The sequence below is a fragment of the Mytilus trossulus genome, chromosome 5, assembly GCF_036588685.1.
Source record: "Mytilus trossulus isolate FHL-02 chromosome 5, PNRI_Mtr1.1.1.hap1, whole genome shotgun sequence".
In the NCBI taxonomy this organism is placed as follows: domain Eukaryota; kingdom Metazoa; phylum Mollusca; class Bivalvia; order Mytilida; family Mytilidae; genus Mytilus; species Mytilus trossulus.
In genome coordinates, this window is record NC_086377.1 from 20,866,728 (window position 1) to 20,924,911 (window position 58,184).

The 58,184-nt window shown below is 31.9% G+C and overlaps 3 protein-coding genes across 8 annotated transcripts; all 3 read left to right on the forward strand.

The window, feature by feature from the left end:
* Positions 1-8,586: 8,586 nt before the first annotated feature.
* Positions 8,587-14,892, forward strand: LOC134717734 (uncharacterized). Its single transcript, XM_063580227.1, has 3 exons — positions 8,587-9,179; positions 11,320-11,429; positions 14,451-14,892. Exons 1-3 carry the CDS (start codon positions 8,712-8,714, stop codon positions 14,890-14,892), a joined length of 1,020 nt encoding a protein of 339 aa, XP_063436297.1. The 5' UTR covers positions 8,587-8,711.
* Positions 14,893-27,696: 12,804 nt separating this feature from the next.
* LOC134719504 (uncharacterized) lies at positions 27,697-35,467 on the forward strand. Of its 4 annotated transcripts, none has more exons than XM_063582492.1 (7): positions 27,700-27,774; positions 28,087-28,192; positions 28,538-28,643; positions 31,208-31,465; positions 32,644-32,760; positions 33,909-34,166; positions 35,210-35,467. In XM_063582492.1, the coding sequence occupies exons 3-7, from the start codon at positions 28,640-28,642 to the stop codon at positions 35,323-35,325; spliced, it is 753 nt and encodes a 250-aa protein (XP_063438562.1). In that variant the 5' UTR covers positions 27,700-27,774; positions 28,087-28,192; positions 28,538-28,639; the 3' UTR covers positions 35,326-35,467. The 4 variants fall into 4 exon arrangements, with proteins under 4 accessions (XP_063438563.1, XP_063438562.1, XP_063438565.1 ...); XM_063582495.1 differs by having other exon boundaries at positions 31,208-31,264; XM_063582494.1 differs by having other exon boundaries at positions 27,740-27,774; positions 28,087-28,132.
* A 9,133-nt stretch (positions 35,468-44,600) lies between these two features.
* Positions 44,601-52,730, forward strand: LOC134719505 (uncharacterized). Of its 3 annotated transcripts, none has more exons than XM_063582496.1 (7): positions 44,602-44,660; positions 44,976-45,062; positions 45,198-45,303; positions 46,533-46,817; positions 48,335-48,451; positions 50,329-50,586; positions 52,572-52,730. In XM_063582496.1, the coding sequence occupies exons 3-7, from the start codon at positions 45,300-45,302 to the stop codon at positions 52,685-52,687; spliced, it is 780 nt and encodes a 259-aa protein (XP_063438566.1). In that variant the 5' UTR covers positions 44,602-44,660; positions 44,976-45,062; positions 45,198-45,299; the 3' UTR covers positions 52,688-52,730. The 3 variants fall into 3 exon arrangements, with proteins under 3 accessions (XP_063438567.1, XP_063438566.1, XP_063438568.1); XM_063582498.1 differs by lacking the exon at positions 52,572-52,730 and adding an exon at positions 50,834-51,139; XM_063582497.1 differs by lacking the exon at positions 44,976-45,062 and having other exon boundaries at positions 44,601-44,660.
* The last annotated feature ends 5,454 nt before the right edge of the window (positions 52,731-58,184 follow it).

Here is a 58,184-nt window from a genome sequence, read left to right on the forward strand (position 1 = left end):
TTAATGTAAATCAAGATCGACCCTAATATCTATTAACATGTGCGCCATGGCTACAATTTTATGTTGACATGATAGATGTATAAACCCATAGGTGAAACTTGTCAAAAACTCTTTACTGTTCTATAATAAGGAACAACGGCCACATTGACTCTCTTTGATTTTCCATGGTGTCCTCAATAGAGTAAATCTGCTACATCTATTATCTGTACAACGTTTTAGAAAATATTTTATTATTGTTCTTCGTAATTTTATCCCTTGGTTTCAGAATATGTGTATTATGATAGATTTTAAATGTACGTTATGTTATGTGTTTACTTTCCTACATTGGCTAGAGGTATAGGGGATGGTTGAGATCTCATAAACATGTTTAGCCCGGCGCATTTTTGCACCTGTCCCAAGTCAGGAGCCTCTGGCCTTTGTTAGTCTTGTATTATTTCAATTTTAGTTTCTTGTGTACAATCTGGAAATACATATGGCTTTTATTATCACTGAAGTAGTATATATTTGTTAAGGGACCAGTTGAAGGACGCCTCCGGGTGCGGGAATTTCTCGTTGCATTTAAGACCTATTGGTGACCTTCTGCTGTTGTTTTGTTCTATGGTCGGGTTGTTGTCACTTTGATACATTCCCCATTTCCATTCTCAATTTTATTTTACAAGTGCGGTGGTAGACAAATAAAATTGGGAAAATCTGCCAGAAGTCGCGCATTTTACAAAGGATATATTGAACTAATTTCAAAAATATTTATCTAAGGTTAGTGTCTTTGTTTATATTTTTTAAATTAACTTAGTGTGCAGATAAATATGTCCATCTAGGAAATTTTAAGTAACAACCTGTTTTTAGCAAAAGTTTTAGGATTTTTGTCCTCAATGCTCTTCAACTTGGCCTTTTAACCATTTTTTTTTATTAAAACGTCACTGATGAGTCTTTTGTAGACGAAACGCGCGTTTGACGTATATATAATTTTTGTATCCTGATGTCTACGATGATTTTATTTGCCCTTGATATATAAATATCAAATGATTTTATGTTACAGAAAAATAAGATCTAGAAATTGGATTTAACAATCCACTTTTCTTTATTTCTTAAAAAGGTGCAAAAACAATTAAAGCTAGAAATTTATCCTTGTGTTATAAAAAAGAAAAGGCATGGACAATATGGGAACAATATTTATCAGACAACAATAGGATATTTGAGTAGTGTTACTAAGTGGGCTGTAGTAAGTGCAACTCGGGTGTTTATTTCGTCACCTGTTTTCGGAAAACTTATAAACAAGCCACAACAGTTACGTTTTATTAAAATTCTTTAACATAAAATACATTTGAATTTCATATTTAGGACATGCTATGTGTGAAGGAAATTTTAGGTGGATAGGTTTGTCTGCACTCAGAATCTATTTTGTGGTGTAAAGCAGCCATGATAGACTAGGAATCCACACGAACTTGGTGTAAACAAGATTATTCATTGTTATTTTTTTTTTGTTAGGTTTCTGTCTTACCCATATTACATGTACCTGTTATTTAAACAAATCTGTCGGTTGAAAGATGTTTTACATTAAAGGAATACATCTTCTTGGATGGATAACGTTATTTTTCTTTAAACATACTACTCAATAATATAAATACGTGTTTTTATACTGAATAGTCACATTTAAGGCATGGGTAGTTATTACATCGCTGATTAATATTTACATTGATAGTAGAGAATGGATGATCAAATTATATCATCATAATTTAGGTATCAGTTCGTCTATGATTATGTATATGTTGTGTACAAGTTATCATTTGTGTTATTAAAATTTTCTGTTACAAAATTTAGAAATATTACAAATTGAGGAATGTATCTCCCTCGTGCAAAGCTCTGATTCCTTTCAAGGATTTGGCTGTACTTTTTGGACCTTTTGGATTATAGCTCTTCATCTTTTATATAAGCTTTGAATTTCAAACATTTTGGCCACGAGCATCACTGAAGAGACATTTATTGTCGAAATGGACATCTGGTGCAAGAACATTGGTACCGTTAATTTTATTGTACCACAAATAATTTGTACAAATTATAATTTATATTTTGACTTTGTACACATTATAATTTGTACAAATATTGTACAAATTATAACCTATATTTGACTTTGTATACATTATAATTCAAAATATGGATTCTGGTGAAAAGCATTGATACATACCAGTCTTATCAAATAACCATATAGGACATCTTATTGAAAAATGCATAGTTGTTCTTTATCATTCGTTTGGGCAGGTGATTGAATTCTGGCATCTGGAATTACATCTTTCGGTTTTCACATTTATCTCTTCTTAACCACCTTGCAACGGCTTATAGTTAAAATGGGTAAACATTGATATTGAAACACCGATGAGTATTACAAGGACGTGTGCACTAGAAGGACAATAGATCAAAGACTAATATCTTACAGACGAAAACAACCAGTAGCTATCATAACTGGCTGTTTGTGGTTAATATCATTATACATATTCCTCAGTATGATCGTATCCGAACCTTTCCTCGATATGTATAAGGCGTCATTTTTGAATTTGGAGATGTGGGTTACCAAATAGGTTAAGCTGTGTAACTTTCAACAGGACATTTATATCTTAGACTTGAATTGTAGCTCTGAAAGACACCTGTTTCTTCACAGCAACGGTTCTTGAGCTTTTTCTTTGTGAAGCAATGAAACAGCCTTTAAAACAACAGGTTGTCAGCGGTTTCTTTCATGTTAATGCAAAGGCGGGTACAGTACTTTTAAAGGTGAAAAAGTGAAAGTCCGAAGACTTTGTACGATTCCATATGCAATCTCAAACAAATGATAAAAATCATGATAGTATTTGATAAATAAGGAGAATTGTGTTGTCATTTATAAGCAATTCTGTAGTGTCTATCAATGATGTTTTCACCAAAATACTTATTATGAAATATAAGTCATAAGTGAAGAGTGAGGTGCTGGCCCCGTGCTATTAATTTCAGTTAATTCATACCTTTTCATAGACCACCCTTATATTGGTTGGTCTATTTAATGTAATCTTTTATGACATTTTGATCGAGAGGCTTGACCCAAGCATTATTTTCATAGCATTTACCTTTTCATTGACTATCCAAGTTAGTACATATTTACATTTATAATTAAAGTTTGTCTATTGATAATTTGTTTAAAATAAATGACTACTTGTAACATAAGTGTTTGTAAGATGGAGTCATGAACTGAGCTTTATGTTTTGAATATTATCTCACTAGCATCATAATAAATTATGTGATATCAATAGGTTCTTGTCCCCAGAAAAGAAATATCAATCGGTTATTTGTATTCGGCTCGAAACAGGTAAAAATGCTCGGCACAGCCTCGCTTTTTTTTACCTGTTTCTAAGCCTCGTACAAATAACATTGATATTTCGAGACAATGTATGGTTATTCTATAATCTAATGCAATTATTTTGTAACAATTGTTCTGATTGGATGACATCAAGCGTAAAATTCTCTATCTCCTTGTCTGTAACTAGGGAAGCCGACATTTTGAATTTCGGAATGTATTGAAATGCTATTTCTACAATAATAAACAAAAAAACTCACTTGTTGCGCCTAAAAATCTTCTTTTTATCAAATTTTATTACATTTTGAAGCAGCACAGAAGCCATAAAACGCCCGGTGTTTATGTTTGACGCCGGACGCATAACTATGACGTTACCTAGTGTAGGGACCAAAGAAGATAACATTTTTTCGCGGAATTTTCTTTAATGAAGATTTTACACTGAAATAATGATTGAAATTTAATAATGAACTTGTTTTGCATTAGAATAGAGATAACTGTATTGTATTTGAAGCTTTGCGGACGTCCATCGGTAGTTTTACTGTCGCAAATACCCGTTTACCTGTCTCCGCTCCGCGTCGCCAGGTAAACTAAATTTGCGACAGTAAAACTACCGATGGACGTCCTTAAAGCTTCAAATATAATACAGTTATCTCTTAATTTAACTATTGGTTTGCACTCAAGGCTTTTGAAAAACGTTGTTAAAATAACGCTGAGCTTTATTTTTGAAACAATAAACAGAAGTTTTGTACAATTACATTTCAATTCAGTCACATTGTGTACGATAAACCTTCAATAACATTACAAAAGAGTCCATTTACATTTATGGGTAGAGTTATTGGTTATTGTATTGAACTCAACAATGCCAATTTTTCGTGTTTCGTGTCGTTTGATTAATATGTGATTTCTTTGTTTAAGTTTGCTATGTTTCGTCTTTTCATATAGAAGCTTTTTGACACAAACAAATTCCAATACAGACAAACTTGATTAAACTGGACCCTGAATAAACCGGTTTCCCCTCCATTCCGGCCGGAAATGAGAGTCCCATTTTTTTCTTCAAAGGCTTTGTTGAAATACCTTTTCTAAACCGGACCCTGTGTATTCCGAATTCCGGTCTAATTATGAAGTCCCAATACTCTTAATTACATTAATTATTACCTGTCAAAACTGGTTTGTCTAATTTATTTCAACGTGTCAATTAAACGAAAAGACACTTCGAATATATCTCGGATTAAATCTACGTTGTAACTTGGGGTAGGAAATTTACTTCGTGATTTTGAAATCCTTGGTTTCCTGTTGTAAACCCCTAAACACATGACCTTGATAATTAAAAACACTCGAATGGCAACAATCAGTAAAATGAGTAATGTACACTGTACGACAACGTTTTGATAGTGATGAAATTACGTTTGATAATATTCTGGCTTTTTAATCGGCCATGGCATTCCAACGTTTCATATTAACGATCATGGAAGAAAATCGAAATTCTCGTCTCGCAATCCAAACAACGCGAGTATTATGATGCAAATGCAAACAATGCAAAACGAAGTGAAAGTATTTCCATTTATCAGATATAATGTACAATCTTACAGAGAGAACTTTTACGTGCAAAATATCGGACTTCACAAGTCATTAACTTTCGGCCAAAACGGAAATCTGAATAAACAGGCTCCCTGTCAAAACCGGCCCTTTGTCATAGTCCCGTCGCAGGCCGGTTTATACAGGTTTTACTGTATTGGCATTACATTGCGTACCACCTCGTAATCCGTAGTCGAAATTGTTTTGGAAAGATATATATTGGATATGTTGATATTGTTAACCGCAATAAAAGACTTATCATATACTTTATCAGAGATTTTCTCCTCTGAAACCACTGCAGCAAATTGATTTCTCCGTATAGCAGTTTAATGACATTTTTTAGATTATTTTCATGTGTTTGCTTATCATCTCAATAATTACGATACATGATGTAGATACGTAAAATATGAGGTCAGCAAAAATATCATGTATCTAAGACCTACAAAAATGTTGGAAACTATAAGATAACTTCTTAACAGAACAATTGCAATATGACAGTTTATAAGATTGGAAAACGAGTGAATTTTGACTTTTACCAATTCCTCTCCTTCAACATCTTATATGAGTTACTCATATTTTAAGACGATGTTTAACTAGTTTTCGAATGTTTGCCTCCTTATCTAGACAGCAAAATAATCAGTATATTTTAGTCTGATATCTCAGAATGCCTGTTCGACAGATCCCATTGGCTAGTAATTATTTATTGTTTAAATAAAACGTTTGGCCTATGATTCAAATATTCCTATTACATAGTTTTGACAATACAACAATCAGGCTATTAAGAGTATCTTTATCAAAGAAAAAATTTCTAATTCTGACAAAAATGAGTTGTCATTAATATTTTATAATTCATAAAAAAAATAAGGTTTAATCTGATTTCATGGTAAAAGTGTCATCTTACAGAAGAAAAAACACAGCACTCCCTTTGTAAAGTTTAAATCACGTATGACTTACAAGTATAAGATGACTTGTGTCATACTTATTATAGACATACATGTAGATAATGTATTTGTTCCATGCGTCGTGTAATAATAATGATAGTGACATTCTTAATTTGACTGCTTTATCATCGTTTAAATAGATTCGTGTTTAATTTAATGGATAAATCATTCTTTGTGTGTGATTAAACCTATAATATTTTCTGTGATAAAGTCAGTATCAAAAACAAAAGGTACTTTATTCTGTTTATAGGTAATTAAAAAAAAAATCACTACAACAATAGAGAAAATAACAAACGAACTCCTTTTTCCGCGTCAGATCGAGGCGAATCAAACTTGACGTCACAGGCTGCATTACGTCATTTAAAATTTTATCACAGTGCAGTAAACATGGCGTTCTCTTGCACAAAGTATTGAAAAGGAATTATTGCATGTGTTTCATTAATATTCTGCTTTGGACATGACTCTACCAATGGCAAATATAATGATAGCATACAGGTAGATAAAATTTCTTTATTTTTCACAAAGCATCAATTATCAGTATTTGTACATTTTTCCTTTAATAATAACAATAATATCTTTATTTAAAGAGAGAACTCATTTGGATTAAACCAATTTTGATGTGTACTCGCTGATAATGTTAATATCAGTGGACTGGCCGTGATATAAAAATGATAAGGTTAGTATGTAAATGACATGCGCGAATGCAACGCGTAAGGATCTACTTTCCCCTTTCATTCACAAAATTGCGCGTGATTTTGTTTTCGCACAGATTTTTGGCGAATGAACCACTTGACATTGTTTGAAACCTTTACAAAGTAAGTTTATCCTTTTTTAACGATTGTTGTGAAAATGTGAACGGAAAATGCATGAAAAACCCGATAGAGTTTTTTAAAATGCGTTATATATGGAGTGCAAACTAACATACATGCTGAGTTTTTATTCATACAATACCAACACATAGTCTGGACAACCTCTGTCTCGGGTGCTGTTCCAAGTATAGTTTTCTTTTTTCTGTTTTTTTTATAAGTATTTGCTTTACCTGTTCAGTCACTATAAAATGCTACAATTCATATTTAAGCACAACACATAAATAGTTACCAAAGAGGTACCGATATTGCATGCGAAAAGCTAAAAAAATAAAAGGAAATTTACACATTTTCGACATTTTTGTGGGACCATCATTTACAATTTTAAAAGATGTGGTTTCATTGTCAATATATATAACAGATCTTTATAGAACAAAGAACAAAACAGTGAACCGTGATATTCATATGCGGATCTAGGATGAATTTTAAAAAGGGGGGTATAACCGGATGCACCAAACTCTAAAAGTCTGCTTTAACCAGAATTGTAGCCTTTATAAGAGGTGACTGTGACCCGAGTCGCCTTCCCCTACATTTGCTTCTAAAATTAAAGGTAACCGCAGGGCCTTAAAACTCCACGTTTCATATTTCTTGTCCGTGTTGAAAATAAATGAAAATGACTTTGAAAAAGCAAGCTTTCGAGCTAAAAGTTTCGTGCCGTCCATCGAAATGTTCGAAATAATTATGAAATCGACAGGAAATCAGCTTGTTCAAATAATCTACAGTCAGCTTACATTGCCTTCTGTAAAAATGTCCTCATAGTGCTTTCTTAAAATTATTTAAAATCAACGTGATCGTTTTCATGATGAACACTGGGCGAATAATGACAACATGAATGAAATTGTACCCACTAAACTAAGTAAAATATAATTATAACTTGTCGTCGAACTCAAAATAATGGTCGATGAAAATTTTGCTGTCAGATTCATATCGTATCATTCTTATTTCTGACTTTCACTATGCTGATGCTTTGTGACAAATATTTAAATAAAGAAATTCAACTTACCGGTATGCTATTATTATATTTGCTATTGTTAGTGTCATGTCCAAAGCAGAATATTATTGAAACGCATGCAATAATTCCTTTTCAATACTTTGTGCAAAAAACGCAATGTTACTGCACTGTGACAAAATTTCAAATGATGTAATGGAGCCTGTGACGTCAAGTGTGATTCGCCGTGATTCGACGCGAGATAGAAGTTCGTTTGTTATTTTGTCTATTATTGTAGTGATTTTTATTTTTTTTTCAAATTACCAATTATCATTTTGATACTGATATTTTACTGTGATAAAGTCAGTATCAGAAACAAAAAGTCCTATATTCTATATTTATCATTGTTTAAATAGATTTATGAACTACTGAGCATATCGGTGACTATTTTCTGTCTCCACCAAATGGTTTTGAATTTTGAAATTTCTATATAACCTTTTAAACCATAATGAAATATACAGGTTTTATCTTATATATATTTCAGATAAAATAGAAAGAAAAAGATCAGTATTTACAAAATCATGAGTGTACGAGAGAGAACAAATCTGTTAAAACTGTATATGCTATTAGTAGGGTATTCTAAAGAGGTCACCATAGACTTTTTCGAATTGCATTTGAAAGATAAAAACAAGACTTTCGAGGAATTTATCAATTCTAATGAGCATGCCATTTATCACCTTTGTTTTCACACGAAACAATGTTGCAAAACTGGATGCAAAGTTAGTAGACAAAATCCGTTTGTACCTTTTCGTATTCTCAACATAGTACAGTTAGAAAAATTGTTTGACCAATCATCTAAACCACCATGCCATCCAAATCATGGAGGTAAATGCTGCAAACTTGCTAAACGTAATATCGGAACAAATATTATGGATATAACATTGACAAATTGTTTGCTCACTCATTTTTGTCATGAAATCTTTTGGAACTCTTTTTTAAAACAAGGAGAGAGCCTCCCGTCATTCCTTGAAAGCAAGAAACATAAAATTTTTCATTTATTTAATGGAAGTGAAAGATGCTGTATGTGTTCTAATTCTGGGTGCCCAGACGTTACAGAGGAAACATTTTACAACTGTGAATGGCTTTATTTATTTAACACGCCTACAGGTAACTGTTGCACAAAGAACGAACCGACACACATTTGCTCTTACTCTGCTACTGTTACACTTAATACGACAAATCTTGAAAAAGAATACGCTACTGCTCTCCTAAAACAATTTTGTCCAGCAAGAAGGGCTGTAGATGCTTTAGTAAAATGGCGAAATAAGTATGGCCATCCTGAAGAAATATTTCTACCAGATGCACAATATCGAATTGAGAAAAGCAGCATTGATAACGAGATCATGATATTAGCTTCTTTTTCTGGAAAAGACGCACAAACAAGACAAAAACTAAGCGAGCTAGAGGACATATCACTTGATCCCCAGTTATGTGAACAGTACCGAAATACTTTACTAGAACAGATAGATGGTGTTACTGATTTAAAGGAGGTATGTAATTTATTCAGTGAAAAAAAATCAGTTATACGAAAAAATTGTGTCGCCCGTGTAACGTTATAGTGATGTCGTCTTTGTCATTTCATCGTTGTCCGAAGTCTTTTGATTTATAGACAATAACTTGATTATAAATGTCTGGATCTCTAGAAAATGTATCACCTGTCCCAAACCGCAAAAGGCTGGTTAGCCTAGACTATGGGTTATAGCTCTAGTCGCATTATACTTTTGAACAAAAAGGAACCAAAAGCAAACATATTTGTTACATTTCTAGAAAATACGTGAGATTGCATGGTATCTGGGATTTATAGTAATAAGAGATCAAAAGGGGTAAATAAACTCATCATAGATACCAGGAATAAATTTAGTATATACGCCAGACGCACATTTCGTCTTTAAAAGACTTATCAGTGACGCTCGAATCCAAAAAAGTTAAAAACGCAAGCTAAATTCAAAACTGTGTTTGAAATGATTATTTCGGACCCAATTTTACTTTGCTAATCACAGCAGTACAAGGAGCTGATTTAAAACTGCAATCAATAATCCTAAGCAAAAAAACAAAACAAAAAAAAACTAAACAAAACCAAACCAAACAAACTATGACCTTTTACAATATGTATAATGGCCGTTTATATTTCATTATTGCAGAAATGATTAGCATTATTCAGACTTTGTTTTAGCGTTCTTTTTAAATTGGGTCATTCGTATGTTGTATTTATTAAACAAGCCTGTCTAAGTAAAGCAAAAGTTTTATTTACATATATATGTCAGTAAAATAAGCCGTCAATGCAGAATATAATTTTTTATGGCCATGTCAATACGAGGAACCTCAATGCCGTTATCTTGATGACATGTTTTGCCGTCCAACACGGGAGGGATCAAAAGAAAGAAAGGTGCGATGCATTATCATATAATGTGACATAAAATCTCACACCACTATGTGCCTATGATAGAATATATAAGAAAACAAACTATTTCACTTTGTCATGTCGGTTAAAAATTCTCACTGATCAATAATCACCCTCAATAAACAAATATTTTCCGTGGAAAAGATGGGATAACAAACATAAATCGAGAAATTTTCAAAAAGATACCTCGTCCTTCTTTTCAAGTTCCTTGAATGATAATACTTGTTACTTACATGTCAGTATTCATAACTCGACAATTCTGGTAGAAAGAGTTATTGAATATGGCATTTTTGCACCAAAGGGAGATAATTTGGAATATAGTCAATAATATAAACATTTAAAAGCCATCTGGGGCCAAAAGAAATCGTTTTTATGGTTGAGTTTTGTACCATATCATGTAGTCAAAACTAATCATGTAATAAAGAAAATTTGTAATGAAGCAAAAAAATGTTTAAAATGTTGCTGACATTTTTGTACTCTCGAGCCTTCTTAAGCGTGTTGCTATGTTAGGTTTTTCAGGAATCATTTTACTGTAAAATTCATTACTGTTATTGTAGGGTTTGAAAGTTTTTTTTATTGCTTCGAAGAGGTTAATCAAAGCTATTTCATGCATGATTACAGTATATAAATAACTAATTTGACTGTTACCGAATTGTTGGAAAAACATTGAATTGGCAACATCGGATTTGTCTAAGCAAATACAAACTTCAAAACTAAACACAAGCTAACGTTCATTTTCTTCATCAAGTTGCAGTTGTAAATTGTTTTACTGGTGAAGAAGTAGCACCGTTTCCATATGGTGAACTTTAAGTTTAAAAATTAACCCTGGTTTCTTAATGTTTTTTTTAATTAATCAACGGGAAATCTGAGAAAGTATATTATAAGTAAAATAAAACGTGAATATTAATACAATATTTTATCTTTACGCATATAGTGGTGTTTTTAAAATTGTCAACTGTTAAAGGCATGCCTTTGTCTATCACAACATTAACCTAATTGATATTAAAATTTCAATAAAAGAAACCTTATTTTGATTAAGGAACGGTGTTATTTTATGAGCACTTCACTATCATTGAGTGCTTAAAGCATACTAACCAATGAATGATCACACACTGGAGATTCGAACAGTAAGTGTACCTACTGTGCTTATTTTGATCTTGTTTCACTGTTATATTTGTATGACAGATTTCATATTAATTTCATTAACAACTTGTGTTGAATTTTGCTAGGTTGTGTTGAAATTTCAAGACTCTTGTAGCACACATTTAAAAAAACAGGATGGACAACTGGTAAACATAGACGGTAAATATGTGTTCAATAGAAATTTCACGTCAAAGAGGTAGGGCCAATTTGCCGGATTTTTTTTTCATTCGAAAAGATAGCTTAATCATGCTTTACATAGCCCGATGGATGCTACTTATAGTACATGAAAATACGTCACATCATCTATTGTCATACCTTGAACAGGTATTCCTACAAAAACAAGGCCAAGACTATTGATTTTTTAATATTATTTTTATTCTATTATGCAAGGTACCATACCATGAAACTTGTCAAGGAACCGAATAATATCGAACAAATTCAAATCGTGTTTTTCTCATTCTGAATATATGTATATCTGTATTTGTCCGGCCCTTTTAATGTTTAATCGTCTACAAGATAAGATAAGATAATACATGTATATATTTTAACCAGAGAATATCTTACATCAGTTGGTCTTGGATCACCCTGTGTTACTAACGCATGTTATATTGCATTTTCGGGCATTTTAAGAAATCGGCCCTTCATTGTGATACAGCTGCAACAGCTTCTTGATTTTTTACCTACAATCTTGATTCGTAGTGTTATTGATTTGTTCTGTTGTGTTGTTTTATTTTCTGTTGACTTAGGTACCGGTGTGGGGAACGGTGGTAAACATTTCAGTGATAGTATCTACACAGTTTGTGAATTTGTGACAAAATTGCTGTTAACTGCATTTGTTGCATATAATACCATTTAAGTTATGTGTATATTACACCTGCAATATTTTGGCTTCATTCCTATAAAATTAATTCTCGTGTTATTGGTTATGTACATGCACCTACATCAGTTTGACGGTAGTTGTTCCTTGAATATATGTAATAAATGTAAACAAATATACAGAAAGTAAGTCAAGAGTATGAACAGTCATAGGAATGCACACAACAAGCGATACAGTTTTTTCTTTAATACATGTAAAATGGTTTATACTAGTAAACTATATAGTCAAAATGAACCAGAATGACTCTATAAATTAAGCAAACTTCCTAAAAAATATGATAGAAACATTAAAATTTAATATAACAACACAAACAATTCAAATAGTTTGAGCGCGATTCGAATCCTTTCTTCAAAACCATCATTCATTAGTAGTCCTGTGCTCTACTGATGGAGACACGACAATGCTTACCCATATAACAAGGAGTATGAATTACAACAGTCATACAAAAATAACTTTTTTTGGTTTGAAATGTCCTGCTTTCCCCACCTAAAAGCACCCGAAATTCCGCATATTGGACATTTATCCTATTTGAAGGTTAAATAAACTATTGATAACACATGTCATAATAAGTAAATAGAGATATTGATAAAAAAGCATTGTTATTTTTTGTTTTTATAGTAAATTATATACTGTCGGCACTTTTTGAAATCGACCCTTCTGTGATAAAAATTCCCAACAAATTAGCCCTACCTCTATATTTTTTAAGTCAGACCTAAAACCATGACACCAATAATGTTATGCTTATCTAAGTTTGGTGGATACCTTATACTTACTAGAGCATTCTTACAAATTGACGAAAGGTACGAACGAACGTAAAGGGAGCACGTATTTCATTTCTACAATAACAGTTAAAAGAGTCTTTGATTTATCCAGTAAAACAGCATTTTGTTCTAAAGAAGTTTTTTTTTAAATAATAATATCGCAAATAAAACACAATGTTAATATAATCAAACAGAGAAAAATAGTATCAAATTACTTACAATGTACGTCCGATACGTTACTTACGTAAACCACGAGTACACACATTTCCGCGGGAATTTTTTAAGCACGACTTTCACGATTAACATTTCAATGACATAATTGAAGTACGTTAGTCTAAATATAACGACAAGATTCACATTTGCTTTTATGTGTTACAGTACACTTTTAGCAAATTGTCAAAGTGAAATATCGAGATTTGCTTCAAATTGATGCTACAATGTTTTTAAAAAGTAATGTTGACTAAATCTAGAAAAAAAGACTTTGTTTATCAAAAAAAAAAAATCTACAATTTGGCACCATATATATTGTGGATTTTATAAATGACTTTTTTAACAGTACACATGTTAGAAGATAGACGCGGAGTTGTCACTTATCGTCCAGTGGCTAATATTTCATGATTGTTCAGGACTATGGCAAAACGCAGGTATACCCTATAATAACCGTTCCATTGCTCCGGTGTATCATATTTACACATTTAGGGGGTCAATGAATATTACCAGGGGAGTCGATGATTCAAAAGTTATGAAACGAGCACCAGTATATGGCATAGTATGAAGATCGGTTTTTTTTTTCTTCATCTTCGTTTTATTATTTTGAGCGTTGCAAATTTTGAATCAAGGAAGTATTTGTGTTTCTGATAGGGAGGAAGACAATGTATTTTCTTTGACATTTTATTATGTTAAACAGTGCAACATTGTAATATTGAAGAATGGGGGTGGGGGCCGGTTTTTAGTCCTCTAGTGGCTTTTTTCGTCTGACTACTCTATATCTAGAATATTTTGTAGTGTTATCTCCTCCGACCTGGTGGTATCAATAATCATATCCTAACCTATCGTACCGAAAACCTAAATATATCTCCAGAAAAATCCAATTCAATAATTTTCGTTCCATGCACGATAATTGTCCGAAGTTACACGACTATTTTTTAAATATTTCAAAATAAAGGATCCCTTAAACGAGTCTTACGTATGATTCTTCAATCATACGTACCTTTCGTCAATTTGTAAGAAAGCTCTAATGCAACTATATAATTACAAACGCATATGAGTATAATTTGAGATGTGACGGTCTATGTAATGATGTTGATATGATATAAGTTTGATACAATAAACATGATCATGATGACGTTCTGTCAGGAGTTTATCATCTATAATTCATTAATTTCTGATTCGGTCGGAATTTAATTACTTTACTTCTTATGCTTCATTGTAAATGTTTTTTCTTCTTCTTTTTAGCTAAAACAACGCGTGCAGAAATTATAACACTGTTTTATAATATTTACTTGAATACCCCATCACAATTTATAAAAGATCAATTCATCACATTAAGCAAAACAGATAGTGATAACCTCTGTGACAGATGCGCAAAGTTTGAAATAAAAACAGTAAAGTATGCGGATTATAAAGTTTTCATGTCTCAGTTAGAAACAAGTTGGATACGAATAAGTGAATGCAAAGAAAAGAACACACAATTCAAATTCAAAAGATCTACAAAATCAGATAAAGACAAACAGTTCTTTCACATTGAATCAGTTGATCGTCCACGTCATTATGTGACCATGGGATTTCTTGATATTTGGGTGAGAGCAAAGTTTTACGATGATGTTTCATCCGAAGACGACGCGACTTGGGATATCAGATGTCTGAAGACAGTTGACCAGAAAGGAAATAGTTTGCCGAAATATCTGTTAGTTCCAAAGAGCTCACAATCTTTTTTATGTGTTGATCGTACAAACAGGCTTAGAGGATGCAGTGATCATCTTGATGTATCAAAAATGTTCATTTTCAGTAAAGTAAATTGAAAAGTAGTTTGCCTGTCAATGTACGTGTGTTGATTATAACTCCGTTTGGGTCCTTTGCAGGGCAAACTATGGAAAAGATCATAATTATAGTTAAACATAGTCCTTGTGCGTCGATAAAAAAGAATAAGTGAATCCATCTTTTACCGTCTATTAATACTTAAAGTTTGAATGCTTAAAGAGGCCTCAATAATTTACTCATTTATGAAATTGTATGACAAAAATACTTCACCAAAACAAAACAAAAAATTATATTTTCAGCCAAGGTTGTTGATGTTATTTAATTTGTTTCAATTCACACATCTTATGTTTGCTCCTTTTTTAGTTCAATTAAAGATCTTTGACATTATCCAGTAGAAATGTGAACATCAATGAAAATAAATGAAACGGGAAACAAATATAGTTAGATGAAATCAATTATACTGTTCGCTGCTAATGCTTTATTTTTATGTCCCTCCGTTGGGCATTATGTTTTTTTTTGTCTATGCATGTTTTTCGTTTGGCCGTCTGTCTGTCCATTAAAGTTTTAGGTACATGCTTTTTGGTCAAGGAAGTTTTTGATGAAGTTGAAGTATGTTTCCTATAAAATTGCTATTTTCTACTTTTTATGCAAAGTTAGAGATTTAACCCCCAGTTTAATGGTCAACTGAGCATAGAAAATGGTTGTGCGAGTTGAGACTAACATTTGTGGTTAAAGTATTTGGTAAAGTTAAAGTCCAATCAAAATAAAACATAGTACACGTGTTCCCTTATATTATCTTTCATATTTTTATTACTAAATTACAGTTCTGGTCTAAGTTTACGGTCAACTAAACATAGAAAATAATAGTACGAGTAGGACAACCGCGTAAACTATAGACTCATTCTTGTTTGGAATTTCTTCAAATTAAATCAGTTTCAAAACGGTTTCTTTTTTTAAGACACTTGTAGAGTACAGAGACTGGGTATATTGTTTATAGTGACATGTGTGATTTACATGTGTCTTCATAGACGTGAATGAGATATGTTTTATGTATTTTTTTATTGGTATAAATAAAGCATATTGTTTAATAATCTGTAATTTTTATGAAAGTCTTATTATGTAGGAAACAGGTACTGTGTGGAATAACTTGTTGTATAATACTTGTAATGCTTGTAGTCTGAAAATAAAATTGGAAAATGGAAATTTGAGCAAGTAAATGATTTCAAAAATAACATAGATGAAGACAAATAAGAAATGTTATAGATGAATTATCTGTTTATAGTAATCAAGAAAATGTAACAAAATATGAAATAAATACTGCAGTTACAAATATTACTGATATTTTAATCGATTCTGCCAAAGCAACATTTGGTACACAAACTTTTAATAGAAATATGCTGAATTGTAATAAAAAGCATAATAAACAATGGTATCATTTTGATTGTAAAAAGGCAAAGAAGGAACTGAGAAAGGCACAAAGAATGTATAAACATTATGGGTCAAATTTATTTAAAGAAATAACGACACTGTGAATATTATTATAAAAGTCTAATGGACGAAAACATCAGGAAGCATAATAGAGAAATAAGTGATAATATGAAAAAAATCTAAATCCAAAAATCCCAAGGAATTTTGGAAATTATTTAACAAAGTTAGACAAAGAGAAGAAAGCAATATATCCATTGAAACTTTATTAGATTTATTCAAAGAATTAAATGAAAACAAATTTGAAGACAAGTTTGTTATTAATAATGATTTGAACTCAAATCTTGTAAATGAGACACTGAATGGTGTAATTACCCATGACGAAATTATTAAAGCTATCAAAAAGGCGAAAAATAACAAATCGCCAGGTGAAGATAAAATAATCAATGAATATGTTGCAAATTCTCTTGACAGTATGATTGATGTATATGTTAATTTGTTTAATCTTATTTTTGATACGGGTATCCTGTCGGAGGCCTGGCTTATTGGAAACATAATACCAGTATTCAAGAACAAATGATGTAAATTAGACGCCACAAATTATAGGCCTATTACTTTATTGTCATGCCTTGGTAAGATTTTTCCATCTATTCTGAATGATAGATGGGGGAATTTGTTGATGAACTTAATATCTTGAACGAAAATCAAGCAGGCTTCCGACAGGGATACTCTACTAACGATCATATTTTTTTCATTGTATGCACTCTTTGAGTTGCTATGTGTTAAACGAAAAATATTGCATTGAGCATTCGTTGACTTTGAAAAAGCCTTCGACTTTGTTCAAAGAAACTCTCTTTTGTATAAGCTTGTTTTAAATAAAATAACTGGTAAATTTCTCAGAGTTGTTAGAAAATTTGTATAAAGATGTCAAATCAAGAGTTGTACATAACAATGAAGCATCTGACATGTTTGTTAGTGATATTGGGGTCCGCCAAGGGGAAAATCTTTCTCCTTTATTATTTTCTTTATACTTCAATGATCTTCATGAATTTTTGGAAAATAGTAATTTTGAAGGTAAACATTCAATTACATCTGATATAGAAGATGAACTGGATATTTATTTTAAGATATTTGTCTTATTGTATGCTGACGACTCGATTTTACTCGCCGAGACAAGCACAGCTTTACAATTACTTCTAAATAGTTTTTCAGAATATTGTGAAAACTGGAAACTTAAAATTAATATTTACAAGACAAAGGTTATGATATTTTCAAAAGGTAGACCACAGAATAATTTGAAATTTTATATTAATAAAGAAGAGATAGAAATTGTTAAGAACTATAAATACCTTGGTGTTATATTCTCTAGAAATGCATCTTTTTTGCAACTAGAAAATATCTTAGAGATCAAGCTACTAAAGCTATTTATTGTGTTATTTAGAAGTGTAGATCAAACCATATATCTATAGAATGCCCGCTTGACATGTTTGACAAAGCTGTTTTACCTATACTTTTATATGGGGCCGAAATCTGGGGATACGAAAATCTTGACATTTTGGAAAGAGTACATTTGAGTTTTTGTTAGCATGTTTTACGGTTAAAAAGATCGACTCCAAATTTTATGGTTTACGGGGAATTGGGAAGATATCCGATTTCTTTATACGTTAAATTACGGATGATAAAACTTTGGTGCAACCTTCTTAATAACACACTTGATCACAAGATTTCGTCAATGTTATATAAGTTGATATATAGTAATTATAATAAGTATAGAATTGAAAACAAATGGTTGTTATTTATCAAAAGTATCTTTGATAATTGTGGTATGTCAAACATTTGGCAAAATCAAGATTGTATCTCAAAAAATTGGATTGTATTAAGTATTGAACAAAGGCTAAAAGATCAGTTTAGACAAGAATGGTTTGCAAATGTAAATCAATCATCAAAAGGTTTATGTTATAAATTATTCAAAACAGAACTTTAATTTGAAAATTATATTACAGTTTTATCGTTAAAATATGCACTGAAACTCTGTAAATTTAGATGTGACAATCACCGTTTGCCAGTGGAGTCGGGGAGGTGGCAAAATGTTCAAAGACAAGAGAGGCTTTGTCACCTTTGTGATTCTGCTGACATCAGCGATGAATTCCATTATGTAATGTCTTGTCCTTTTTTTTTTTTTTAAAAGAACGATATAAATATTTACCACACTATTGTTGTACAAATGTTAATATTCTTAAATTGAAAAATGTATTCACTACAGTCAATATTGTCTTACTAGAAAAATTGTGTAGATTTATTAACTATATATCAGTGAAAGTCTGTCCTCCTAGTTAAACTACATTTATTTATGTATATTTCACACATGCAAAATATGTTGTATTGTATATATTATCATCTCTGTAACTATGTTATTTAGTTAATGAGAATAAAGATCTATCTATCTATAAACAAATTTATAATTGAAGCAAATGAGTTTTAATTTACATTTGATTAAGTACAGTTAGAACAATTACAAAATAATTTTTCTAGAACTACTGAATTTCTGTCATTTGAATATTTCATAAACTATTTGACTAATTCATGTTTATAATTTAAAAGTTCATAGTAATAATCCACCGAATAATCCACGCGCCTTTCTTGAAATTTATGAATGAAATGTACTGACATGCGCTGTAGAACCCACGTATCACTTGGGACGATTTTTCAATAAAAACACCATTTCTACGTTTTGCCAACTGTTTTCACATACTCTTTGTAATTCCTTTTAGTATTTGTAGTCAACGTCTTCAATGTTATGCAGATGATAATGCGCACTATCCTTAATAATTATCATGTTGGTCTGTCAGTGACACACACAACTATTTACAATAATTTTGTTTACGTATTTGAACTTACGGTGGAGTCGTAGTGTTGTATTTTTAGTTACTATAGAAATTAGTTTAGTACCATGCAAATTGTGTTTATTTTATAACTGTTTCTAAAATTGTATATAATTATAATATTGGTAATTTATTTGAGAATTCAAATATATAGTTGGTAGCAAGCGCGCGATCTAACAATTTTCCAATCTTGCCAACAATCCAACATTGACGTAATTTTGACGCATGTTCAACAGTTCTGCTTAAGGTTTTCGTTAATACAGTGAGTATTATATAATGCTCGTTATAAATTTTATTCAAAATGGTTAATCTTACTTACAAAATTCATTTTTTTAATGTTAAATTGTAACGGAAACAGTAAATTAGCGTTTTCAAAGATTTAAAGGACTCCAATAATTTTGGTCATTTGCTTAAACATGTTGAAGTATTTTCTTCTTTTGGAATATTTAAGAAAGTTCTTAATTTTTTTTTAGAACAGTTTTTGGGTTATATATAGAATTAGCAATTGCCGGTAAAGCTTAATTTCTAGTCTATCTTTTGCAGTTATGATTATTGAAATTTTGCATTGAAGTTCATGCTTACTGTTAACGTTTTTTTTAGGGAGACGGTTTCATATACTAGTAAGTTGTTTTTGTTTCCGAATCCTTATATTTATATTGTTTAATTATAGGTCGTGCACTTTTTGAAATAAAATATTGTTTAAACTAACGTTTGTCTTTTTCTAATAAATAGAATTAAATAGCAAACATTTGGCAATTAAGGGATAATTTCCTAAATGTCTGGAAATTATAAAAAACAAAACAGTTTATTTAAGGTATAAACTGTATGTTAGTTGTTAATTAGGAAAGGTTATGAATCTATGATAAGATGATTGTATTTTGTAACTGGTGAGGTATCAGTTTTTCCTATAAACAAAAATGTCAGAAAGAGGTAAGCTGAAATAAGTACTTTCCATTAGGGTTATTTATTTTCTTAGTAATATAGCAGGACTCACCATTTTATGTATTTTTTCTGACACACCAACATACAGTTATGTTGTTATTAGAAGTGTTATCTTTTTTGGAATATTTTGCACCGACAAAGTTATCCTGCTATTATTTAAATGATAATAAGTATCTCCTGAGTGTAGAGATAAATTATTCCATGTATACTGAAAAGATACTTGTCATATCATCTAAAAGAGGGACGAAAGATACCAAAGGGACAGTCAAACTCATAAATCCAAAACAAACTGACAACGCCATAGCTAAAAATGAAAAAGACAAACAGAAAAACAATAGTTCACATGACACAACATAGAAAACTAAAGAATAAACAACACAAACCCCACCAAAAACTTGGGGTGATCACAGGTGTAAGCAGATCCTGCTCCACATGCGGCACCCGTCGTGTTGCTTATGTGATTACAAATCCGGTAAATAGTCTTATTCGGTAGGTCAAATTCATGAAAGGGAATGGAATTTTAGTTAAGACGTAAGGAACATATCCGATATCATTTGTGAAACGGTAATTCCATAACAGTCAACCAACTCGTGATGTCGTCCGTAAAATTTACGAAGGGATGATTTAAACTTCACCATTTGGAACTCTTGGTTTAATAGCTAAAAGTCTATAATTTGATTACCTCACTATTTATAATTGTTGTTGTTTATCCTGAATATCAAATAAATATCTGATTCTGGTAATAACTAAAAGATATATAGAAACTTTTTTATGTGACTTTTAGAGAATGCCTATATTATACTAACCAGATTATATCTTGTCCTACTGACTTAGCAATTTACAAACTACACATAAAATTTGAGTAAAATTTATGTTTCAAGCATTTCAAGCCCCTACCCGCTACACACTATTGCATGTTTGATGTATGAACTTTTTCATAGGAGACTAATTTGACCAAAAAGGTCGTGCGAACTGGTCATATAACTTCATGCGATGATATTGCCGTTTTGCATAATATATTTCTGAGGAGAAATGATAATAGGATACATTTTATTAATATAAAAAACGTAATAATAACTTTTGTAGATGTATGTTTAATAAAAATGTCCATTCAAACTTTTCACTGCAAAAACAGTCCATTCTTCAGATAATATTGCATATTTCATTTGATCTCATATTTTACTCCAAAAGTCACGTGTAAGTTAGTAATAACGCACTCTGGTTGCAGTTGTTGTTGTATTAGTTATTCGTGTAAGATGATCGCAGATACGGATATAGTGATCATGTAAGGAGAAGTTATGCAAAGTTTTCAATTCCTCGGTTGGTCATTAGTGAAACTGATCTGTCCCAAAGCTGAAACATGGTGCCCTTTGTACCGATATGCGTTGTTTTTCATTGCAGCGTTTCAAAGTTTTTGCAGGCGGAAAACATATTTTCTAAGAGAGTTGAATCAACTACGAGACACCCAACGTAAATAACCAATGATTTAGGCATTTGAATCGATCTTGTTAAAAGCAGAATATTAATAATTTTGGGCACTATCTTACTTGGTGGTGGAAAAATGGTTGACACTGTCAATAATTTTTTGTTTTGAAAATTGACGATTTAGACTGGAGGATCTTGGTCAAATATCATAAGGTTTCAAAGACTTTATGTATGAGCGAAAAGTATACAACAAAATCTACCATAATGTATGTATGAGTTGGACCCATGCAGTAGGATTCTTTCATCTATCAATTCATCTTTATGGATACATTCGAATTTTATAGATTATTATTTAATTAAAAACAATCATTATATTCTTTGGGTTTTTTTTTTGGGAGAGGGTGAGGTCACATTCTGCTTTACATTTCTACTCTTTAGCGTATCATTTATCAGATCTGTTGGGTTTTATGTTTTGGATTAAGTCCGTATTATTTTCTTTTATTTTGGGGAAAAGGGGGCGGTATTTAATTAAAATTATCTGATAACTCTGACACAGATGTGGTGTTATTCGCCATTTCCCAGAGCATTTGAATTTTGAGAGGGTAGAAAACACAGATTTTAAGGCATAAGACTTTGTATTTCCTGTCAATGATTAAAAAAGATCGTGAAAAGAAATTTATTCGAGAGGAAAAATAAATAAAAAAAAAAAATCACATGAGGATTATTATGCAAAGTCGTTTAATCTTTACAAATATCAGGTAAAAAATTATTATGAAAACGCTGTATGAATAAAGGGGAATGTGGGTTATGCATACTGCCTGGGACAGCAATTCAATGTCGAAACAAAATCAATATACATAGTGAGGGTGACACATTAAACAGAATTCATCGAAAAATTGTCATTAAATTCGAATTGTTATAAGTAACGAAAAACATTAAGTTATGACAATTACCGACGAAGTTCCAGACTTGGAACAGATACACAGAAATATGATTGCCACAATAGAATGTTGTATATATATATATATTAACACACAACATAGATAATTTCTTTTAAAATATTGTTCATAAAAAAAAGTCTGTATTTTAATCATAAATTTTTTTTTCAAAGAAAACATGTAAAAATATACGGCAAAACTGTATTCAATTGTAATATATAGCGATGGGTAATTCTTTTGCTTTATGAATTTATGGAAAACTGTCTTCGTATGTGCTTTCGCCTCTTGAGTTAAATTTCATTAATATTCATCAACTTGCAAATGACGAAGAAAAAATCCTAAAGGTGTTGCCCGCATTCTTTTCCATAGAATTTAAGTTTCAATTCACATAATAATGTAATGATTTACGCACCATTATTGTCTTTCAATTTAACCTAAAAACGAACTTACATTTGTACTAAATTCGAAGTCAACAGCAACAATCTTCAATTCTGCGCAAGTACATTGTATATGATATCCTATCATTGTTTTAATTTGACTTACGCTTTAGTTTTATAACTTAACATTTTACTGTTTCAAGTCAAGACCAAACTACTTCAAATTTACATCGTGTAGTTTCGAGTCATCACATTGTATGATATGCTTCCTGTGACGTGATAATGATATAAATTCGTGCTATTTTACCTCAACAACACGTACTTTCAACTGTACGTCGTGTAGTTTTGAATGATCATATTGTAGGGCCAGCCTATCGTGATATTATTATGATATATCATCGTGGTATCATAGCTCAACATCACATACCTTCAACTGTACGTCGTATAGTTTTGAATGATCATATTGTATGGTCAGCCTATCGTGGTATTATTCTAATGATATAACATCGTGGTATCATAGCTCAACATCACATACTTTCAACTGTACATTGTGTAGTTTTAAATGAACATATTGTATGGCCAGCCTATCGTGATATCATTATGATATAACAACATGCTATTATAGCTTTTCATCGTATCAGATAATTTGTACTTACCACTCTCCTTTTCCCCGAAAAAAAACCATAAAAATCTGGAGTCCTAATCTTAAAAGACTGAAAATTCGAATGTACTTTTCCCCGAAATAAAACAAAAGAATTTAGACTTAATAAAAACCGATGCGACTACGATTTTTTATAAAATGTCAGAGACGGTTTGTCGACTAGTTCGTTGAAAATTCGGCTAGTCAAGAAAAGTATGTCTGGTAACAAAGCAGGGTTTATTCATATTCATATCAGATCTCGTCCTGATATGCATGTACTATTTGCCACTGTACGCAAAACGCACCCTTTTCTCAAATAATAAAACCACAAAATCTGGACTTCATCAAAACCGATGCTATTTGAATGTCCATAGATTGTCACAGACGGTTTGTCAATTAGTGTGTTACAAATTTGGCTGAGCAAGCAAAATATGTCTTGTACAGAGCCAAGATGATATAACGAGATGCTATTATAGCTTTTCATCACATACTTTCAACTGTACTTTGTGTAGTTTTAAATGAGCATATCGTGTTGTAAGCCTATTGTGACATAATACAGATATAACATTATCTTATCTTAGCTTAACATTTCTGAATTTCAACCGTACGTCGTGTAGTTTCGAGTGAGCATATTGTATGTTGAGCCCATCATGACATCATACTGATAAACCATCGTGATATGTTAGCTTAGCATCGTGTTCTTTCAACGTTGCATCGTGTTGTTTTGAGTCAACACATTGTATGGTAGGCCTTTAGTTTCAATAGAGTGGTGTAGCATCGTGTTATCTTAGCTTATCATCATGTACTTTCAACTGTACATCATGGTGTTTTAAATCAACAGATTGCATGATTGACCTATCGTAATATCAAAATGAAATAACTTCGTACTATCTCAGCTCAACATTTATTAATAACAAGTCAGCACCATACATTTTAGCTATTCATTTTATTTTTTATCATATAGCATTGGAAGTGGATGACTGAGCATTATCAACCTGCAAGCTAACATCATGCAACGTCAATTTCCACGTTACGTGTGTTTGGCATATCATCACAACATTGTGACTTATCATTTTACTATCACAACTAAAGCACTTGTCATTGCGAGTCAACATTGAGCAGATTCAACTTAGCATATTGTAATTCAGAGTTAGCATTTTGATGACTCAATTCAACATCATGCTGTCTAAAACTTTACATTTTAAGCTTCAACATAACGTTTCGTTAATCGCTAATATATGACAGCTGAGGCTTTCAATAGTTTTGAATGTCCTCTTGAATATTACTTGCACTGTTTAGTATACTTTTGTTCAAATCCACGTATTTAAGCTATTATTTTATAATCGCAATTCAGTAGTGTAAGAGGGCGCCTGTTTCGTATATTTTCTCGTTCCCCGGGTCGCTCTAAAAGTGTGTGGTTATGAGTTAGAAATAAGAGGTGTACCTGAAAAATACAACAAAGAATTGAATAAAATAATATGGAATTTTATTTGGGATAGGAAAGTGAATCAAAAAGACCGGAAGGTTTGTTGTTTAGATGTTTAAAAGTGGGAATGGGGGTGGTAAATTTTGACAATTGGATAGAAAGTAAATCGTTATATTTGATATTACATGAGCCATTATCTAGTTGGAATGCAAAAGGTAAATTTTGATTAGAAAATGTGATAAGAAATTTGAGGATGAACTTTGTCTGTGTAAATGTTCTGACCTTTCAGGTCTTGAGATAAAACAAAACCACACCAAATTATTACAAAAGTGCTTACAAAGGTGGTCAACATTGGCGGAAATCACACAGGTTATATTTAACGAAATGGAAGTACAGAAACAGCGATTATTTGGAAACTTAAATATTTTATTTCAGGGCAAATCTTAATGCTATTCTTCCTTTTCAAAAAGACAGATACAAACCATTGGTTAATTTTTTTGTTTTCAATAAAAGCGTAACTTTCAGACCCAAACATATGGAAAATACATATGTCTATAATTTAATTTCAGGAGTTATTTTGAATACCACTATTAAAGACCTGTTTTTAAACAAAATGTGCATTCTTAAATACTCTTTAAAATGATATTATTTTCATAATTTGTGTACTGTTTCGTAGGGGACTGGCCCATACGAAACTGCATTTAAACACACGTATTTTGCAATTTTAAATATCTCCTATAGACATTTCAGTTTGTTTACTTTATAAACTAGAAAAATCTCATTTTATTCTGAATAAGAGAACCTTTTTTATCGATAAAGATAAGATAGTACTTTACATATGAAGGTACAACTCATGTTACGTAGTGGACAGATTGATACGTTTCGTAGTTGACAAAACTTTTTCGTAGTGGACAAAAAATTTCGTATTCTTTGTTAATAAAAACATAATAAAAACAACATGAAACTAACCCTTGTTATTTGTTTTGCACGAACATAATTGAAAAAAGAGTAAAAAAAGACTGCTTGGTAGAGGTAGTGTGCACTACGAAACGTTTTTCTCCCATACTTGTTCCGTAGGTGACCGTTTCGTAGGGGACATTTTCACGTGTTTTATTTCCCCCAACAATCCCTATATTGCAATAGTAACAAGACTGATTGTATTTATCAAATAAAATTGAGAATGGAAATGGGGAATGTGTCAAAGAGACAACAACCCGACCAAAATAAAAAAAAACACAACAGCAGAAGGTCACCAACAGGTCTTCAATGTAGCGAGAAATTCCCGCACCCGGAGGCGTCCTTCAGCTGGCCCCTAAACAAATATATACTAGTTCAGTGATAATGCAAGCATGTATTCAGCTGTACACTGATATTTTTTTCATAATTTAAAAACAGATACTGTAGGAGATTTGACCCGTTTCGTAGTGGAAAAAACGGTATCACTCTGGTCCATGTGATTTGCTCAAATTTTCTTACCAACAATTTAATTGCCGTTATAAAAGCATCACTTCTTTTGTAAGACCCTAATGATTAAAACAGTTTATTAGAAAATGTTAATGACTTTGTTTGGTAGTGGACATTTTGTCAGGGACACACCTTCTGAAATTAAAAATCCTATGTTAAAAGCTGTTTATTAAAATATGTTAGCTCTAAACATACTTTTGAATTATTAATTAAAAAAAACAACTTATATTTAGTAAAAATAACATTTAGTTCTACAGTTTTTACGATATTTAGAGTATGAATGTTGAACAGGCCGTCTAGGGACATGACACTTTTGTTGTTTTGGACCATTCAGGAATCCATATCTTATCAATCCCTCTAGAAAATAAACAGTTTCTTTGCTTAAAAATGTTGAATCAAATTCAATGAACTGACTGCACAAAAAAATACTTGCAAAGATCAAACTTTTTAAAGTGGCTGGGACAAAAAAGAACGTTTTTATTGAAAACGCCCATATATGGGACGATAATACCTAAGATTCTAAATCGTGCAATGAAATAAATCAACAATTAATTGATTGACGTAATCATGGTAATTGTATTTCGGAATATTCGCGAATTAAAAGTTCCATACCTCAAATGTTCATGCAGACTTTAAAAAATAACGATGACCAACCTGCTTTAAAAAGCCACAAAATAAAAATTTCTGAGAATTTCTAAATCCAGTTTAAATCCACACATGCTTGTTTAGTGAACCGGATCAACTATAGTGATTTTATTGAGTGATCCTTATCAGGTAAATATCAATTATATTTGTTAGTTAAATTTAATCACGTAAACTCATTGAATATTTTCCCTGGTCAAGAGAGGCTGTTAAAATATAGGGGACCGTAAGTATGTGACCTGGGCTACTTAGGTATTTTGTATCAGGAAATGATTGAATAAAATATTTATTATCGTTAAAAAAAAGAACCCTTATGGGTTCTATTTGATTTAATCAATATTTATCATCAATAGGATTCGTATTTTTTTTAAATAACAATGAACAAAGAATTTTTCGCTATAAACTAGTTTATGGATACTTGCATGCATTGCAACGACCCTTTGTGCACTCAACTTGCTCCATTTATACACGTATTGCAAGAATTTATCGCATTGTTTCTTATTTCCCTGTTGCAATTAAAATGTGCAGCCTTAAACTCGATTTACCGACCTTGCAAATGTCTTGATTCTTTTTTTATTTGTGTACGGCGCGTATATGCGTTTCATAATTGCCAATGAACGATAAAATAATCAAACTTTGTTAGCAAATCATCTATTCAAGTATGTCCTATATAGCCTACCATATATTATCTTTCATCAACATACACACGGATCTTATTTATGTATACACAAAGAACTGCCATACATCATGTCGATGTTAAAAGTAAGTTAACTGTCCGCATTATAGAGTAAATATGCCCAGGCAAAATAAAACACTAAATTGTTGAAGACTATAATTTTACATTTATCATAAAATCATAAAATGTATAAATATAAGATAAATTCAATGGGGTTAACGTCCCTCATATGTGCAATCAGATTGAAATTTTCAATTGGATAATACATGCTATACGTTACAAATTATCTTCTGTGACACATTGCTACGACTATTTATAAATCATTTATATACACAATATGTGTTTTAGTAAATTGATGCAAATCCTGACATTAATTAAGTTTTGTTTATTTTGTTTAGATGCAGATTTTTGGCATTGATAACTTAGTGGTCTACGAGTGGCTGTGTATGTTAAAATAGAGACGATTCCTCTGTATAATGAACTATGATCATATTACAAACATAGGTAGTTTTATCTCTCTCTATAAATAAATAATAGCACGCTTCATCTAGCATGGTTCTGTTTAAAAGCAACATTAATGTTTTTACATAAATAAGGCAGTAAGTTTTCTCGTTTGAATTGTTTTACATTGTTTTATCGGGGCCTTTTATAGCTGACTATGCGGTATGGGATTTGATCACTGTATAAGGCCATACGGTTACCTATAGTTGTTAATGTCTGTGTCATTTTGGTCTTTTGTGGATATTTGTCTCATTGGCAATCATACCACATCTTTTTTTTTATATTGAAAGGAAATAAATGAATGTTATTGTCATGTGTGTCTGATATCTTATGTAACTATCACTACAGAAGAAACACTGATTTGGATAGCTCGGTGCTGATATTGAGTATACGTTTTGGTACAGACTGGTAACAAGAAGGGAAGATATATCATATGGTGAACGGCCAGAGATGGGTATAGTATAAAATCAGTACATGCGTTTTAGGTGTTAAATCCTCATGATAAACACACACAATTTAAAACTCATCGCACAATCGACTTTTGACATTTTGTAAAAAAAAACCATGAGGGTTCTATCATGTACCGTTATGGTTAAAAAGAACCTTATAGAAAATTGAGCATTTTTCTTAAAAATTTTTCCCATCGTCAATAAAAAAAACTGTTGATTGTTTCAGTATATTAAACCTTATCGTAATAACTCGACAGGCTAAATTATGAAGTAAACATCATGTATTTTCCCGATATTTTATATTAATATGTGTTATTATAAAACAGAATTTGTATTTGTATTTGTCTTTGCAAATCGTCAATGACTGTAGAATGTATGACATTTCTGACCCCCCCCCCCAAAAAAAAAAAAATATATAAGCCTGGTATCCTTGATGATTAAAAAAATAACAAAACTACAAATTTAAGAAAAAAACCATTTTGTTCATTTCTATATAAACATTTCCGTCATATTAGATATTTAAAAGTTGAATAATAAATTGATAAGTTAACAATTTATAAAATCGTGATTCCACGTATCGTCTGTTCCAAGCTAAGAAAACAATATATATATTTTTTTTTATTATAATAAAAGCGTAACCATCCTGATTAACTTTCTGATGTATTTTTTCAACATTTTCAATTTAAACAATTATTCAATTCTTTCTTTTCACTCGGACAATAACTATGTGTTAAATGAGGAAAAAAATCACATATCAATTCAATAAATGAGAGCATAGACCGGAAACTAATAACTTATAACATACAGTCATCTTACTAAATGACAGCAGATAGTTTCTTGAAAAATATAGATACATTATGCAATAACTGACAAAGAAACAACACCAGCAGCTATTAGTACAGATTGCTGTGTTGTATTATATTTCGGTATATATTTTTTCCAAAGTTAATTAATTTCCGGTGATAGAAATTAATGTTGACAATTTAGTCCTTTTCAAATGAAATCAAACAGATTATAAGCTATTGTGCTGACATATATCTAAAATATAAGCTACGTCATTTGCTATTAGTGTTTCATAATATTCACTTTTTGAAAAGTATCATAATAGTTATCAGAGGTACCAGGATTATAATTTATTACGCCAGACGCGCGTTTCGTCTACACAAGACTCATCTGTGACGCTCATATCAAAATTTTATAAAGCCAAACAAGTACAAAGTTGAAGAGCATTTATAAGAATCCAAAATTCCAAAAAGGTTGTACCAAATACGGCTAAGGTAATCTAAGCCTGGGATAAGAAAATCCTCAGTTTTTCGAAAATTGAAAGTTTTGTAAACAGGAAATTTATTAAAATGACCATATTATTGATATTCATGTCAACACCGAAGTGTTAACTACTGGGCTGGTGATACCCTCGGGGACGAAACGTCCACCAGCAGTGGCATCGACCCAGTGGTGTAAATAGTTATCAAAGGTACCAGGATTATAATTTGTTACGCCAGACGCGCGTTTCGTCTACACAAGACTCATCAGTGACGCTCATATCAAAATTTTATAAAGCCAAACAAGTACAAAGTTGAAGAGCATTTATAAGGATCCAAAATTCCAAAAAAGGTTATACCAAATACGGCTAATGTAATCTATGCCTGGGATAAGAAATCCTCAGTTTTTCGAAAATTGAAAGTTTTGTAAACAGGAAATTTATTAAAATGACCATATTATTGATATTCATGTCAACACCGAAGTGTTAACTACTGGGCTGGTGATACCCTCGGGGACGAAACGTCCACCAGCAGTGGCATCGACCCAGTGGTGTAAATAGTTATCAAAGGTACCAGGATTATAATTTATTACGCCAGACCCGCGTTTCGTCTACACAAGACTCATCAGTGACGCTCATATCAAAATTTTATAAAGCCAAACAAGTACAAAGTTGAAGAGCATTTATAAGGATCCAAAATTCCAAAAAGGTTGTACCAAATACGGCTAAGGTAATCTATGCCTGGGATAAGAAAATCCTCAGTTTTTCGAAAATTGAAGGTTTTGTAAACAGGAAATTTATTAAAATGACCATATTATTGAAATTCATGTCAACACCGAAGTGTTAACTACTGGGCTGGTGATACCCTCGGGGACGAAACGTCCACCAGCAGTGGCATCGACCCAGTGGTGTTAATATTTATCAAAGGTACCAGGATTATAATTTATTACGCCAGACGCGCGTTTCGTTTACACAAGACTCATCAGTGACGCTCAACAAGTACAAAGTTGAAGAGCATTTATAAGGATCCAAAATTCCAAAAAGGTTGTACCAAATACGGATAAGGTAATCTATGCCTGGGATAAGAAAATCCTCAGTTTTTCGAAAATTGAAAGTTTTGTAAACAGGAAATTTATTAAAATGACCATATTATTGATATAAGGGATGCAATGAAAATAGCACTACGTTAACTACTATAATAATCGTCCTAGTGAAGAGCCTCATACACAGTGGTACATAGTTATAATCGAAACGTCTAAAATAGTTCTATCGACGATTAGCAATTAATTTAACACCTCAACATTTCAGACTCATCTGAAGACGAAAATCAGCACGGAAAAAGCCAAAAACCTATGCTGGATGCAAGTGAGGATGATATAAACAAAGCATCTGATTGGGTTTCACCAAAAACCCACCAGCAAAACTCGTGTTGTTCGTGCATTAAAAAACAAAGATGGAACTGTTTGATCGTTTTCCTTGTAATTTCATTAAGTTCATTTTTAGTATCAATAAGATTCCTGATATACCTTATGTTTCAATTCCAAGATTTAAGTTTAGAGCTTGCAGGTAGGTTTATTTAATTAAGAATTAGTTTTCCTAGGAGTTAAGTGTTTTTGTTATTTTACTTTTGTGTTAATACATGTCATATGATATTATATAAGCCATTTTAATAATTTTGCATAGCAAGCAATATTTTAAAAGAAAAATAACCAAAATTCCAAGCTCCAAGGAAAATTAAAAATGGAAAGTCTCTTATGAAATAGCAAAATCACTAGCTCAAACACATCAAACAGATTGATAAATCCAGGTTTTAAAGCTAAATATAAACCTTTGAACACAGTTCCATGAGTTTCATTTTATTGACAATAATGTGAGAGCAGAACAAACAGACATAATGATATAGGCAAACTTGTCAAAATGTATTGTACAGCCGTCACCATTATACTACTGATCATTATAAAAAAACAAACAACTATGTCAGCAACACACTGTATAGACAGCACATAAGCAGACATGACAGATAATAATACAAAAAGACGCTAACACAATAACACTATGCGGGATGTACAATTATCGAGCCAAGCTAAAAAAAAAAGGTAATATAAAAACAAGGAAAACAAAGTGAAGGTTAAATATGTATACAAAGACAAATACAAAGAATAATATAATATATAATGCGTAATAAAATATGAAAAACAAAATAAATATCTATAATCTATACTTCAAGACCATCATTCATTATTTGTAAATTTGATATTGAATATTAATCATCAACGTCTTGGTTCATCGAACTTTTAAAGATTTTTTTTTATCCTTTTTAAGTGTAATGATAATGAAAAATACAGAACGCAAATTTACAGAAAAAGCAAGTACTTTTCTAATCAACCATATTTTATTTTATTGAAAACGCTTTACTTTTACTTTAATTTTACCATTGTACAGTATTGAAGAATATATTTTTTCATCCTTTTTAAATGTAATGATAATGAAAAAAAACAGAATGCAAATTTGCAGATAAAGTACTTTTCTATTCAACCATATTTTATTTTATTGAAAACGCTTTACTTTTACCTTATTTTTACCATTGTACAGTATTGAGGAATATATTTTTTTTATCCTTTTTAAATGTAATGATAATGGAAAAAACAGAACGCAAATTTGCTGAAAAGCAAGTACTTTTCTAATCAACCATATTTTATTTTATTAAAAACGCTTACTTTTACTTTCTGTTCACCATCGTACAGTATTGAGGAACAATTCCTTGCACAACAGATTTCAAATTAAGCAATCTGAAGAGGAAGTGGACAGATTATTTGTTGGACATGAAAAACATAGTGAACACATAGACAACATGGACATTAGTAAGTTAAACATATTTTGTTTCTGGAACGTAATAATTTTTCTTTATTTGCGGAGGGGTGAGCATTTATTTTTATACAAATGTGTGATTTTCTGATAAAAGAGGGACGAAAGATATCAAAGGGACAGTCAAACTCATAAATCTAAAACACACTGACAACGCCATGTCTTAAAATGAAAAAGACAAACAGACAAACAATAGTACACATGACACAACATAGAAAACTAAAGAAAACACAACACGAACCCCACCAAAAACTAGGGGTGATCTCAGGTGCTCCGGAAGGGTAAGCAGATCCTGCTTCACATGTGGCACCCGTCGTGTTGCTTATGTGATTACAAATCCGGTAAATAGTATAATTCGGTAGGTCACATTCATGAAAGGGAAGGGGATTGCAGTTACGACGTAAGGAACATATCCGATATCATTTGTGACACGGTTATTCCACACGGTCAACAAACTCGTGATGGCGTCCGTAAAATTTACAAAGGTTGGTTTAATAACTTCCTTGTGAGCAGTAACCCTCTATCAAGAAAATCGTGATAGGAAATGCAAGCACGGGAATATCGTATCAATTGGGATATATATACCCCGTATGCAGGTGCTGCTGGAATGTAAAATGGAAAGTTCACAATTGGAAATCTGAAATCATCTCTTTTGTCGTAAAGTAAAATGACAATACATGGTTAAAACCAGAGGATTCTGAAAATCTGGCAAAAAATCAACAATTGGAGGAGCAAACATCCTTCACTTGATTTTTGTTTACTTGATATGTTTGTATTTTTTCAATTTTTAAACAAATTTGGGTTAAGATTCAGATCTTTGGTTATCTGTTTGGAATAAGTATTTGATCTATATTACTGTGCGTCTCTCAAAGAACGTCTCACATTGAGGATGATTATTACGTAATTTAATGAAAATAAAAAAAATATAACATTTTTCAACTTTTGTTATAATAAGGGAGCTTGCAGGTCTAACTAGTTTTCTAATGTAGACAAAACGCGCGTCTGCTGTATTAAACTATAATCTTAATACCTTTGATTGGTATTAATTTCAACAAACACAAGCGTAAAAAGTAGAAAATTAAATAAAACTTTGTACATTTAAAACAAATAAATTACATTATTTAAACATTATTTCTATTTGTAGTGTTAAAGAATTATACAGAGATGTTTAGTGAAAACATTGGAAAACTTAAAGTGGATGTCAATGACTTATCAAGACTGTATGAAAATCATGTCAAAATACAGAGAGATATACAAAAAATTATAGAGACTAATAATAGAAATACAAAGATGAAGATAGTGAAACTTGACACAAAAGACATTGTGGTCCAAAAACAAATTGATGAAATAGTTCGGACACAAAATACATTTCATCAGAAGCTGTCAGACTTTTTAATGGCAGGTATGCAGAGATATATTTCTGTAATCCTCTTCGTGCTCATTTGCACATGAGGCCACAGAGATATACTTAATTGTTATTCTTAAAATTTTCTACTTTCTAAATCATTAAACAATTTTGTCGCATGAGGTTCTATCTGATGATTTTTTTTTAATTTTTTTTTTAAACGTTTAACTGTACAATTATAACAATTACTTGATTTTTATACTTATTTATGATAAAAGAGATGATTTTTCATTTCCTATTGTTAATTATCCATTTTTAGATGGTGACGTTCCCCTGTCACCATCTTATGGCGTTTATATATCTCAACGTGTACGATGCGCTCGCGTATGTAACGACGTATTAGATTTTAACGAGAGAAATTTATGTATTACTGAAAAATTATTAAACCAGGGTTTTCGATATCACAAACTGGTCAAAATATTTACTAAATTTTATCACCGGTATAAGGAAATAATTCGTAAATATAACTCAACATGCAGACTTCTTATACGTTCAGGTATTTCACATCAATTTTTTTATGGAAATATTCTTTATAAAGCATAAAAATGTCAGTATTCTCATCAGAAACTAAGAAAACCTTAAAAAGGGATATAAATTATACGAGAAGAACATGTATTCCAGCATTTCTGTAAATGATGTTGTACTCGACTTTCGAATCGTCTTTCTGGTTAAAGACAGAGGATACCGAAGGGTACCAGTCAAAAATCGCAGAAAACAAGCAGCATTATTCAAAAGAACGAAATTCGATGATAATTTGCTATTTCAGAATACACATTGTATTTATGTACATGTATGGTTTTATTTTGATTTGTTGTTTTAACACAACTTTTGAACACTGCTTGTTGGCTATATCGTGGCGGCCAGTTTTTATTGGTGGCGGAATTCGGAATGCCCGGAGAAAAAACCGACCATCGATAAATGTATCCATAAATCAAATAAATAAATTGCATTTATAAAACATTGAAATATCACTAAATGTTTTTAACTGTAAAATTGAAGTGGCCAAAAAATTATAATTTATAATTATTTATCTATTTCAGGATCCAAGGAAAACATAAGTAAACAGAAAACAAACCACAGTCAATGGATCTCTTACACATCAGGAATACACACATTGTTATTGTCTATGATTCTGTTTATTTTCCTTTGTATGTAGGCGAATAGTGTGATATTTATTTTTGTAATTCATTAATAAAAATACTGCAATAAAAAGTGAAATGTTAAACTGTGATCAATTATCATCAACAATTTTTCAAACAAATCAATGTATTAGAATATTGTGGAGAATAATATATCTATTCCCGTCATGACATAAAAGTTAGGTCAAGTGCTAATAGAAAAAAATAGCACAAAGGAATATATAAATTCTATTAAAAATTTATGCTTTGTTGTTTCATAAATAAAGGCAACAGTAGTATACCGCTGTTCAAAACTCATAAATCCATGGACAAAAAACAAAATTGGGGCAACAAACCAAAACTGAGGGAAACGCTTTAAATATAAGAGGAGAACAACGACACAACACCGAAACGCAACAGCACACACAAACGGACCAAGCAACAGACAATACACCACGAGAATAACAAATATAACATCAAAACCATAATTTTTCTTCTTCATAAGACTGTTCTTGTATCTATGATGAGTTTATTTACAACCACTGGGTCGATGCCACTGCTGGTTAGGTTTTAATTACCAGAGAGTGTCACCAGCCCAGTAGTCAACACTTCTGTCTTGAATGAGTTATCATTGATATGTTCATAATTCTAACGGTTATTAAAACTTTGTATTTTTGAAATACTAAGGCTTTTCTACATGAGGAATAAATTACCTAGGCTGTATTTGACAAAACTTTTAGGAACGTTTTGTTCACATTGCTCTTGAACTTCGTACTTTAATTGTTTTTTTTTCACATTGTGAGATTCGAGCGTTTTGTTATGAGCGTCACTGATTAGTCTTATGTAGACGAAACACGCGTCGTGCGTGTCATATTATAAGTCTGGCACGTTTGAACTAACTAAACCGATCTCGATAAGGCTTTTTTATACAGTTAGGGGATTTTGAAAGTGGACCATTATATCTGATAAAATTGTTGATTTTTAATCTTTCTTGAATTTGCTCGAATGGATTATTATAAGGTCACTTTCAATGTTTCTTTTATAGAATATAAGCTTTATGTTGCTGCTTCTTTATGTAATAATGCAGCAATATTGTGAGGGTTTTTTTCGAAATCGGACTTTCAGTTTTATAAACTTGGTTCAAATAAGTACAATTTTGTTTTGAGTTATTTAACCAACTAATTTGTCTTAAAATGTCCGGTACCAAGGCAGGGATTTTGCAGTTGTCTAGTTGCTCGTTTCTATGTATTTTGCATTGTTGCCTGTTTTTTGTTGTACTTCAGTGTTTTGTTGATTCGATGTTTTCCTCTTACAGTTTCCTCAGTTTGCAACCCCGATTTGATTTCTCTCATTCGTTTTTATGACTTTTGAACAACGGTATCATCTGTTGCATTCATTTAACTATCAACCTTTAAGATTATTTATAATATGAAAGTAGCTGTAATCCTTCCCTGTTTAGATAAATGATATCATACTTAATCTATAGTGTTCTAATTAATAACAACTATGTACGGAAGGAAATTGATGTTAGTTTTGTGTTTCTTTAATATCTTTTATTTGGAAAGCTTCTGTCTGAAATGAAGGATACTCTTAGTACAGAGGAATAAATAATCAGGGGGATATATCATACAATTGCATAATGCCAGAGATGGGAATGGTATTTGATTTATATACATTTTAGGTGTTTAATCTGTAATTAAGATTACCAATCACATCACACCACACAACCGACACTACACATTTTGTTTGAAAACTGACGAATTTGATCATGCATGATTTTGGTTATGTATATAACCATATAGGACATTTTGCATTTTCATGTTAATTATTCTTATTCGAAAACGAGAGCATGGACACCTATTCTTTAAAACGACAATTTGTTTTATTTTGCAGGGAGATTATTTGAACCAATATTTTTAAAACTGTAAATAGTGCAATTTTTTTAATGTTGAAAAATATACTGCTAAAAATGACGGTTTTTTTTCTCAATTCATGACCATTTGATAAATATGAGTAATTTCTGAATAAATAATATTTTTTTTAGGATACTTATAAAATACACAAATTACTTATTATTTCACAAAAAAAAATTGGTGTGTATCTTTTACAACAAAATACTTATGTCTTTCTTTAGAAAGTGAAAATACGGCCACAAATCCGAATTTTGAGCAAATATACAAAATTTCGACCTCATTTAACTAAAAAAGTAGCACATGAAGGTATATTTTTATTGCATATTTGATTTAATAGGCCAAAAGTAGCCTATATGGAAATTTTCATCAAACTGTAAATACGGGATCAAAACTGTATCGTATGCCCTTAAATGTATTCGGTACTGGCATGGTTCATTGCAAATCTATCTAAGATCTAAGTTTATAATGACAAGTTGACCTAAGACTGATTTGACTATAACTTAAAATTGAGAAAGGGAATGGGGAATGTGTCAAAGCGACAGCAATCCGACCATAGCGCAGACAACAGCCGGAGGCCACCAATGGGTCTTCAATGTAGCAAGAAAATCCCGTACCCGTGAGCGTCCTTCAGCTGTCCTCTTAAAAATATTTATTCCTGTACAGTGATAATGGACGTCATACTAAACTCCGAATTATACCTGTATGTCATTTTTAAAGGGACAGATGCTACGATGTTGACACAATTATGACCAAGGTTTGAAGTTGCTAAAATAAGACGAACCAATAAGATCGCTGTAATGCTTAGATAAATCTCAGAAATGTTAATAATTAGATCCTCCATCACTGTATTGGATACATTAACTGCTTAAGTGTCCTTTCCAACAACGGTATATTGCTGATTCTTACAAGTGCCCAACGAAATCTCTTTCTAAATAATCAATATCTATTTTATCAGCAAACAAAGACGGGCTTCAAAGTTATTGTGAAACTGCCTATTTTAGAGGAGTCGTTAATCATTTGTAGATATATGTACTTAAAAATTCCAAAGATCTTTTAGTGTACATACAATCTAACTCTCATTCATCTTGCAATAGTATTAAAACACTACACTTTTCTACACTTTACACAAGTATTCCATATTCCAAACTAACAGACAAATTGAAAGAGTTGTATTACTTTGTTTCATAAAAAAGAATGGCCAACGGAAATACAAGTATTTTGTCGTAGGGAGGGATAAATCCTACTTAGTAAAGGATCACTTTTATTCAAACCAAAAAATCTCTGAAACTGACATTTTCGAGATGCTTGGTTTCTTGATTCACAACATATGTGTTACGTTAGAATGACGTGGTTTTCAACAGACTGTCGGCATTCCAATGGGTAACAATTGTGCCCCTCTTCTTGTCGACTTGTGTCTTTATTACTTCGAAGCTGACTTCATACAGGAAATTCTTACGGTGTTTATATATCTCAACTTGTACGATTCGCTCGTGCTTGTAACAATGTTTTAGATTTTAACGAAAGAAATTTATGTATTACTGAAAAATTATTACACCAGGGTTTTCGATATCACAAACTAGTCAAAACTTTTACTAAATTTTATCATTGGTATAAAGACATCATTCGTAAATATAGCTCAACATGCAGACTTTTTATACGTTCAGGTATTTCACATCCAATTTTTTATGGGAATATTCTTTATTAAGCACAAAGGTGTCAGTATTCACCTCAGAAACTTACAAAACCTTTAAATAGACTGATTAAGAAGGGATATAATTACGATACTGTTGTCAAGTCATTAAAGATTGCATATGTTGGCGTTAATATTGAGTCACTGATAAGGTCTTTGCGTCGAAACTAAAGACATTTATTCTAAAAACAGTTGTTGGCATGACACGGGTTATGTTCTTCTCATATATGTTATGATGGTATGATACTAAACCTCTAACGGGAAGGATTGTGCCTGATGTTCATATGATGAAATCATAATCTTTCAGTCAGTTTAATTGAAGTCTGGAGCTGGCATGTCAGTTAACTGCTAGTAGTCTGTTGTTATTTATGTATTATTGTCATTTTGTTTATTTTCTTTGGTTACATCTTCTGACATCAGACTCGGACTTCTCTTGAACTGAATTTTAATGTGTTTATTGTTATGCGTTTATTCTTCTACATTGATTAGAGGTATAGGGGGAGGGTTGAGATCTCACAAACATGTTTAACCCCGCCGCATTTTTGCGCCTGTCCCAAGTCAGGAGCCTCTGGCCTTTGTTAGTCTTGTATTATTTTTATATTAGTTTCTTGTGTACAATTTGGAAATTAGTGTGGCGTTCATTATCACTGAACTAGTATATATTTGTTTAGGGGCCAGCTGAAGGATGATTCCGGGTGCGGGAATTTCTCGCTTCATTGAAGACCTGTTGGTGACCTTCTGCTGTTGTTTTTTATTTGGTCGGGTTGTTGTCTCTTTGACACATTCCCCATTTCCATTCTCAATTTTATTAGGAAGAAAGATAAGAAGTTAGCAATATCCTTTAACTCTACTTTCCGCTGTAAAGATGACGTTCTTTAACTAAATAATTCAAAATTTGGTGACTATGTTGAACGCATCTATCCCATCGAACTAGGTATAAAGGATACAATAGATACAGTAAAGTCGGCATCATATCTTGATTAAAATCTAGAAATTGACAATGAGGGTCGGTTGAAAATAAAACTTTACGACAAAGTAGATGATGTCAGCTGTTCGATTGATAATTTCCATTTCTAAGTAGTAACATTTTAGCAGCACCTGCATACGGGATATATATCTCCAAATTGATACAATATTCTCCTACTTGCCATTCCTATCATGATTTTCTTGATAAGGGGGTGCTGCTCACAAGGAAACTACCTTCGTACCTTCGTGTTAATTTGACCTGTTGATATAATTTGTAACGCTTTTTTTGTTATTCAATGTTTATTTTTTTAGTGCCATGTTTCGTCTTTCCTTACTGAAAGAAAAAACCAAGCCAGCTTTCTACGGTGATCTATAGTTGTAAATTGTGTCATTTTGGTCTCTTGTGGAGAGTTGTCTAATTGCCAATCATACAATAGCTGTTATGACTATAAGTTGTTACTTCTCTTCTCGTACTAAAATATTTTCTTTCTCCGTTATACAGTTTACGATTTTACAAAATTATTATCATTTACCTTTGTACATTTCTATATTTGGCGGCATTTTATTGAAGGTAATGGTTCTCGTTTTTAAAATTCCATAATAAATAGTGACGAACTATAAGCCCAAAAGATAAAGCTTGTTCGTCATTTGTCTTTTGCACTGGCTACAGCACTGCAATCATTTCATTTCAATTTTGTTGTTGTCTTCTAGTATTGTATTAAAGTTCCAAATAATGTCTTTAGAATACAGTTTGGAGTTAAACGTCAATTTACATGTAATATGTGTATGTAAAACATGATTATGTAAAGTCACACTATTTTTGTTTGGTTGACACCATACATAACAGATGCCATAAGAGTAAATATCCTTCATACCTTTTATTTTCTTACAGGGAGATAATGTTTGTCTCACAATTGAAAAGACAGGAAACATTTTAATGGTTAAGAACATCGTCAAATATCCCTTTCATTACTTTCATCCCAGGTTTGGATAACGTTTATTGGGTGCTCTTGATTAAGGAATGAAATTATCTCATCAAGCAGTGCCAAGTAATAGGCAATATGACACCTGTAACTTAATCTACCTGTAGTTTTATTTTCCGATATGCTTTTCAATAAAAATAATATTTTAATTATAAATGTTGAAATGATTAAAAGGTCATTTTTTATATATCTAAAGTATGTAATTTTTCTGTTTACTGAAATCTTATATACCACGCAAACTGAAGCAGCAAAGAGAGACTTCTTGTGGTTAAACACCACAAAAAGTCAAATAGATAAAGGTATGTTTATCTGTTATTCAAAACGGAGTCCCACATTATCCTGTTTGTCTTCATGAAAATATTTTAAACAACCAAAAGCACCGAGTAGAACCAAATCACAAGCACAGAACATTCTATGGCAGGTTAACTTTATATTTTTCGGTTTTGATAATTGCGTTATCAGTTTCTCTTCGACTTCTTTAATGTTGTAATGTGTAATCAGATTATATTTTTTTTTCAATAATTCTCTTTTTTTGTTTTTTCTTTGAATTATTTTTTTCTTTTCGACCTGATATGTTGAATATTATTTGTTGGATACCATATTTCAATTGCAGAAAAATATTCCACCAATCACCCCACACGTTCAGCTAGTACATAGACGGTTATGTATTACACATTGAAATATAAATAATTGCGTTTATATTGTGTTTTTCAGTTTTAACTGAGCTTATTAACATCCGTCTAGTGCATTTTGTTAACCAGGTCTTTGCCTTTTCTTCACTGATTAAAATCGTGAAACAGAATAAAGGCAATAAAGGATTAACCGCGTAGTTGCAGGTATGTTCTCGTTTTGTATTCAACTATGCAGCTATTTCATGAAAATCAATTATTTCAGATGAACAGCTTACATAATTTAATAAATTCGGACCCTTCCGCACTTATCAATTTATTCGCTTGTGTCCATATCATTGAATCATGACAGCAGTTTTTATCAGACACCCCCAAGATGAACTTATCGATTTATCTGTTTGTTCGTCTCCATATCAAGGAGTCTTGACCGTGGTTTTTAATTTAACGACCCCCCCCTGAACTTATCAAAGGAGTAGGTCCAGTAAGACCCCTTTTTGGCCCCAAAATATAACCGTTTTACAAAATTGTTAAAATGTAAACTTTTAGTTATTTTTTTGACAGTATATTGTTTCTGCTACATAAATATGGGCTGTTTTTGACAATACAATGCACATATATCGGGTACTAGCAGCATAAAGTCATGCTAAATTACTGAAATCTTCACAGCATTTTACTTAAGTTTTAGACGGTTTTCATGTGAAACGAAAGTGGCCGCATTCGTGTTCATCCATAATTTTGAAATGTAAGTTGTATTTTATTATAAAACATAACATATATAAAGCTTGAGGATGAACACGAATGCGGCCACTTTTATTCTTGACAAAAACCACCTGAAAAGTGACATTTATCGGCATATTTGACAGTTTTTTTCATATTTGAGCTTGAATCGTATCCTTTTAAATGACCAAAGCAGTTAAAATCTGTCACATAAACTGATTGATTCAAATGAAATAGATACTTAAGCATTGAAAAAGTTTTCAAAATCTTTCGTCAGATGGACCTGAAATTTGAGGCCAAAATCGGTCCTTACCGGACCTACTCCTTACCCCTTTGTGTGTGTCTATGTCAATGATTCATGCCATCAGTTTTAAATCCCCTAACCCCCATCCAGAAACTATCGATTCATCCGTTCGTTTGTGTCCATATCAATGTTTCTTGACAGCAGTTTCCCCCTTTGTTTATCGATTAACCGTTTGTTTGGGACCATATCAATGATTTATGGCAGTAATTGAAACTCTAGTGTCAAGATTTGAATAACTTAATTTATTTTACCCTTTCCATGACAGCATATAGCCACAATGTAACATTGGCCCTCCTACATAATAGTATACAACTACGTAACACTTACCCCCTAACGTGACACAAAAGCTACGACGTAACACTATATTTCATACAAAACGTTACAGCCAAAACGTAACACTTACTCAAGGTAAATAGTAATTTCCACTTCGTAATACTTACGCCACCTACATGATATTATAGTCACTACGTTATCCTTTATTCCCCACAAAAAATATAGCCACTGCGTGGCATTATAGCCTCATCGTAACACAAATTCGCCCTGCAATACATCATTATCACTGCGTCATACTAATTCTTAATACACCATCTACATTATATTAAAGCCATTACGTAAAGGTTACTCAACGCGAATGACATTAAAGTCACTACGTAAAGGTTATTCCACGCGAATGACATTAAAGTCACTACGTAAAGGTTACTCAACGCGAATGACATTAAAGTCATTACGTGAAGGTTACTCCACGCGAATGACATTAAAGCCATTAGGTAAAGGTTACTCCACACGAATGACATTAAAGCCATTACTAAAGGTTACTCCACGCGAATGACATTTAAGTCACTACGTAACGGTTACTCCATGCGAATGACATTACAGCCATTACGTAAAGGTTACTTCACGCGAATGACATAAAAGTCACTACGTAAAGGTTACTCCACGCGAATGACATAAAAGTCACTACGTAAAGGTTACTCCACGCGAATGACATTAAAGCCATTACGTGAAGGTTACTCCACGCGAATGACATTATAGCTATTACGTAAAGGTTACTCCGAGCGAATGCCATTAAATTATAGTCAATGAACACTACTTACTCGCCCTACATGACAGTTATATCCACTTCGTACTCTGTACTTCCCCTACATTGTCTTGCTAGCACTCTCGACTAAACAACCCTTCCGCCTTCATTCCATAAGACAGTTTTACTTTGCCAGACACCAGTTGAAACAGTAACATTGGAGGCAATGTTCTCAACAAATACCGGTGTCCAATGGCAATGCTCTCCTCGTGTCGTTATCATGGTATCCCCATTGACTAAATTAACATGATTAAAGAATTCATCCTTGTAGATTATTTTTAAACCTATCGTTCTTTCTAAATCTACCACAAACGCGAAGGCGGCCACAGTCCTCTTCCATTTTTCTTGTTTACATTGTCTACCGATTGCCTAAAAGAAGAATCTGAACCGATTTTTATAACCAGAATGCACGTGCTATATTAGATTATTTGATACCCGTTCGTCTCTTTATCCTATTATGTAACACCTACACTCTCGCAATGACATAATAATCCTATAATGATTTTTGATATTCATTATTCTTCAACTACATGACTGACTTAGATCGGGTTTATTATAAATGAGAAAAAATACTACTTGCTTGTTAGTGTATAAAATCAAAACAATAGGAGTAGTACTCAACATGCTCAATAACAAAAATAAGCAATAAACAATGCTTACTTGTTCCATTGACAAACCTCGTTTAATTTCTTTTGATAATCTTAATTGCAAGATTCATTTTATTTCTTAATGACCAATGAACAAAGAATATGAATACTATAAACATGATAAACTAGTTCTCTGACATTTGCAACGACTCTATGTGCACTCCATAAATACATTTGTTGCAAGGAAGAATTTGACACAAATAACCATATTTTTATGTTGCAGTTAAAATGTGCAGCATTTACCATCATTGAATGCATTGATTCGTTTTTAATTTGTTTAAGTCATGAATATGACGATTGTCCATTGTCAACATGGTCAATGGACAATCAAAGAATCAATCCTCGTTAGCAAATCATCTATTCCATTATGTCCTGTATTGTCTACCATATATTATCTATCATCAACATACACAAATATCTGTCAAGTGATCATGTCGATGTTAAATGTAAGTTAACTGTCATAGGTTAAATATTCTCACACATAATTAAACACTAAATTGTTGAAGACTATAATTTTACATTTATCATAAAATCATAAAATGTATTTATATGAGATAAATTCAATGGGGTTAACGCCCCTCATATGTGCATTCAGATTGAAATTGTCAATTGGATAATACATGCAATACGTTACAAATTATCTTCTGTGACACATTGATACGACTATTTATGAATCATTTATATACACAATATTATGTGTTTTAGTCAATTGATGGAAATGCTGACATTAATTAAGTTTTATTATTTTTGATTGATTGCAGAACTAAGTGAATCTACGAGTGGCTGTTTTTTGTTAAAATAACGACGATTCCACTATATGATGAACTATGACCATATGTCAAACACAGGTAGTGTTATCTTTCTCTATAAATAAATAAAAGCATACGCCATCTAGCATGGTTCTATTTAAAAGCAACATTGCAAGGAAAGAAATTAATGTTATTGTCATGCGTGTATGATATCTTATGTAACTATTATTACAGAAGAAACAATGACTTGAATAGCCCGGTGCTGATATTGAGTATACCTTTTGGTACAGACTGACAAAAAGAAGGCGAGATATATCATATGGTGGACGACCAGAGATGGGTATTGTATTTAATAAACACATGTATTTTAGGTGTTAAATCCTTTTTATAAACACACGAAATTAAAATCTTATCGCGACCGACTTTGGACATTTTGTAAAAAAAAAACACCCTCGGTTTCAATCATGTACCGTCGTTGTGGGTAAAAAGAACCAGATAAAAAATTTAGCATTTTTATTTAAATGTTTCCCTATCGGAAATAAGAAAATACTGTTAACTGTTTAAGTCTATTAAACATTGTCGTAATTCAACATGCTTAATTATGAAGTACATCCCATATATTTTCCCGATTTTTTAAATTTATATTTGTCATTATAAAACCGAATTTTGTATTTGTATTTTCCTTTGCAAATCGTCAATGACTTTAGAATGTATGACATGTCTGACCCCAAAACAATAAATAAATGTCAACCTGGTATCCTTGATGATTAAAAAAAATATGATTACGTGCAAATTAAAGAAGAAAAACGTTAATTTCATTCTATATAAACATTTCCGTCATATATATATTAATATAAAATCGAATCCACGTATCGTCTGTTCCAAGAACCAAGTACTTTGTTATATTATAAATAATCATAAAAGTGAAAACATTTTTGAAACATAAACTTCCTGAAGTATTTTATTTTTAATAGTTTCAATTTCAAGAAGATATAGTTCAAATCGTAATGTATGTGATAAATGTTGCAATTATTCAATTCTTTATTTTCACTCGGACACAAACTGTGAGTAAACAAACTGTGTGTTAAATGAGGAAAACACAAATCAATTTGATTAATGACAGAATAGACTAAAACTAATAACTTATAACATACAGGCATCTTAATAAATGAGAGCAGGTAGTTTCCTGATAAATATAGATACATTATGCAATAACTGACATAGAAACACTGACAGCAGATTTTAGTACAGATGAATGTGTTGTATAATATTTCGTTATATTTTTTTTTTCCAAAGTTGAGTATTTCTGGAAGTAGTAATTAAATGTTGACAATTTCGTTCTTTTCAACTGAAATCAAACAGATTATATGCTATTGTGATGACATAAATCTAAAATATAAGCTATTTGAAAAATATCATAAGGGATGCAATGGAAATAGCACTACGTTAACTACTATAATAATTGTCCTAGTGAAGAGACTCATACGCAGTGGTACATAGTTATAATGGGAATGTCTAAAAATAAATCCATCGAGGGTTAGCTATTAATTTAACACCTCAACATTTCAGACTCATCTGAAGAAGAAAATCAGCACGGAGGAAGTAAAAAATATATCTTTGAGAACGAAAATAATTGTGGAATGGATGCAAATGAGGAAAATGACGATGATATAAACAAAACATCTGATTGGGTTTCACCCAACCAGAAAAACTCATGTTGTTCTTGCACTAAAACAAGCAGATGGAACTGTTTGATCGTTTTCCTTGCAATTTCATTAAGTTCACTTTTAGTATCAATAGGATTTGTGATATACCTTATGTTTCAATTCCAAGATTTGAGTTTAGAGTTTGCAGGTATGTAACAATGTGTATTTAAAGAATTATTGTACATGTTCTATAATATAATATTGGCCGTTGGAAATTTTTAAACAGAAGAATTAACAGAATTCCGAACACTAGGTTTAAAGTTTATATACCTAACTATAAACCTCTGAACACACCAATGAATTTCATTATATTGACAATAATGTGAGAGCAGAACAAAATGACATAACATAATAGGCAAACTTGTCAAAAAGTATGGTACAGCGTCCACATTGTACTACTGATGATTATAAAAAAAAAATATGTCAGCAAAAAAAGGCGTGTAAACATAACACATTAGCAGACATGACAGATAAGAATACAAAAAGGCGCTAACACAATAATACTATGCGGGATGTACAATTATCGAGCCAAGCTAAAAAAGGTAATATAAAAACAAGGAAAACAAATTGAAGGTTAAATATGTATATAAAGACAAATAAAAAGAATAATATAATACATAATGCGTCATCAAAAATGAACAACAATATTAGTATCTAGAATCTATACTTTCAAGATGTTCATATGATGAAATCATAATCTTTCAGTCAGTTTAATTGAAGTCTGGAGCTGGCATGTCAGTTAACTGCTAGTAGTCTGTTGTTATTTATGTATTATTGTCATTTTGTTTATTTTCTTTGGTTACATCTTCTGACATCAGACTCGGACTTCTCTTGAACTGAATTTTAATGTGCGTATTGTTATGCTTTTACTTTTCTACACTGGTTAGAGGTATAGGGGGAGGGTTGAGATCTCACAAACATGTTTAACCCCGCCGCATTTTTGCGCCTGTCCCAAGTCAGGAGCCTCTGGCCTTTGTTAGTCTTGTATTATTTAAATTTTAGTTTCTTGTGTACAATTTGGAAATTAGTATGGCGTTCATTATCACTGAACTAGTATATATTTGTTTAGGGGCCAGCTGAAGGACGCCTCCGGGTGCGGGAATTTCTCGCTACATTGAAGACCTGTTGGTGACCTTCTGCTGTTGTGTTTTTTTATTTTGGTCGGGTTGTTGTCTCTTTGACACATTCCCCATTTCCATTCTCAATTTTATTCAAGACCATCATACAATATTTGTAAAGTTGATATTGAATATCAATCATCAACGTCTTGGTTCATCGAATAAACTTTTAAAGAATATTTTTTTAATCCTTTTTAAGTGTAATGATAATGAAAAAAACAGAACGCAAATTTGCAAAAAAAGCAAGTACTTTTCTAATCAAACATATTTTATTTTATTGAAAACGCTTTACTTTTACTTTGTTTTTACCATCGTATAGTATACAAAGACAAATAAAAAGAATTATATAATATATAATGCGTAATCAAAAATGTAAAACAATACTTTCGTTTGAGCTAGCGCTTGGCTCGATAATTGTACATCCTGCATAGTGTTATTGTGTTAGCGTCTTTTTGTATTTTGTAAACGTTTGAAGTATTTTTCTAATCAACCATATTTTATTTTATTGAAAACGCTTTACTTTTTCTTTCTGTTCACCATCGTACAGTATTGAGGAACAATTCCTTGCACAACAGATTTCAGATAAAGCAATCTGAAGAAGAAGTGGAAAGGTTATTTGTTGGACATGAAAAACATAGTGAACACATTCACAACATGGACATTAGTAAGTTTAAAATTGAGAATGGAAATGGGGAATGTGTCAAAGAGACAACAACCCGACAACGGAAAAAAAACTACAGCAGAAGGTCACCAACATGTCTTCAATGTAGCGAGAAATTCCCGCACCCGGAGGCGTCCTTCAGCTGGCCCATAAACAAATATATACTAGTTCAGAGTTAATGAACGCCATAATAATTTCCAAATTGTACACAAGAAACCAAAATTAAAATAATTCAAGACTAACAAAGGCCAGAGGCTCTTGACTTGGGACAGGCGCAAACATGCGGCGGGGTTAAACATGTTTGTGAGATCTTAACCCTCCCCATATTTACATAATTTTTTTTCTGGGAGGTAACAATTTTTCTTTATTTGCGGAGGAGTGAGCATTTTTTTTTGACGTGTGATTTCCTGATAATTGAAAATGTAACGTGAATATAACTAACGTAAACACTTCTTTTATTTAATTTTAAAGGGTTTATTTTATACCATTTGTTTAAGAGTAATTGTATATCACTTCATATAATCTTGTTAAACTCTTTTCACCTCAACATGTTTTTCTAGTTAAAGATTCGTGTAGTTTATTGCACCACACTAAACATTTTGAAACTTGGTATTTTATTACTTCTTTACAAAGTGTGTTCATTTATCAGGTTTAAAAAAACAAACTTTTCCAACGACTGTAATAAAATGATAGTGCATCAATAAAAAAACCCAAAAACAAACAAAATAATATTTAAGGGTACGTTTGCTCGTTAGACATGATATAAACCTTTATAAAATTTTACGGGAAATAGTACTTAATAACAAATATTTAAGATTAAGTACTTTATTCTTTCAAAAACGAATATAGAATAACATATATTTTACAAAATTATCAGAGACGACATTTTGAACTATATGTAATCAAATTATAGACAGAAAAGTAGGGGTTAGTTGGGAAACTATTTGATGACAATACATAAATAAAAACCAGAGGACTCCGATTATCTGGCACAAAAGCAAAATCAAGGGGAGGGAACATCCCTAAAAACGTTAAATATAAAATCAAATAACCTTTATTTTATGTCAGTCATTAAATGCAAGAGTGCCTAAGAATCAGGCAGTGGTGAAAACATGACCAAAAAATCCCCGCCCAATTTGACATTGATTTCAGTTCATAATATGTAGTTATGCACAAAATAACATTCATTTCTGTGTTCTGTTCTGGTAATAGAAGATACAATTTGGTTGAAATGTACTAAATGCACTAGATTATCGAATAACGGGAGATAACTCTGTAATTTGCTATCTTTCTAACCAAGTTATTTTAAATTACCAGACACACATATACGAAAGACCAATTATTTTTTAAACTCAGGATGATGATTAGTATTAAATACTTAGTAGCATTATTAGCTAGGTGGGTTTTTTCTTATCATGTTTTTGATTTTTACCTAAATTGCCTGATTCTTACAAAGACTGGCACTTAATGAGGAACATGGGTTATACTTGATCTTGCCTTATCATTTTACATCTTTGTTACTTTTGCTTAACTTGATTTTTGTTTACTTGATAAGTTTGTATTTTTTTAATTTACAAACAAATTTGGAGTAAGATTCAGATCTTTGGTATCTGTTCGGAATAAGCATTTGATCTATATTACTGTGCGTCTCTCAAAGTACGTCTTACAATGAGGGTGATTATTACGTAATTTCATAAAAATAATTTCAGCTTGTGCAGTTTTCTAATGTAGACAAAACGGGCGTCTGCTGTATTAAATTATAATTCTTATACCTTTGATTGGTACTAATTTCAACAAACACAAGCGTAAAAGTATAAAATTAAATAAAACTTGGTACATTGAAAATTACATAAATATTTAAACATTATTTCTATTTATAGTGTTAAAGAATTATACAGAGATGTTTAGTGAAAACATTGGAAAACTTAATGTGGATGTCAATGACTTATCAAGACTGTATGAAAATCAAGTCAAAATACAGAGAGATATACAAAAACTTATAGAGACTAATAATAGAAATACCAAGATGAAGATAGAGAAACTTGACACAAAAGACATCGTGGTCCAGAAACAAATTGATGAAATAATTCGGACACAAAATACCTTTAAACAGAAGCTGTCAGACTTTTTAATGGCAGGTATGAAGAGATATACTTATTTTTTATTCTTAAAATGTTCTACTTTTTAAATTATTAAACTATTATAACGCATGAGGTTCTATCTGCTGAAGTTTTTTTTATTATTTCAAACGTTAAACTGTACAATTATAACAATAACTTGATTTGTATACAAATATTGACATCAGTGGCTAGTCATAACTTACTATATAATCGATGATTTGATTGATTGATTAATGTTATAAACGCGTTGAATTATTTTGTACAGATCAGTTTTTCTTGGCAAAGATAGCCAAAGAGAACCACCGACCACCTGAAGTCGAGTGTACCTGTCCCGTGCGGTGTTTAACTCACAACAGTGTTGACTGGCTATGACGAGATTGTTAGAATACGTTATTTCTATTCTTAACATTTCTTCCTTTACATTATAAAATGATTCCGACTGTTGTTATGTCGGAATATATTTTTGCTATGTTCATTTTTGATATGTTCAAGTGTTTACAGTAGAGTTTAGTTGCCAACGATCTCATATTGAACTTTCGTAATTTTCAGGAACTTGTGATCTTAACTGTACATAATGTATGAGAATAAAGTCGGTTACAACTGTTTCTTCTGTGTCTTTTAACGTTATTTTAACAGTGCAAGATTTAAGATTAAGAATATGGTCATGTTAAGCAAGTCACATGATATCGAATTGGACTCATTTCACGAACCACTTTTAGTTGACTTATGTTTACTGTCTTTACATCATATTTACTTTAAATTCAACATTGTCTACTGCGTTGTGTCTTTAAAAGAAAAATCACAAAAATACTGAACCCCGAGGTCATTTGAATGCGGAAAGCCCATCATCAAATGGCAAAGTCAAAAGCTTAGACACATCAAACGAATGGATATCAAATGTCATATTCCTGACTTGGTACAAACATTGTCGTATTGTATGTAGAAAATAGTGGATTAAACCTGGTTTTATAACTAGCTAATCCTCTCACTTCTACGACTTGTATAACTCCATTATATGTACAACGATACGTAAACAAAACGAACAAAAAAGTTTCGTTTTATTGATATAGAGTTGAGATAGGAAAGAGACAAAAATCCGACCAAAGAGGAGAATAGCCAAAGGCCCAACCCTCCCACCATACCTCTTGTTAATGTGGATTTAACAAATACTCAGCAATACGCTCAAGAAATCTCCATTTAAGGGAAGTCCCAGTCTGATGTTAAAACAGGAAGAAAAATGTAAGCAAAATGACAATGATCAACATAAATTAACAAAGGACAAATAGCGCTTACTGATATGCCAGCTCCAGATTTTAATGAAGCTGACTGAAAGACCATGTCTTCATCATATTAAAATTAGGCACAATTCCTCACGTTAGAGGTTTGCAATTATGCCGTTATAAATAATACGAGAAGAACTTGTTTTAAGCATTCCTGTAAATGATCACAAATGTTGCACTCGACTTTCGAATCGTCTTTCTGGTTTAAGACAGAAGATACTGAAGTGTAACAGTCAAAAATCGCAGAAAACTAGCATTACCATTCAAAATAACGAAATTTGATGATATTTTGCTATTTCAGAATACACATTGTATATATGTACATGCATGGTTTGATCTAGATTTTTTTTTTAAACCACTTGTTGGCTATATGGTCCGTTTCTGTGTGTGTTACATTTCAGTGTTTTGTCGTTGTTCTCCTCTTATATTTAATGCGTTTTCCTCGGTTTTAGTTTGTTACCCCGATTTTATTTTTTGTTCATGGATTTATGAGTTTTGAACAGCGGTATACTACTGTTGCCTTAATCCATAACGTGGCAGCCAGTTTTTATTGGTGGCGAAATTCGGAATTCCCGGAGAAAAAACACCGACCATCGATAAATGTATCCATAAATAAAGTAAATAAATTGCATTTATAAAACATTGCCCTATCACTAAATGTTTTAAACTGTAAAATTGAAGTGGCCATACAATCATTATTTAAAAATTATTTATCTATTTCAGGATCCAATGAAAACATAAGTAAACAGAAAACAAACCAAAGTCAATGGATCTCTTACACATCAGGAATACACACATTGTTATTGTCTATGATTCTGTTTATTTTCCTTTGCATGTAGGCGAAAAGTGTGATATTTATTTTTGTATCTCCATTAATAAAAATACTGCAATAAAAAGTGCAATGACAAACTGTGATCAATTATCATCAACAACTTTAAAAAAAAAATTTATTATAACATTGTGGAGAATAATATCTATTCCCGTCATGACTTACAAGTTAAGTCAAGAGCTAATAGAAGAAAAAGCAATTTAGCACAAAGGAAGATATAAATTCTATTAAAAGATTTATGCTTTGTTTCATAATTTTAAGACTGGTCTGGTATCTATACACATGGAAAAAAGTATTGCAACAATTTGATTTTTTAAAACTTGAAAAACCTTTCTCTTATTTTGGTTGGAATATGAACAAATATTTGTAAAATAATATTGAAACGTAGTTAATGATAACATTGGCTTTAAAACGAACAAAAAATGTATGAAAACAAAAAGTTTGATCTAACCAAAATTTTTATAAGCCAAGTGTTTTTTGTACAAAAAAATGCATTTTACAATTATTACTGTAGTCGAACTTTACAATGTCAAACATTTCAAAATTAATCTTAAGAGGATTGTTCACATCATGGTTGATCGTTAAACGCCAAAGAATAAGTACTTTATGCGCAGCCTCCATTCAAACGGATAACCGCATCTTAACGTCTTCTGATTCCTGCCAAAAGTCGACTAACTTGTTGCTAAGGTAGCAGCAACAATTTCTGATGAAGGGCATTGTTTATTTCATTATGTGTTTAAAATGTCATTTCGCACTTTCTGCCCAATAGTGTCCCATATATGCTCGATATGGTTCAAATTCGGGCTACGATTGGGCCACGGAAGATGAAACGAATTCCATTGGAACAGTTAATCTTCCTCCACGACGCTATAATTTCCAACTTTCGCGAGCTCTGCACTATATTGGATACGGGCATCTGTGTGTCTGTTCGTAGGCAAAGGTTCCCGAAATGGTATTATCGCACGATAACTAGTAGCGATGGGCCGATCTCGAACAGTTCTTGTTTAAAGACTCCTGTATGGTCATCATTCTCTTTTAGGATTGTGTTGTTTGCAATGGGTTTCCTTCTGACCAACCTTCATTATGCTTTATTTTCCTTAGCAGATGTTATAGGGGGTCTTCTTGACCTCGGAAGGTCTTTAACATCGTTTCTTGCCAGATTTTTATTCTCAAAACGACTTATAGTGGAATGGTGATGACCAACAATACGTGTAATTATCACAGCGACATACCTGCTTCCCTCATGCTGGATATCTGCCATCTTGCTGCAGTTATGAGTTGTGGATCACCAAGTACAAGGTGTCAATAACATAAATTTATAAACTTTGTTATTTTAAGTGTTGAAAACTATAATGATAAAAACATCTGTTTTAGTGTTTACCAGTACAGTAGCTGCATGTGCAGATAAGAACTAATAGAGTCGATATTTATTGATTAAACTCAGGGGATATTTAAATTAGATTTTGAAAGTGGACCATTATATCTGATAACATTGTTGATTTTTAATCTTTCTTGAATTAGCTCAAATTGATGAAAAACATACTTTCATTATTATGAGGTTACTTTCACTGCATTGTTTTATAGAATATAATCTTTATGTTGCTGCGTCTTATGTCAAAATGCAGCAATATGGTGTTTTTTTTCGAAATCGGACTTTAAGTTTTATAAACTAGGTTCAAATAGGTAACATTTTGTTTTGATTGATTTAACCAACCAAACTGTCTTAAAATGTCCGGTACCAAGGAAGGAATTTTGCAGGTGTCTCGTTGCTCGTTTCTATGTATTTTGCATTGTTGCTTGTTTTTGGTTGTACTTCAGTGATTTGTTCTTTCGTTGTTTTCCTCTTATAGTTTCCCCAGTTTGCAACCCCGAATTGTTTTCTCTTATTCGATTGATGACTTTTGAACAACAATATACAACTGTTCCATTAATTTAACTATCATCCTTTAAGATTATTTATAATATGAAAGTAGCTGTAATACTTCCCTGTTTAAATAAATGATATCATACTCAATCTTTAGTGTTCTAATTAATAACAACTATGTAAGGACGGAAACTGATGTCGTTTTCGTGTTTCTTTAATATCTTTTATTTGGAAAGCTTATGTCTAAAATGGAGTATACGTGCAGTACAGAGTGAAAAAACAATCAGGAAGACATATCATAAAATTTCATGAGACCGGAGATGGGTATGATATTTGATTGATATAAATGCTTTTTAGGTGTTAAATCTTTAATTAAGACAAACAAATAACATTACACATTTTTAGTGTACTAAACATTATTAAAATAATTGAGAAATGTATATTTACCCATATTTTGTACTGATATTTGTCATTACTAGACCGAATTTGTATTTATATTTTCCTCTGCAAATCCTGCTTGACTTAATATATAGCATTTGCATTATTCACGTATATCAGGATACGTGTACGGATCGACGTATACGTATCAAACAGATTTGTTTACAATAATGATTTTACCCCGATCTCAATTAAAATTTAATGCATTTTAAAATATTTTCATCGGGACCAACTAGCCTTAATTTATTCTTTCCTCATAAATGTGTTAAACGATACGTCGATACGGATACGACAGCAAATACTTGATTAATGCAAATGCTCTATTAGAGGTAACCGGTGAGATCACGAATCACGTACGAATCACGACCGTATCACGTATTTTGCCGTATGACACGAAGTGGGATCATTACTTTTAAGTTAGAATGCCTAAGTATTCATCATCATCTCGCTTTGCTTATAAGTGTATTTATAATTGATTGATACGAGCACTGTATGTCGTCGTCAGTCACGGAGCATTTTCTGTTGGGAATGGGGTGATGGCTTATGGTTTTTAGAACAAATATTTTGATTATTATTTTCGGAAATAAATAATCTGATTCTAAATTTTAACCAAAAAAAATGGCTAGAAATGGAAGAGACAAAAATAATTTCTGACGAGAAAATTGAACATGCCCTTCCTTGAACATGCCCTCCCCCCAGCCCCATTTTCAATTTAAATGGCTGGTTCCTTAGTTCAAAATTTCTGCCCCAATCATAGATTTGCCTGATTAGGCCTGAAATTACCGGCCTTGTCATATAATAAGATTTAAATTTCAAACCAAGTCATGGATTTGACAAGTTGAAAAATTACAAATTCTAGCGGAACGTCTGTATATACTTTTATATAGGTAGTGACCCCTCCTTGGTTATATTCATGCAAAGCTTACTAAAGCATTAACTGAAAATTTGTATTACATGTAATCCGGATCATTGTTTAGAATGAGCTAAATAATATTCCGGCATACTATTCTTTTATCCCGGACCAAATATCTGAAATAATACCAGCAATACCGCATAAATGGGGGTTAGGGAACGACCCTTTGATTCTAGGGTCGGAGCTGGCAGATTTTGTAAATAAATTAATGGGCCAGGGAAACAATAGTAATAAATATGCTGGCTTCCACCTTAAAGAACCTGGACTTCAAATTCTATTATACAGTAAAATGATAAATGTGTAATAAATAATCTTGCGTGTAGCAGTTGATTTTTTTTCTTAAATAAATATTCTGACTGATCAAATCTGCCAGGCCAGCCCCCTCAGAATCAAATGGTTGCCTCCTTATATCCTCCTCAAAGATGGATGATCGATACTCGCTATAACTGCGATATAAAATAATATATAGGAAAAAGACGGGGAAAAAAGAGGGGGGGGGGGGGGGGGTCAAATGATTTTTTTTTAATTATTTGTTGCAAAATTCTTACAGTTCCTTGCAAGATATTTGCAACAAATAATATAAAAAAAAAATCAGTTGTCCTGGACCGACCATTTAACATAAAGAGGGGGCGGGGGCATTTTTTTTTCGGAAATAATATATTTGATTCTGAATTTTTAGTAAACAATTCATCTGGCCTGGTAAGGAAGAAAAACATCTTATCTTGAATATAACATTACCACAAAAAATAATGTTAAATTTGAAAAAAAATAAAAAAATTGTCGCGCCGCATACAAAAAAAACCTTCAAGTTAAATGGTCGGTAACTGTTTATTTTTGAAAAAATATATATTCAATATCTTCTATATGTTTTTCTATCAAACACATGCACCGTGATATTTAAAAGATTGTACCCATGATTAAATCATGCTATCATTCCACGTAACTATTAAAAATGTAGAAGGTGATCACCACAGGTATACATTTATACGTACTGTTTCGTTTTAATTCGTACATAGACACTTCCGGTATATAAGTTAAAAATACATAGCCTTCTATATCCATCCTTATACCTGAAAGCTCGTATTTTATTATTGTTTACTAATAAAGAAAACTGTGTGAGGTGTCAAGGGGTATTTTAGTCGATTTTCAATTTTAATGAGCTTTACCCAATATGAAAATCACTACTCCCACTACGTTCGTTCGTCAGGATTCGTCGGTTCGTGATCTCACCGGTTACCTCTATTATGACATTTCTGGCGTACACAAATATAACCATGTTTCATTGATAATTTGTTTTAAGAAGAAGAAGAAAATCTATATAGTTTTAATGTAATTTGTAAGACTGAAGTTGATACATTGATGGTATTGGATTGACATTTGAAAGTTATAAACATAATGCAAAAGATACCTCTATATTTGATCGCGAATACGACGGAGTAGAAAGTATTTAATGTATACGTACCATTTGGAATAAATCAACAACAAACAAGAATAGTAATCAAAGGTAGAAGGCTTATAATTTGGTACGCCAGACACGCGTTTTGTCAACTGTAATACCGGCGTGACACATTGGCATATTGACTGACGTGCAACAGACTACATAGAAATTGACTAAGTCCGTATACATAATTACATGTCACAGACACGCTGAAAGTACGGACCGTCCGACGAGTACGCGTCTCAAATACGTTCAATTTGATCAAAGGACGTTTTCCATTCGTACGTTATCTACGTTAGACAAACACCAGAGATACGCAGCACACATACGCAACTTGAATGCCCATGTACGCCCTTAACGCGCTTAAAGCTCGTTGTACATACAATACAGATATGATTGACAAGTTTAATATGTCCATAATCACTAGCGTGTTGGCAGCGTACATGGTTTTTGACCACATCATGCGCACTTATATATGTAGACGAAAAAAGTAAAATCACAAAAATACTCCTAGGAAAATTTAATCGAAAAGTCGCTAATCACATGGCAAAATCAAATTACAAAACACGTCCAACGTATGGACAACAACTGTCATATTCCTGACTTGGAACAGGCGTTTTCAAATGTACAAAATGGTGGATTGAACATTGTTTTATAGCGCTAAACCTCTCACTTTTACAACAGTGTCATCAAATGTTCTTATATTTACAACGATGTGTGAACAAAACTGAAACACAAAACGCTCATCTGGCATATGAAATTATGATCTTGTCCCTTAGACAACTATGTACGACAGTGCTATGTAATGGTGTATGACGCCGGTATAAGAAACATCAGTAAAGCTCAGATCTAAA

Excerpts from the sequence above, each read along its gene's own strand:
- LOC134717734 (XM_063580227.1), top strand. The coding sequence starts at position 8,712 with ATGTGTTCTAATTCTGGGTGCCCAGACGTTACAGAGGAAACATTTTAC. Across the intron at positions 9,180-11,319 it reads GTGTTACTGATTTAAAGGAG|GTTGTGTTGAAATTTCAAGA; the intron begins GTATGTAATTTA and ends GAATTTTGCTAG. Across the intron at positions 11,430-14,450 it reads AGAAATTTCACGTCAAAGAG|ATGCGCAAAGTTTGAAATAA; the intron begins GTAGGGCCAATT and ends CCTCTGTGACAG.
- LOC134719504 (XM_063582493.1), top strand. Across the intron at positions 32,761-33,908 it reads CATAGACAACATGGACATTA|TGTTAAAGAATTATACAGAG; the intron begins GTAAGTTAAACA and ends TTCTATTTGTAG. Across the intron at positions 34,167-35,209 it reads GTCAGACTTTTTAATGGCAG|GATCCAAGGAAAACATAAGT; the intron begins GTATGCAGAGAT and ends TATCTATTTCAG.
- LOC134719505 (XM_063582497.1), top strand. Across the intron at positions 46,818-48,334 it reads TTTGAGTTTAGAGTTTGCAG|TATTGAGGAACAATTCCTTG; the intron begins GTATGTAACAAT and ends ACCATCGTACAG. Across the intron at positions 50,587-52,571 it reads GTCAGACTTTTTAATGGCAG|GATCCAATGAAAACATAAGT; the intron begins GTATGAAGAGAT and ends TATCTATTTCAG.